Consider the following 72089-nt stretch of genomic DNA (forward strand, 5'->3'; position numbering starts at 1 on the left):
TGGGGCAGGTTGCCATTTCCTTCTCCAGTGCATGAAAGTGAAAATTGAAAGTGAAGTCACTCAGTCGTGTCCGACTCTTTGAGACCCCATGGACTGCAGCCCACCAGGCTCCTCCGTCCGTGGGCTTTTCCAGGCAAGAGTACTGGAGTGGGGTGCCATTGCCTTCTCAGAATAATATGCTAAAGTTCCTCAAACACTCAGATATTTTCCCCCTAGAGCCTGACAAAAGCTTTCAATCTTCACTGGTCTGTATTTTAAGTAGGATCTTAGCTCTGCTAAGTTAAAAAATATTTTTTCATGATGGCAAGTTAAACCTGTCTTCTCAGTAGGCCTCATGCCATTTTTATGGAAACTAAATGCCTAAGACTTCCTGGGTTTGATTGCTGGGTTGGGAAGATCCCTTGGAGAAGGAAATGGCTACCCACTCCAATATGCTTGCCTGGAAAATTCTATGGACCGAGGAACTTGGTGAGCTATAGTCCATCGTGTTGCAAAGAGTTGGACATGTCTCATTTAAGAGGAAACCATACCAGGTGGAGGCCCTTTGCCGTCCTGTATTGTCTTGTGTGTTTCTCTTTCAGAAACACTATTTCTCAAATACCTCTAAGAACAATGGATATTTAAGACGATAAAGAATTTGCCCAGTTGAAGAACTCGATACTATCCTTTGTTTTCAATCCCACAAAGTAAAAGAGGATTGTACCTTTAGATTTGTAACAAATAGGCACATATAAAGGTTTAGACATTGCTTAAGGCTGTTTGGGTGATAACAAATTTAGCAAGTCGAATTCTTAGCCTATGACTCAAAGGTGTAAGAATTTTCTTTGCTTCTCCGTCACTGAATTCTGTTTTTAACTTCAGTTGCCCTCAGTTTTCCTTCAGTTGGTGCTAGTGGTAAAGAACCCACCTGCCAATGCAGGAGACATATAAGGTGTGTGTTTGATCGCTGGCTCAGGAAGATCCCCTAGAGGAGCGCATGGCAACCCACTCCAGTGTTCTTGCCTGGAGAATCCCATGGACAGAGGAGCCTGGTGGGCTACAGTTCATAGGGTCTCAAAGAGTCGGACGCGACTGAAGCGACTTGGCATACATGCAGAGGTTGAGGGAGAGGTCCCGTGTGGTCTCTCTTGTTTAAGACAATATCCATGGTCACATCCTAATTCCTCTGGTCCTCCATCCACCCTGTGAGACTGAGGGCACTGTCCCTTACCTCTAACCTCAAGGCCTGGCGGGGTCTGGCCCTTGTCACTTTGGTGCCTCTCCTGGGTGCACGAACATCATTTTCTTGCCCCCAGATAACACTCACCCTGGAAATTCTGTGAGGTGAAAACCCTGCTGGCATGTAGGTCACCCCTGAGCATGACTGTGAATGCCCCGTTCCATCTGGTGTGGCAGACTGCAGGGGCTCAGTCTCTGCTCTCCGTGACTCTGCACAACTACCTAGGGTTCTGCACGTTTGCACTGGGTGATGGGCCCATGTCCCAAGAAGACAGCAGTTTCTCAAAACCTCAGCAGTTTAAACTCTCATGTCTTCTTCTAAGGAGCTTCCCACTGCATTCTGGAAAGAGTAAAATTTGTGTCTAGACAGGAGCCATGCTCTGAGTTCATGTGGGCTTTTAATCTGTTGTTTGGACCTCCACAGAGATTGAATCAGACCTGCCTTTGGTGTCTGAGTGTCTCCCGTGGAGGCACAGGTCAGCAGTGGCCTGCCACAGGGGCAGGGGCTCTGGGTACAGCAGACCTGGTTCACACAGTGTGGGGCATAAGCCCTCTTGGAAGAGGTTGCCATTAACCCCACCACAGAGCCACCGAGCAGACAACCCACAAACTGCAGAACAATTATACCAAATAAATTCTTGCACTGTTAAGAAAGTTCTAGGTCCTACAACAGATTCCCCAACCTGGGGATCTGGCAAAGGGACTGAGAACCCCTAGGAAATTTGACCTTGGAGGCCAGTAGGAGTTGATTACAGAACTTACACAGGACTGGGGAAACAGACTCTTGGAGGGCACAAACAAAACCTTGTGCTCACCAGGACCCAGGAGAAAGGAGCAGTGACCCCACAGGAGACAGACCCAGACTTGCCTGAGAGCGTCCAGGTGCCCCTGGCAGAGGCCTGGGTCAACAGTGATCTGCTGCAGGGTCAGGGGCACTGAATCATGCAGAAGACCTTTGGAAGGAGGTCACCATGATCTTCATTACCTCCACCATAGTTTGGTCTCAGGTCAAACAACAGGGAGGGAACACAGCCCCACCGATCAACAGAAAATTGGATTAAAGATTAACTGAGATGTCCTTTTCATTATAAAGGACTGGAAAGCAAAAGTAGGAAGTCAAGAAACACCTGGAGTAACAGGCAAATTTGGTCTTGGAATGTGGAATGAAGCAGGGCAAAGATTAATAGAGTTTTGCCAAGAAAATGCACTGGTCATAGCAAACACTCTCTTCCAACAACACAAGAGAAGACTCTACACATGGACATCACCAGATGGTCAACACTGAAATCAGATTGATTATATTCTATGCAGCCAAAGATGGAGAAGCTCTATACAGTCAGCAAAAGCAAGACTGGGAGCTGACTGTGGCTCAGACCATGAACTCCTAATTGTCAAATTCAGACATAAATTGAAGAAAGTAGGGAAAACCGCTAGACCATTCAGGTATGACCCAAATAAAATCCCTTATGATTATACAGTGGAAGTGAGAAATAGATTTAAGGGCCTAGATCTGATAGAGTGCCTGATGAACTATGGAATGAGGTTCGTGACATTGACAGGGATCAAGACCATCCCCATGGAAAAGAAATGCAAAAAAGCAAAATGGCTGTCTGGGGAGGCCTTACAAATAGCTGTGAAAAGAAGAGACGTGAAAAGAAGAGACGCGAAAAGCAAAGGGGAAAAGGAAAGATATAAGCATCTGAATGCAGAGTTCCAAAGAATAGCAAGGAGAGATAAGAAAGCATTCTTCAGTGATCAATGCAAAGAGAGGAAAAGAACAGAATGGGAAAGACCAGAGATCTCTTCAAGAAAATTAGAGATACCAAGGTAACATTTGATGCAAAGATGGGCTCGATAAAGGACAGAAATGGTATGGACCTAACAGAAGCGGAAGATATTAAGAAGAGGTGGCAAGAATACACAGAAGAACTATACAAAAAAGATCTTCATGACCCGGATAATCATGATGGTGTGACCACTCATCTAGAGCCAGACATCTTGGAATGTGAAGTCAAGTGGGCCTTAGAAAGCATCACTACAAACAAAGCTAGTGGAGGTGATGGAATTCCAGTGGAGCTATTTCAAATCCTGAAAGATGATGCTGTGAAAGTGCTGCACTCAATATGCCAGCAAATTTGGAAAACTCAGCAGTGGCCAGGACTGGAAAAGGTCAGTTTTCATTCCAATCCCAAAGAAAGGCAATGCCAAAGAATGCTCAAACTACCGCATATTGCACTCTTGTCACACGCTAGTAAAGTAATGCTCAAAATTCTCCAAGCCAGGCTTCAGCAATACGTGAACCGTGAACTCCCTGATGTTCAAGCTGGTTTTAGAAAAGGCAGAGGAACCAGAGATCAAATTGCCAACATCTGCTGGATCGTGGAAAAAGCAAGAGAGTTCCAGAAAAACATCTATTTCTGCTTTATTGACTATGCCAAAGCCTTTGACTGTGTGGATCACAACAAACTGTGGAAAATTCTGAGAGAGATGGGAATACCAGACCACCTGACCTGCCTCTTGAGAAATCTGCATGCAGGCCAGGAAGCAACAGTTAGAACTGGACATGGAACAACAGACTGGTTCCAAATAGGAAAAGGAGTATGTCAAGGCTGTATATTGTCACCCTGCTTATTTAACTTATATGCAGAGTACATCATGAGAAACCCTGGGCTGGAAGAAACACAAGCTGGAATCAAGATTGCCGGGAGAAATATCAATAACCTCAGCTATGCAGATGACACCACGCTTATGGCAGAAAGTGAAGAGGAGCTAAAAAGCCTCTGGATGAAAGTGAAAGAGGAGAGTGAAAAAGTTGGCTTAAAGCTCAATATTCAGAAAATGAAGATCATTGCATCTGGTCCCATCACTTCATGGGAAATAGATGGGGAAACAGTGGAAACAGTGTCAGACTTTATTTTTTTTGGGCTCCAAAATCACTGCAGATGGTGACTGCAGCCATGAAATTAAAAGATGCTTACTCCTTGGAAGAAAAGTTATGACCAACCTAGATAGCATATTCAAAAGCAGAGACATTACTTTGCCTACTAAGGTCCGTCTAGTCAAGGCTGTGGTTTTTCCTGTGGTCATGTATGGATGTGAGAGTTGGACTGTGAAGAAGGCTGAGCGCTGAAGAATTGATGCTTTTGAGCTGTGGTGTTGGAGAAGACTCTTGAGAGTCCCTTGGACTGCAAGGAGATCCAACCAGTCCATTCTGAAGGAGATCAACCCTGGGATTTCTTTGGAAGGAATGATGCTAAAGCTGAAACTCCAGTACTTTGGCCACCTCATGTGAAGAGTTGACTCATTTGAAAAGACTTTGATGCTGGGAGGGATTGGGGGCAGGAGGAGAAGGGGACGCCTGAGGATGAGATGGCTGGATGGCATCACGGACTCGATGGACGTGAGTCTGAGTGAACTCTGGGAGTTGGTGATGGACAGGGAGGCCTGGCGTGCTGCGATTCATGGGGTCACAAAGAGTCAGACACGACTGAGCGACTGAACTGAACTGAACTGAGCATGGCTCTGCCCATCAGAACAAGACTCAGTTTCCCCCACAGTCAGTCTCTCCAATCAGAAACCTTCCATAAGCCTCTTATCCTTCTCCATCAGAGGGCAGACAGAATGAAAACCACAATTACAGAAAACTAACCAATCTGATCACATAGACCACAGCCTTGTCTAACTCAATGAAACTATGAGCCATGCTGTGTAGGGCCACCCAAGATGGATGGGCCATGGTGGAGAGTTCTAACTAAACATGGTCCACTGGAAAAGGGAATGTCAAGCCACTTCAGTATTCTTGCCTTGAGAACCCCATGAACAGTATGAACAGGCAAAATGACATGACATTGAAAAATGAACCCCCTAGGTTCGTAGGTGCCCACTATGCTACTGGAGAAGAGTAGACAGATAACTCCAGAAAGAAAGAGGAGATGGAGCCAAAGCAAAAACAGTGCCCAGCTGTGGATGTGACTGGTGATGGAAGTAAAGTCTGATGCTGTAAAGAGTGATACTGCATAGGAACCTGGAATGCTAGGTCCATGAATCAAGGCAAACTGGAAGTGATCAAACAGATGTCAAGCATGAACATAGACATTTTAGGAATCAGTGTACTAAATTGGACTGGAAGGGTGAATTTAACTCAGATGACCATTATATCTACCTGTGGGCAAGAATCCCTTAAAAGAAATGAAATAGCCCTCATAGTCAACAAAAGAGTCCAAAAGGCAGTACTTGGGTGCAATCCCAAAAATTACAGAATGATCTCTGTTCATTTCCAAGGCAAACAATTCAATATCACAGTAATCCAAGTCTATGCCTCAAACACTAATACTGAAGAAGCTGAAGTTGAATGGTTCTATGAAGGACCTACAAGACCTTCATGAACTGACACCCCCAAAAGATGTTCTTTTCACTATAAGGGACAGGAATGCAAAAGTAGGAAGTTAAGAGATACCTGGAGTAACAGGCAAGTTTGGTCTTGAAGTACAAAATGCAACAGGGCAAAGGCTAATAGAGTTCTGCCAAGAGAACTCACTGGTCATAGCAAACACGCTCTTCCAATAACACAAGAGAATACTCTACACATGGACATCACCAGATGGTCAATACTAAAATCAGATTGATTATATTCTTTGCAGTTAAAGATGGAGAAGCTCTATACAGTCAGCAAAAACAAGACTGGGAGCTGACTGTGGATCAGATCATGAACCCCTTATTGCAAAATTTAGATTTAAATTGAAGAAAGTAGGGGAAACCACTAGACCACTCATGTATCAGTTCAGTTCAGTCTCTCACTCATGTCCAACTCTTTGTGACCCCATGAATCGCAGCACGCCAGGCCTCCCTGTCCATCACCAACTCCCGGAGTTCACTCAGACTCACATCCATCGAGTCCGTGATGCCATCCAGCCATCTCATCCTCGGTTGTCCCCTTCTCCTCCTGCCCCCAATCCCTCCCAGCATCAGAGTCTTTTCAAATGAGTCAACTCTTCGCATGGGGTGGCCAAAGTACTGGAGCTTCAGCTTTAGCATCATTCCTTCCAAAGAAATCCCAGGGCTGATCTCCTTCAGGAGGGACTGGTTGGATCTCCTTGCAGTCCAAGAGACTCTCAAGAGTCTTCTCCAACACCACAGTTCAAAAGCATCAATTCTTCAGCGCTCAGCCTTCTTCACAGTCCAACTCTCACATCCGTACATGACCACTGGAAAAACCATAGCATTGACTAGACGGACCTTAGTCAGCAAAGTAATGTCTCTGCTTTTAAATATACTATCTAGATTGGTCATAACTTTTCTTCCAAGGAGTAAGTGTCTTTTAATTTCATGGCTGCAGTCACCATCTGCAGTGATTTTGGAGCCCAAAAAAATAAAGTCGGACACTGTTTCTACTGTTTCCCCATCTATTTCCCATGAAGTGATGGGACCAGATGCCATGATCTTCGTTTTCTGAATGTTGAGCTTTAAGCCAACTTTTTCACTCTCCTCTTTCACTTTCATGTATAACCTAAATCAAATCCCTTATGATTATACAGTGGAAGTGAGAAATAGATTCAAGGGATTAGATCTGATAGACAGAGTGCCTGAAGAACTATGGATGGAGATTCATGACATTGTACAGGAGGCAGGGATCAAGACCATCCCCAAGAAAAAGAAGTGCAAGAAGACAAAATGGTTGTCTGAGGAGGCCTTACAAATAGCTGAGGAAAGAAGAGAAGTGAAAGGCAAAGGAGGAAAGGGAAGATATACCCATTTGAATGTGAGTTCCAAAGAATAGCAAGGAGAGATAAGAAAGCCTTCCTCAGTGATGAGTGCAAAGAAAAAGAGGAAAACAATAGAATGGGAAAGACTAGCGATCTCTTCAAGAAAATTAGAGATACCAAGGGAATATTTCATGCAAAGATGGGCACAATAAAGGACAAAAATGGTATGGACCTAACAGAAGCAGAAGATATTAAGAAGAGGTGGCAAGAATACACAGAAGAACTGTACAAAAATGATCTTCACGACCCAGATAATCATGATGGTGTGATCACTCACCTAGAGCCTCCCATCCTAAAGTGTGAAGTCAAGTGGGCCTTAGGAAGCATCACTACAAACAAAGCTAGTGGAGGTGATGGAATTCCAGCTGAGCTATTTCAAATACTAAAAGATGATGCTGTGAAAGTGCTGCACTCAATTTGCCAGCAAATTTGGAAAACTCAGCAGTGGCCATAGGACTGCAAAATGTCAATTTTCATTCCAATCCCAAAGAAGGGCAATGCCAAGGAATATTCAAAGTACTACATAACTGCTCTCATCTCACACACTAGCAAGGTAATGCTCAAAGTTTTCCAATCCAGGCTTCAACAGTACATGAACTGAGAACTTCCAGATGTTCAAGCTGGTTTTATAAAAGGCAGAGGAACCAGAGATCAAATTGCCAACAACTGTTGGATCATAGAAAAGCAAGAGAATTACAGAAAAACATCTACTTTTGCTTTATTGACTACGCCAAAGCCTTTGAGTGTGTGGATCACAACAAACTGTGGAAAATTCTTAAACAGATGGGAATACCAGACCATCTTACCTGCCTCCTGAAAAACTTGTATGCCGGTCAAGAAACAACAGTTAGAGCCTGACATGGAATGATGGACTACTTCCAAATTTGGAAAAGAGTACATCATGGCTGTATATTGTACCCTGCTTATATAACTTATATGCAGAGTACATCTTGTAAAATGCTGGGCTGAATGAAGCACAAGCTGGAATCAAGATTGCAGGGAGAAATATCAATAACCTCAGATACACAGATGACACCACCCTTTTGGCAGAAAGTGAAGAGTAACTAAAGAGACTCTCGATGAAAGTGAAAGAGGAGAGTGAAAAAGTTGGCTTAAAACTCATTCAGAAAACTAATACATGGCATCTGGTCCCATCACTTCATGGGAAATAGATGGGGAAACAATGGGAACAGAGGAAGAATTTATTTCCTTGAGCTCCAGATTCACTGCAGATGGTGGCTGCAACCATGAGATTAAAAGCCGCTTGTTCCTTGAAAGAAAAGCTATGACCAACTTAGACAGCATATTAAAAAGCAGAGACAGTACTTGGGCACCAAAGGTCTGTCTAGTCAAAGCTATGGTTTTTCCAGTAGTCATGTATAGAGTGAGAGTTGGACTATAAAGAAAGGTGAGCTTCGGAGCTTCTATGAAGAGCTGCTATGAAGACCTACAAGACCTTTTAGAACTAACACCCAAAAAAGATGTCCTTTTCATTATAGGGATTGGAATGCAGAATTAGGAAGTCAAGAAACTACCTGGAGTAACAGGTAAATTTGGCCTTGGAATGCAGAATGAAGCAGGGCAAAGTCTAATAGAGTTTTGCCAAGAAAATGCACTGGTCGTAGCAAACACCCTCTTCCAACAACACAAGAGAAGACTCTACACATGGACATCACCAGATGGTCAACACCAAAATCAGATTGATTATATTCTTTGCAGCCAAAGATGGAGAAGCTCTATATAGTCAACAAAAACAAGACTGGGAGCTGACTGTGGCTCAGATCATGAACTCCTTATTGCCAAATTCAGACATAAATTGAAGAAAGTAGGGAAAACCACTAGGCCATTCAGGTATGACCTAAATAAAATCCCTTATGATTATACAGTGGAAGTGAGAAAATGATTTAAGGGCCTAGATCTGATAGATAGATTGCCTGATGAACTATAGAATGAGGTTCGTGACATTGTACAGGAGACAGGGATCAAGACCATCGCCATGGAAAAGAAATGCAAAAAAGCAAAATGGCTGTCTGGGGAGGCCTTACAAATAGCTGTGAAAAGAAGAGAGGCAAAAAGCAAAGGAGAAATGAAAGATATAAGCATCTGAATGCAGAGTTCCAAAGAATAGCAAGAAGAGATAAGAAAGCCTTTTCCAGCGATCAATGCAAAGAAATAGAGGAAAAGAATAGAATGGGAAAGACTAGAGATCTCTTCAAGAAAATTAGAGATACCAAGGGGACATTTGATGCAAAGATGGGCTTGATAAAGGACAGAAATGGTATGGACCTAACAGAAGCAGATGATACTAAGAAGAGGTGGCAAGAATACACAGAAGAACTATACAAAAAAGATCTTCACAACCCAGATAATCACGATGGTGTGATCACTCATCTAGAGCCAGACTTCCTGGAATGTGAAGTCAAGTGGGCCTCAGAAAGCATCACTATGAACAAAGCTAGTGGAGGTGATGGAATTCCAGTGGAGCTATTTCAAATCCTGAAAGATGATGCTGTGAAAGTGCTGCACTCAATATGCCAGCAAATTTGGAAAACTCAGCAGTGGCCACAGGACTGGAAAAGGTCAGTTTTCATTCCAATCCCAAAGAAAGGCAATGCCAAAGAATGCTCAAATTACCACACAATTGCACTCATGTCACACGCTAGTAAAGTAATGCTCAAAATTCTCCAAGCCAGGTTTCAGCAATACGTGAACCGTGAACTCCCTGATGTTCAAGCTGGTTTTAGAAAAGGCAGAGGAACCAGAGATCAAATTGCCAACATCTGCTGGATCGTGGAAAAAGCAAGAGAGTTCCAGAAAAACATCTATTTCTGCTTTATTGACTATGCCAAAGCCTTTGACTGTGTGGATCACAACAAACTGGAAAATTCTGAGAGAGATGGGAATACCAGACCACCTGACCTGCCCCTTGAGAAATCTGTATGCAGGTCAGGAAGCCACAGTTAGAACTGGACATGGAACAACAGACTGGTTCCAAATAGGAAAAGGAGTATGTCAAGGCTGTATATTGTCACCCTGCTTATTTAACTTATATGCAGAGTACATCATGAGAAATGCTGGACTGGAAGAAACACAAGCTGGAATCAAGATTTCTGGGAGAAATATCAATAACTTCAGTTAGGCAGATGACACCACCCTTATGGCAGAAATTGAAGAGGAGCTAAAAAGCCTCTTGATGAAAGTGAAAGGGGTGAGTGATTCAGAAACAAAGATCATGGCATCCGGTCCCATCACTTCATGGGAAATAGATGGGGAAACCGTGGAAACAGTGTCAGACTTTATTTTTGGGGGCTCCAAAATCACTGCAGATGGTGACTGCAGCCATGAAATTAAAAGACGCTTACTCCTTGGAAGGAAAGTTATGACCAACCTAGATAGCATATTCAAAAGCAGAGACATTACTTTGCCGACTAAGGTCTGTCTAGTCAAGGCTATGGTTTTTCCAGTGGTCATGTATGGATGTGAGAGTTGGACTGTGAAGAAGGCTGAGTGCCGAAGAATTGATGCTTGAACTGTGGTGTTGGCGAAGACTCTTGAGAGTCCCTTGGACTGCAAGGAGATCCAACCAGTCCATTCTGAAGGAGATCAGCCCTGGGATTTCTTTGGAAGGAATGATGCTAAAGCTGAAACTCCAGTACTTTGGCCACCCCATGCGAAGAGTTGACTCATTTGAAAAGACTCTGATGCTGGGAGGGATTCAGGGCAGGAGGAGAAGGGGACGACCGAGGATGAGATGGCTGGATGGCATCACCGACTCAATGGACATGAGTTTGAGTAAGCTCCGGGAGTTGGTGATGGACAGGGAAGCCTGGTATGCTGCAGCCTATGGGGTTGCAAAGAGTTCGACATGACTGAGTGACTGAACTTGGGCTCCCTTCCCTTTGAGGCTTTTGTTTTTGTCAAGCAGAAGTCAGAATTGGCCCTTCCCTGAACTTTATATTATGTAAGACCTCTTTCCTAATACATCTCAGTATTAATGACCTGAGTACTCAAATTGGAGAAAGGTTAAGAAGTAAACACAGGTATAAAACCTTGGTACTTATTTTCATACTTCACTAAATATGACTGAGTTTTAACTACGTGTCATGCTAAGTCTTAAGAACATTTTAAAAGAGTTTTATATTTTATAGAATATCTTATTTTCAGCATATATATGATCCTGCAATTCCACTGCTGTGTCTATGCAAAAATAAATGTAAAAACATGAATTCCAAGAGATATATGCACCCCCGTGTTCATAGAAGCATTATTTATAATAGCCGAAATATGGAAACTACCCAAGTGTCCATCGACAGATGAAGAGATAAAGAAGATGCAATATATATACAGACACACACAGTGGAATACTAGCCATATAAGAGAGTGAAATTCTGTCATTTGCAGCAATGTTGCAAATGTTGATGGACCCAGAAAGTATGTTTCTTAATGAAATAATTCAGATAGGTAAAGATAAATATTGTTTCATCACTTATATATGGAAACTAAAAAACAAAACAAGCCAATGTGTGTAACAAACTAATATATATATAGGAAACAAACCAGTGGATATCAGTGAGAGGAAATACAGTCATTATTTTGTAATAACACTAAATGGAATATAATCTATAAAAATATTGAATCATTATGTTGTGTACCTGAAAATGACATAATGTAAATCAACTATACTTCAGTTAAAAAAAGAACAAAGCATAGAACTAGGTATCCTAAGGAAACACAGATGTATTAAACAAGTCAGTATTTAGCTAACTATAAGTAAAGGAAATCTTAAACATTTATGTCTCTTTAGGGCTTTTCTCCAAATAACCTTGAACTTTTCTGACTCTGAAAATCAATTTTTTCCAAGTCAGGTCTCTTAACAGCTAGACTCTGCAACTAACAGGTAGAAGGGTGAAGATAAGAACAATGGGGGGAGAATAATAAATGGGCCAAAGACCAAATCCTATTTTGCTGCTTTGGTTTCAGCACTGATTTTTCTTTATTTTTCTAACTATCCTAAGTGTGATGAGACCCTAGCAACCCTTATGAGCAGGCAGAATGTCTTTATATATTATTTTCTCTGTGTGCAATATGCATCTTCATCAACTCACTTTGTCTGCCAAATATTTGTTCCTCTTAGAATCCTTCCTTCCTCAGGCTGAGTTAGTGGACTCTTTCCATAGGCTTTCCAAACGTCTTGTCTCACTGTTAGAATGAATCATGAGTTGCATTTATTTCAATAGATGTCTGTTTTTGTCTTTCTGTCTACTATTGTCTGTTTATAGTTTGTTTTTTCTTACCATTTTTTTTCTTCTTTTTTTTTTCTTTTTCTTTTTTCTTTTTTTTCTTTTCTTTTTTCTTTTTCTTTTCTTTTTTTCCTTTTCCTTTTTTTTTTCTTACCTTTTTTTTACCTTTGTATTTCTAACGTCTAGCGCAGCACCTGGATGTTCATTAAAGGTTCAGTGTTGGGAGTGGGGGGAGGGCAGGTAAAGAGTTAACTGTTCTTGTAGAGCTGGGCCTTAGAGTTCATTCATTCAACGAGTCAATCAGTCATCCAAAACTACTCCTTGAGCACCTACTATATGCTAATTAAGCACTGTCTAGGCATTCGCTTTAGTACCATGAACAAAAGGAAAAAAAATCCCCATGAGATTACATTTATTTTTTTAATTTTATTTTTACTTTATTTTACTTTACAATACTGTATTGATTTTGCCATACATTGACATGAATCCACCACGAGTGTATACAAGCTCCCAGTCCTGAATCCCCCTCCCACCTCCCACCCCATGTCATCTCTCTGGATCATCCCCATGAACCAGCCCCAAGCATCCTGTATCCTGTATCGAACATAGACTGGTGATTAGTTTCTTACATGATAGTATACATGTTTCAGTGCCGTTTTCCCAAATCATCCCACCCTCTCCCTCTCCCTCAGAGTCCAAAAGTCCGTTCTATACATTTGTGTCTCTTTTGCTGTCTTGCATAAAGGGTCATCATTACCATCTTTCTAAATTCCGTATATATGTGTCAGTATACTGTATTGGTGTTTTTCTTTCTGGCTTACTTCACTCTGTATAATCGGCTCCAGTTTCATCCATCTCATTAGAACTGATTCAAATGTATTCTTTTTAATGGCTGAGTAATACTCCATTGTGTATATGTACCACAGCTTGCTTATCCATTCATCTGCTGATGGACATCTAGGTTGTTTCCATGTCCTGGCTATTATAAACAGTGCTGAGATGAACATTGGGGCACACGTGTCTCTTTCATTTCTGGTTTCCTTGGTGTGTATGCCCAGCAGTGGGATTGCTGGGTCATAAGGCAGCTCTATTTGCACTTTTTTAAGGAATCTCCACACTGTTCTCCATAGTGGCTGTACTAGTTTGCATTCCCACCAACAGTGTAAGAGGGTTCCCTTTTCTCCACATCCTCTCCAGCATTTATTGCTTGCAGACTTTTGGATCACAGCCATTCTGACTGGTGTGAAATGGTACCTCATTGTGGTCTTGATTTGCATTTCTCTGATAATGAGTGATGTTGAGCATCTTTTCATATGTTTGTTAGCCATCCATATGTCTTCTTTGGAGAAAAGCCTATTTAGTTCTTTGGCCCATTTTTTGATTGGGTTGTTTATTTTTCTGGAGTTGAGTTGCTTGTATATTTTTGAGATTAGTTATTTGTCAGTTGCTTCATTTGCTATTGTTTTCTCCCATTCAGAAGGCTGTCTTTTCACCTTACTTATAGTTTCCTTTGTTGTGCAGAAGCTTTTAATTTTAATTAGATCCCATTTGTTTACTTTTGCTTTTATTTCCAGTATTCTGGGAGGTGGATCATAGCGGATCCCGCTGTGATTTATGTTGGAGAGTGTTTTGCCTGTGTTTTCCTCTAGGAGTTTTATAGTTTCTGGTCTTACATTTAGATCTTTAATCCATTTTGAGCTTATTTTTGTGTGTGGTGTTAGAAAGTGATCTAGTTTCATTCTTTTACAAGTGGTTGACCAGTTTTCCCAGCACCACTTGTTGAAGAGATAAGGATGAAGATGGTAACAAACAGAGAAAACATCAGGCTGTGATCAGTGGTCTGAAGGAAATTAAGCAAAGTGGAGAAATGTTGGCTGGGGGGCAGATAGAAGGGCACTGTCTTTTACAGAGAGCAATTCCAAAAGGCCTGACCACCTCACAGAAGACTGTATGTGGGCAAAGACCTGAAGGACTCATGGAAACAGATGATGTGGGTATTGGAGGGGTTGGGGGGGGGCTTTCTATACCGAGGAAACAACAAATGCAAAGGTTCTGAGGCGAAATGGTACCCACCGTGCTTAAGGGACAGTGGTGAGGCAGTCTCAGCAAAGAAGGGGAGGGTAGCTAGTCAGGTCTGGAAAGTCTTTCATGCAGGTATTTAAGTCTTTGACAAAGGTTTTGGATTATTCTAAGTGTGATGGATATTTGTCAGAAGGTTCTGGAGAAGGAAATGGCAACCCATTCCAGTACTCTTGCCTGGAAAATTCCATGGATGGAGGAGCCTGGTAGGCTACAGTCCATGGGGTCGCAAAGAGTCAGACACGACTGAGCGACTTCAATGTCAATGTCTGGAACATCAGATTGACATGATATAAAGTCACAATTGACATGGCTTTAGTGTTTAATGCCCTAGAGTAGGGCTTTCCTGCGGAGAAGGCAATGGCACCCCACTCCAGTACTCTTGCCTGGAAAATTCCATGGACGGAGGAGCCTGGTAGGCTGCAGTCCATGGGGTTGCTAAGAGTTGAACACGACTGAGTGACTTCACTTTCCCTTTTCACTTTTATGCATTGGAGAAGGAAATGGCAACCCACTCCAGTGTTCTTGCCTGGAGAACCCCAGAGACAGGGGAGCCTGGTGGGCTGGCGTCTATGGGGTCACACAGAGTTGGACACGACTGAAGCGACTTAGCAGAAGCAGCAGCAGCAGGGCTTCCCTGATAGCTCAGTTGGTAAAGAATCTGCCTGCAATGCAGGAAACCTGGTTCGATTCTTAGGTCAGGAAGATCCGCTGGAGAAGGGACAGGCTACCCACCTCAGTATTCTTGGGCTTCCCTGATAGCTCAGTTGGTAAAGAATCCACCTGCAATGCGGGAGACCTGGGTTCTATCCCTGGGTTGGGAAGCTCCCCTGGAGAAGGGAAAGGCTACCCACTCCAGTATTCTGGCCTGGAGATTTCCATGGACTGTGTAGTCACAGAGTTGGACACGTCTGAGTAACTTTCACTTTTAGTGTTTAGAGTATCACTCTGAATGCTGTGGTGGAGAAGCCTGAATGAAGCTGTGGTGGATGCAGGAACCCTGGTTAACCACTGAGACAGTGCAGGAGAGCTTAGACCTGGGATTGCCTTGGAAGGAAAGTTATGACCAGCCTAGACAGCATATTAAAAAGCAGAAACATTACTTTGCCAACAAAGGTCCATCTAGTGAAGGCTATGGTTTTTCCAGTGGTCATGTATGGATGTGAGAGATGGACCATAAAGAAAGCTGAGCGCCGAAGAATTGATGTTTTTGAATTGTGGTGTTGGAGAAGACTCTTGAGAGTCCCTTGGACTGCAAGGAGATCCAACCAGTCCATTCTGAAGGAGATCAGTCCTGGGTGTTCCTTGGAAACTGAACTCCAATACTCTGGCCACCTGAAGTGAAGAGCTGATTCATTTGAAAAGACCCTGATGCTGGGAAAGACTGAAGGTGAGAGGAGAAGGGGACGACAGAGGATGAGATGGTTGGATGGCATTACCGACTCGATGGACATGGGTTTGGGTGGACTCCAGGAGTTGGTAATGGACAGGGAGGCCTGGTGTGCCGCAGTTCATGGGGTAGCAAAGAGTTGGACATGACTGAGTGACTGAACTGAACTGAACTGAGAAGTAGACTGATTCTGGAAGCATCTGGAAGGCAAAGGCCACATTTCCTAACAGAACAGAGTGGATGCTGAGATGCACACCCGGATTAGGGGTGCCTACGGAATCTGGGGCTTGACTAATTTGGTCAGTGGTCTTGCTCCATCCTGAGAGGAGGACACAGAGGGCAGAGCTAGTTTGTGGGTGTGGATGAAAGAGGACCCCTGCTCTGGACAGTACCCGGGAGGGAAAGCTCTTCTTGACCCTCTGAGGGGCCCCGACTAGGTCCAAAAGTTAAACTGACCGAGACAGTTTAACAGGAGAAAAGTAGATACATTTTGGTAAAATCTTGCCTATACGGGAGTTTTCACAAGAGAATGAAGACATGAAGTGGCCAGAGAGGGAAGCTTTTATACCTTCAGACAAGGAGATGAGCTGTTATGAAGTGACAAGACAAAGGCGTCTGCGTGAAGTAGCAGCTGAGGAGATGAAGGCTAGTTAGCAAGGTCTGCGTGTGCAAATTTCTTGGTCCGGAACTCCCCGTCCTTGGTGGTAAGAAGGTGTCCCTCCTCCTGGTACAGCGCTGGGAGCTTTCAGACGGGAGTTTGATGGCCAGAGGTGCCCGTCTGCTTCTAAGTCCAGAGAAGGGGGGAGGGCTGGTCAGAGCGCCCTTCCCGCTTCTGCCATGTGAGGGGATTCTCCCAGTTTAAGGTAGCTAATGCACCAAGGTGCCTCATTCGGGATGCATGAACCCGGTCACCATGTTTACTCTGAGGTGTCTCTGACATACAGGTAGGGGCGTGGACAGGTGACTATAGGAGTCAGCAGGGATGGGAGAATGTGACTGGAGACGCGGGTCTCGAAGTCATGGGTGGGGTCACACAGTGAATATACACACAGAGATCAAGGGATGCACCCTGGGCACGTCAGTGTTTTGTCAAAACAAGTTGAAGAGAATGAATGTGTCACTCAGTCGTGTCTGATTCGTGACCCATGGACTGCAGCCCATCAGGATCCTCTGTCCTTGGGATTCTCCAGGCAAGAATACTGGAGTGGGTTGCTGTTCCCTTCTCCAGGGGATCTTCCCGAGCCAAGGACTGAACCCACCTCTTCTGCACTGCAGGCGTATTCTTTACCCACTTTACCCACTGAGCCATCAGGGAAGCCCCAAGTTGAAGAGGATGGAGAAAAAGGAAAAAGCGTTGTTCCTCTACTGCTGAAGTCCAGGTAGCCAGAGTAGGTAGGGGTTTTCAGATGGTGGTCAGTTCCGTCAAAAAATGCTGAAGGGCAGGTTAGGATAAGGATGGAGAATTATGGATTGACTTTGGTGATGAAGTGGTCATTGACATAATCAATGTCAATAGAGTAGTGGGGACTAAAGTCACTGGAGTGTGTTCCAAAGAGTTGAAGGAATAGTGGAAATAGTAAGTGTATACAATTCTTTATAGGAGCTTTCCTATAAAGGGGGTAGATAGGTAAGGTGCAGCCAGACACAGATTTGGGTAGAGAAAGATTATTTTTGAACTTTTAATCTTGAAATGACAAAAATGCTGTAAAAGGTACAGAGATCCCATGTTCCCCTCACCCAGCCTTGTAGTACTACAAATGGTTTTTAGCAATAGCTTAATATGTCTCCGTGTCTCATTTAGTCTAAGGTGTCTGTTTCCAACTTCTTTTTTCCCACGAGTTTTAATTAGTGAAAACTGTGTTGTTTGTCTTATATACTTTCCCATATTCTGGATTTTGATTATTGCATCCTCATGAAAGATTTTAACTCATTCTTTTGTATGCCTTATTCTGATATGTATTTTCCTATAATTTTATGTAGAACCTTTAATATGGACTGTTTTATGTCTTAGGGTTGGTACTTTTAAACATGATAGATCTTAGTTTTATAGTCTAGCCTAATTATTATAGTAATACTACTTTGATTTTATTTTCATCATTTTATTTTTGGTTTTCTATTAGTTCCACTTTCTCTCTTTGATATTCCACACTCTCTTTTGAACTGATGGTACTTTAAAAAATTTCTTCAATTAAAAAAGTCCATCGACAGATGGATAAAGAAGTTGTGGTACATATACATAGTGGAATATTACTCATCCATAAAAGGAACAAATTTGAGTCAGTTGAACTGAGGTGGATGAACCTAGAGCCTCTCATGCAGAAGGAAGAAAATCAGAAAAAGAAACATTGTCTACTAAGCATGCGTGTGGAGGCCAGCAAATGGAACCGATGAACCCATTTGTACTAAGCATACGTGTGGAGTCCAGCAAATGGAACCGATGCTATTTGCAGGGCAGGACGCACAGACAAAGAGAACAGACTGCTGGACACAGGGGGGGAAGGAGAAAAGTAGCCAGTGGGAAGCTGCTGTAGAGCACAGGGAACTCAGCCTGGTGCTCTGTGATGGTCTAGAGGGGTTTCGGGGAGAGGGAAGCTCAAGGAGGGAACGTATGTTTACGTATAACTGATTCACGTTGTTCAGCAGAAACCAGCATATTTACACTGTAAAGCAATTCTCATCCATTAGGAATTTTTAAAAAACCTGTAGCTTTACGTGCTTCCACCCCCACAATCGTCTATCCTAGAAACCTGTGCCTTTCCAGTGTAGCGCTTACTGCAAGCATTGTTTTTAGCTTACTTTAAAATAGTAGCAAACATTTATTGAGTACAAAAATAAGATGTATCACATTTTTGTGTTCTTGGGGAAATTATCCCATGTATTGGGGAAAATAGATTACATAGGTCATTGCTCCTGTAAAGCCCTTAGCAGGTGAGGGGATAAAACCTGTTCCACAGTAGACAAGTGGAAAAGCTGGACTCACATCTGAGCGGGGCATTGCAACTTGTGGAAAAACGCCCTGTATGTGGTTTACATTTTTTTTGGCGGGAACTTGTATGAATTTTCATCTGATGGCTCCTGTCTTCTCCTGAAATAAGAAGTTGAACATGTGAAGGTGTGATGAGGAGCTGCTGGGCTGGGGATTACAGGAAAGAGTCACCTAGAAGAGGGCCAATCTCTGGACTAAGAAAATGCAGTAGGAGTGCAATTAACCCTAAGACTCTGTGAAGTTTGTGGTCATCATCTTAAAGCAGGGTCAAGCGGAGTTTGTTTCTCTTCCATTACATTCAGTTGTTTGGGTGAAAGGGGTGGATTAAGTGGAGAGTTGAATTTCAGCCAGGGTTGGGGTCTCAAACAGAAAGCAGGACAAAAAAAGAGACTGTGGTAGGATAACTGGAGATCCACATTAAGGAGTGATTTCTATGATGGGTCATGGAATCTAGACTCAGTAAGGAGGGAAGAGAGGGCATGAGGTAAAGAACAGTCGAGGGACTGGAAACCCCAGTGGAGTCGGAGATTTTTGGAGTTTAGATTCTAGAGTGAGCAAGCTTGAAAAGCAGGCAGCCGGAGTCAGAGCAGGGAATGTTTGAAAGGAGATTGTGGAACCACTGCAGTGATTCGTTGGTAATAAATACACCCGGATAAAAACTACAGGAGGGAAAAACTGAACTGAAGACTCACCGGCATGATGATGAGAGTTTCGGAGAGAGTAGCCATAAACCAGATAGGAAAGGACTTGAGGAATGATGGGCAGGGACCCAGACATCTGTGCCCGACAAGCCAAGACCACCAACCCATAGGACGCCTATATGCAGAGGAGAAAAACACACACCCCAGCAAGCCCTCTGCACAGATGCTGCTGTGCAGAAGGTCAGCTTGGAAGTGAATGGTGTTTTGAGCCCCTAAGAAAGAAAAACCTCACTCACATGTGGTTCCATCTCTGAGCAAGGGCTCCTGGCTTAGCAAGAAGAGGTCCAGTGTGCCCTCAGCTTGGAAGTTACCCTGCAGGCACTCTGTGCCCCTGCGTCATCTGGCAGGAGTAGGTGACAGAGACTCACGCTCTGGGCATTTTATGGAAAAGAAAGCAGCAGCTAGGAATAAGAGCACTGACTCCCTGTCCCCGCCTCACCTGGATGTGAGCGTGAAAGGAGAGAGGCATTTTCTGTGGAATCAGTATCCTTAGGGAGCATCCCCACTTTAGTAGCAGAATGTAAACATACTTTCACAGAAGAGGATGGGCATACTGGGATTTTACATCTGAAAAGTAACATGTCTCAAAGGCACAGAGGAGGGGTTTGGGGATGTGGGAGGTTTTGAGACTGCATCTTGGGAAACAGTGGCCGATTTTTATTTTCTTGGGCTCCAAAATCACTGTGGACAGTGACTGCAGCCACGAAATAAAAGGGCACTTCCTCCTTGGAAGGAAAGCTATGATAAACCTAGACAGCATATTAAGTAGAAGAGGTATCACTTTGCCAATAAAGGTGCATGTATAGTCAAAGCTATGGTGTTTCCAGTAGTCATGTGTGGATGTGAGAGTTGGGCCATAAAGATGACTGACTGCTGAGGAGTGGACACTTTCAAACTGTGGTTCTGGAGAAGACTCTTGAGACTCCCCTGGACTGCAAGGAGATAAAATCAGTCAATCCTAAAGGAAATCAACCCTGAATATTCTTTGCCAGGACTGATGCTGAAGCTGAAGCTCCAATAGTTTGGCCATTTGATGTGAAGGGCTGACTTACTGGAAAAGACTGATACTGGGAAAGATTGAGGGCAAGAGGAGAAGGGGGGCAGCAGAGGACAAGATGGTTAGATGGCATCACTGACTCAACGGGCATGAGTTTGAGCAAACTCCGGTAGAGAGTAAAGGACAGGAAAGTCTAGCATGCTGCAGTCCATGGGGTCACAAAGAGTCAGACATGACTTAGCAACTGAACACCAACTTGGGCTTCTTATGAAGATTAAAGTAACTTTGGATGAAGAGAATAACTGCATTTTGAGATGAGATCAACAATCAATTCTAATGGCTGCCTTGCCCATCTTTGCCCAACTTTGTTGAGGTTAGTGTCAAAGCCACAAGAGGAACATACAAAGAGAATTAAGTGTATCTCAGAGTATGAATCATGACTGTCTTTAATAAAACCTCATTTGTTCCGGACAAATTAATAGAGAAGTTGTCTTATTTTGATCTGAGTTGAACTAAAGCTTACTGTTTTATGTATATGAAGGTAAGGTTTGCTTAACAAATTATTAATACAAATGATATTGCAGATGTTTAACTTACTTAGAAGGGCTCTTTCTATGACATTTTCACATAAATGAGTTAAACTGATCCTGTTAATTACCAATGAGTCATTTAATGAGTTATATATATATATATATATATATATATATATGAGTGCATTTTCACACAGTAAAATCCTATTTATGGTAAATAAATGTGTGCCTCTATAAATATAAAAATGCATCCTTATTCTAGCTGGAAGTATATTCCAATTTTGTCTCAACAGAAAACTTAATTTTCTACCCAGTTTTACAGTCTTAGATTAATAGCATCATCTAGTCCTGCTTTCTTTCTTAATTCTAATGAACACCTAAATCTTTTACTTAGAAATGACCTGTTAACCTATGTTACCTCCAGACCTCTTCAAAGAAGGATGCAGCTTGGACTAGTTTCAGAAAACCCCTATAATGGAAATTAGTTCTGATTCTGTTATTAATTAACTATCAAACCTCCACAAAATCACTTTGTAAAACATCAGATACTTACAGAGACTGAAACAGACAAGCCTTTGAAGTTCCTGTCAACTCTAAGGTTCGTGGCCATTGTTAAGTCTTAAATTAACAATGACCCAACTTTTCAAATGTGGTGTGTAGAGAAAGCCTCCCTAAATTTAATAATTGGAATTCATAAGCCTGTATTTATTCAATGTCATGTTAATAAGGCTTATGAAAAAGTATATGGTATAGAAAGACCATACCATTTTCTATATCATACAACATTCTAAACAGAACTTTTACAATAACATTTTTCCAGAGATTATTATACTAAGTGAAGTCAGACAGAGAAAGACAAATATATGATACCACTTACATGCGGGCTTCCCTGGTGGCTCAGGCAGTAAAGAATTCACCTGCAATGCAGGATACCTGGGTTTAATCCCTGGATCGGGAAGATCTCCTGGAGCAGGGCATGACAACCCATTACAGTATTCTTACCTGAAGAATCCCCATGAACAGAGGTGCTGGGGGGGTTACAGTCCATTGGGTTGTAAAGAGTTGGACATGACTGAGTGGCTAAGCACAGCATAGCACATCACTTATATATGAAATCTCAAATAATACAGATGAACTTATTTACAAAACAGATATAGACTCACAGATATAGAAAATAATCTTAAGGTTACCACAGGTGAAAGGGATAAATTGGGAATTTGGGTTTAACAGATACAAACTGCAATATATAAAATAGATAAACAAGGACCTAGTATATAGCATGGGGAAATATATTCAATATCTTGTAATAACTTATAAAGGAAAAGAATCTGAAAAATTTATATAATTGAATCACTTCACTGTATACCTTGAAACATTGTAAATCAACTATGCTTTAGTAAAAAAAAAATAACAATCTTTCTAATTTAAAAATAAATGTATATTGGCTATTGAAAATTTATAAAATAAAGCTAAAGGAAAGAATTTCACTACCAATCCCCACAGCCATGTTTTAAATCTACACACTTGTCTCCTTTCTAGGAGTATATATTAATAAACTGCCATACAGATGAAAATAGTTTTATGAGCTGTTTTGTTTTCCTCCTAATAGCATCATTAAAAGTATGTATTTTTAAAAGAGCACCTTAACTTTCACCTCTAGTCATGATGGAGTAACTGTCACCAGATTTGCCTAACAGGAAATGATTAGAAAACAGGACTAAATACTCCAAAAAATTAATAAAAATCTCAACTAAATAGAATTGGGAGATCAGCAGGGGAAGCTCTCATGCCCTGGTATAAGAACAGAGCGAATGGGAAGAAGAACGAGTCCTAACTGGCAAGAACTCAGCCAATGAAAAGCCACGGGCTCTCTGTCTGCATAGCCCTCCCGATTCTGACTTCCTATTTTCTATTAAAAGCATTCTCCTTCCCTTGCCGTGTGGGGACTTGCAGGTGGCTTACCATGTTTTCAGATCCCAAATTGCAGTTCTTTGCTGATCCCAAATAAATCCATCTTTGCTGGAGGAATTTCTGACAGTCTATTTGTTTCAGTTGACAATATGGAACAATTGTTTATAGCCACGAACGACAAGCAGCACAAAGTGTATGATTGCTGAGATGGGAGGAAAAGCAAGCCCTAATATTACTCTGGCTTTCTGGCCGGAGGCACTTTCCAGACTAAGTGCAAGGAAGCATGATCTAAGCAAAGTGCGTCTCACACAGCAGAGAGATGAGTGTGTGGGGAAGCCAACGTGGCTGGAATTTATAAGGCAGAGCCACCAGAAAGGAAAGCAATACTTAAAAAAATCCAAAAATCACACAGAGGAGACTTGAAATTTTGGCAAGATACTAAATAGAGATTCTAAAAAGATAAGCCTAATAGAGCTAAACTATCTTTAAAGACTATCAGTTCAGTTCAGTTCAGTTCAGTCGTTCAGTTGTGTCTGACTCTTTCCGACCCCATGAACTGTAGCACGCCAGGCCTTCCTGTCCATCACCAACTCCCGGAGTTCACTCAGACTCATATCCATCGAGTCGGTGATGCCATCCAGCCATCTCATCCTCTGTCGTCCCCTTTTCCTCCTGCCCCATCCAGCCATCTCATCCTCTGTCGTCCCCTTTTCCTCCTGCCCCCTATCCCTCCCAGCATCAGAGTCTTTTCCAATGAGTCAACTCTTCATATGAGGTGGCCAAAGTACTGGAGTCTCAGCTTCAGCATCATTCCCTCCAAAGAACACCCAGGACTGATCTCCTTTAGGATGGACTGGTTGGATCTCCTTGCAGTCCAAGGGACTCTTGAGAGTCTTCTCCAACACCACAGTTCAAAAGCATCAATTCTTTAGCGTTCAGCTTTCCTCACCGTCCAACTCTCACATCCATACATGACCACTGGAGAAACCATAGCCTTGACTAGACGGACCTTAGTTGGCAAAGTAATTTCTCTGCTTTTCAATATGCTGTCTAGGTTGGTCATAACTTTCCTTCCAAGGAGTAAGCATCTTTTAATTTCATGGCTGCAGTCACCATCTGCAGTGATTTTGGAACCCCCAAAAAATAAAGTCTGACACTATTTCCACTGTTTCCCCATCTGTTTCCCATGACGTGATGGGACTGGATGCCATGATCTTTGTTTTCTGAATGTTGAGCTTTAAGCCAACTTTTTCACTCTCCTCTTTCCCTTTCATCAAGAGGCTTTTCAGTTCCTCTTCACTTTCTGCCATAGGGTGGTGTCATTTGCATATCTGAGGTTATTGATATTTCTCCCTTCCTAGTATGCACAAGCTAGAATCAAGATTGCCAGGAGAAACCTCAATAACCTCAGATATGCAGATGACACCACCCTTATGGCAGAAAGTGAAGAGGAGCTAAAAAGCCTCTTGATGGAAGGGAAAGAGGAGAGGGAAAAAGTTGGCTTAAAGCTCAACATTCAGAAAATGAAGATCATGGCATTTGGTCCCATCACTTCATGGCAAATAGATGGGGAAACAGTGGAAACAGTGTCAGACTTTATTTTTTTGGGTTCCAAAATCACTGCAGATGGTGACTGCAGCCATGAAATTAAAAGACGCTTATTCCTTGGAAGGAAAGTTATGACCAACCTAGATAGCATATTCAAAAGTAGAGACATTACTTTGCCAACAAAGGTCCGTCTAGTCAAGGCTATGGTTTTTCCAGTGGTCATGTATGGATGTGAGAGTTGGACTGTGAAGAAAGCTGAGTGCTGAAAAATTGATGCTTTTGAACTGTGGTGTTGGAGAAGACTCTCAAGAGTCCCTTGGACTGCAAGGAGATCCAACCAGTCCATCCTAAAGGAGATCAGTCCTGGGTGTTCATTGGAAGGACTGGTGCTGAAGCTGAAGCTCCAATATTTGTCTACCTGATGCAAAGAGCTGACTCATTGGAAAAGACCCTGATGCTGGGAGGGATTGAAGGCAAAAGAAGAAGGGGGCAGCAGAGGACGAGATGGTTGAATAGCATCACAGACTCAATGGATATGAATTTGAGCAAACTTTGGGAGATGGTAAAGGACAGGGAAGCCTAGCATGCTGCAGCCCACAGGGGTCACAAAGTGATGGACATGACTTAGTAACAGAACAGAACAGGATAGACCAATAAGGTATCATACATAGCTACCAACACACAAAAACCATCTAGATCTTTAAAGGGGACAGCAAACAGATCAAAACATTGAACTGCCAACCATCTAACCCAAAAACTGCTAGATCCATGACATACATGAGACTCATTTTAGCTCTAAGAAAAATCAGTCACTAGACACAGAAAGAATGAAAGGAGCAACTTTAATGAATTTCTATGATTTAAAAAGAAAAGATTAACAATTTGGAGGAAAATGACATATTTACAATAACCAAATGAAACTTCTAGAGTTGAAAAAATGCAGGCTCAAGTCAAATATATGCTGGATGGGATTAATAGGAGATTAGATCGTTCAAAATAAAAGATCAGTTAAAGATTTTATAATAGCCATTAACCAAGCTGGAGCACAAAGAAGGGAAAAAAGAAAACTGGAAAAAATAATGAATAGAGCATTGGTAAGTTCTAGGACAATATCAAGTCTTCTAACATGTTACTTCTCATATCAGGAATAAGAGATGGAACATCACTACAGACCCTATGGACATGTAAAGGATAAGAGATTTTATTAACAAGTTTATTCCAATAAATTTGCCAACTTAGATAAAATAAATAGATTTCTTAAAATATATAAATTACACAAACTGGAAGATAAAATATTGAAATTCTCACTAGCTACATACCTAAGAAAAAATGAATTCATAGCATGAACTTTCTTTCAAAATTACTTCTGGTCCAGGTGGATTCACTTGTAAACTTATCAAAAACTTAAATAATAAATTATAAAGATCTTTCATCAACTCTTTCAGAGAACAGAGGAGAAGGAAGCATTTCTCAGATCTGTATATCCCAATACTGCAAGGAGATCCAACCAGTCCATCCTAAAGGAAATCAGTCCTGAATGTTCATTGGAAGGACTGATGTTGAAGGTGAAACTCCAATACTTTGGCCACCTGTTTTGAAGAGCTGACTCACTTTAATACACCCTGATGCTGGGAAAGGTTGAAGGTGGGAGAAGGGGATGACAGAGGATGGTTGGATGACATCACTGATTCAATGGATGTGAGTCTGAGTAGACTCTGGGAGTTGGTGATGGACAGGGAGGCCTGACATGCTGCATTCCATGGGGTCACAAAGAATCGGACATGACCAAGCAACTGAACTGAACTGATAACCAGAGAAAGATATTAAAAGAAAAGAAAATGTTAACAATACAATTTATGGTTTCAAGACCAAAGGGATTTATCCCACTGATGCAATATTAACATTCAAAACAACCACACATCAATAATTAATGTATTTAACCACATTATCAGAATAAAGGGAAAATATAAATCAATAAATAAAAACAAAAAGAAAAAATGTAGTACTTTACATTAAATAGAATAAACAGGAAACATAATCATCTAGATGGCTATACGCTTAAGATGAAATCTCTTGGTAAACTAAATAAAGGAATTATATCAACCTGATAAGAAGTATCTATTAAACCAAAAGATAACATACATTTAAACACAAATCTCTAATATTAAGAAAAATAGGAATGTTGTCCTTCATAGCTGCTATATAACACATTGTACTGGATGCCCTCCAAAAGTAAGACAAGAAAATGAAAAGGCTTTCAGGCTGGAAAGAGAAAAGTACAGCTCTCATTATTTCTATACAATGTGATCATGTGTGTAGCAGATCTCAAGAAATCTGCATAAGAGCTATTATAACTGTGCTTAGTTGCTCAGTTGTGTCTGACTCTTTGTGACCCCATGGACCGTAGCCCACCAGGCTCCTCTTCCATGGGATTCTCAAGGCAAGAATACTGGAGTGGGTTGCCATTCCCTTCTCCAGGGTATCTTCCCAATCCAGGGGTCGAACCCAGGTCTCCCGCATTGCAGGTGGATTCTTTACCATCTGAGCCACCAGAAAAGCTCATTATAACTAATAAGTGAATTTAGCAAGGTCAAAGCACATGTGGTCAATAGACAAGAGCCATTTTTTTCTGTATCCTATCAACAAACAAATGAAAAAGTAAATGTATACAATAATTCCATGTACAAAAGCATCAAAAACAAACTTCTTAAGGATAAATTAGGAAAGGTGTATCAGAATTCCATAAAGAAAACTATAAATGCTGCTGAGAGGAGTTAAAGAAATCTTAAAGAAGTGGTGAAGTGCATCCTTTTCAGACGTTGGGAGATTATATTGGAGCTGGCCAAAAAGTCCACTTGGATTTTTGCATAAAATGCTATGAAACAAACTTTTTGTCCAGCTCAATGTTAAGATATAGTTTTTCCAAATTAATCCTCAGATTCTGTAATTTCAGGGGTTTTTTTTTAGGGGTAGAATTGACTGGAAGGAACTTGAATAGCTAAAACAATTTTTAAAAAGGAAAAGAACAAATTTGTATGATTCACACTTTGATTTTTATGATTTATAATAAAGTTACAATAATCAAAATGTTGAGTATTAGTATAAGACAAAGTATATAGATCAATAGATCAGAGCAGGGAGTCCTGAAATAAATTGACACATACTGATTTTCAATAAGTGACCAAGGTAATTTAATGGAGGGAAGAATAGGCCTTTTCAACAAATGAACTTTTACTAATTCACATGGGAAAAAACATCTTTGACCCTTACCTCACACCTTCCGAAAGCTAACTAGAAGAGACCAGAGACTCAATGTGAAAGCTGAAACCACGAAAATTTTAAAAAGAAACATAGGATATAATCTTTATAATTCTAGAGTAGGCACAGGTTTCTTGGGACACAAAATGATTACCATAAGATGAAAAATTGATAAATTGGTCATCATCACAATAAAAACCTCTTTTATAAAGAAAGACACTCTTAATGCAAACCATAAACCATGAAAACATTTGTAGTACATACAGCTCAAAAGGGACTTAAATCGAGGCTACACAGAGAGAGAGCTCTTACAACTGGATAATAAGGCAACCAAATTAATAAAAATTATCAAATGAGACAGTAATATATGTGTGAAAGTGAAACTGCTCAGTCGTATCTGACTCTTTGCAACGCCATGGACTGTAGCCTACCAGGTTCCACCCTCCATGGGATTTTCCAGGCAAGAATACTGGAGTGGGTTGCCATTTCCTTCTCCAGCAGATCTTCGCAACCCAAGGATTGAACCCAGGTCTCCTGCATTGTAGGCAGACATTTTACTCTCTGAGCCACCAGGGAAGTCCAATATACGTGTAATGTTATTTAAAGAACTATCCTTTGTATGTAGAACGACCAGACACAATTTCTCTGGGATCTTTCAAGTTACTATTTGTTGTTGCTTTTTAAAGTATCCTGATTTTGATAAAATGGGAATCCTATTTATAACTTTTAAATCATTTTTTAAGAACATAGTCTATTATTTCTCTTTAAAATAGTTCAGTATAAGCAGCATGTTCAGGTGTGTAGTTTTTCTTTAATCTGTATCTTAGGTGAGGATCTATGCGAGCTGTTAGCATATAAAGTACCCTCATCCAGAATCTGGGCCTTCCCAGGTGGCTCACTGGTGTAGAATCCGCCTGCCCATGCAGGAGTCACAGGTTTGCTCTCTGTGTCGAGAAGATCCCCCGAAGAAGGGAACGGAAACCCACTCCAGTATTTTTGCCTGGAGAGTTCCGTGGACAGAGGAGCCTGGCAGGATACAGTTTATGAGGTCGAAAGAGTAGGACACGACTTGGTGACTAAACAACAGCAATCCGGAATCTGGAAGGTGCTTAGTTTGCTCTTGACAATCAAGAATGTACAACACAGGCGAGTCTAGAGCAACTATTTTAAGTATGAATGACTGAATAAGAAGGCTTGTCAATTAGATAAAGGATATTATAAATAACTGGACAACTGAGTGGTATTCAAGACATGTTATTGGCTAGAAACACTATATAGTTATCTACATCTTTATAAGAAAAAAATATAATAGCAAGTTCAACAGTCTAGCACCTTTAGAGAAAAACTGGTTTTGACTCCTTCCACTTAGGAGAGGATGAACAAGAAGAGGTCTGCTGGTCCTGCCTAAAGAATCCTGTTGCTTCCACCTTGTGGTAACCTTTATTGCCAAGTGGTGATTGGAATGCCTGCAAAGCCAGAAAGCAAAGAACTTGCCCACCTCCAGGAGCTGGCCTTATGATTATTTGGGATCCATTTGATAATAAATGTTTGCATGCACAGCAAGTTCATCCTTAGTGTTTGGGTCCGTAACATCATTATAGGTGGTGAGGATAAGGGCAAAAGGGCATATGGTCCCCCCTTGCTTCCGACAGTCACAGGCTGCTGGCATTTATCAAAGAATCTACAACTGGGAACTGTCAAAGTGGCTTAGGGTTTGCAACAGATTTTTAAAAAATGAAACTAACAAAGGTAGATGATAGAGGTATTTATTTTTCCCTCGGGAAGATCCCCTGCAGAAGGCAATGAACTCCCTCCAGTGTTCTTGCCTGGAGAGTGCCATGGACAGAGGAGCCTGGCACGCTACAGTCTATGGGGCTGCAAAGAGTAGGGCACAACTCAGAGACTAAACAAGCGCCATCCAGGGTCTGTATGACTTTAAATATCAGCAGGATTTGGTGAGTGAAAGACTACTGATGAAGGTAAAGTTTCTGTGCCATGAATTAAATTGTTGTTTAGTCACTCCATTGTGTCTGACTCTTTCGCAACCCCATGGATGGAGGCCCACCAGGCTCCTCTGTCCATGGGATTTCCCAGCCAAGAATAGTGGAGTGGGTTGCCATTTCCTTGTCCAGGGGATCTTGCTTACTCTCCTCAAAAATAAGAAGGACTCTTATTAAGGAAGTGTTGTTTACAGGTTCTCTTAGGTTCATAAAGAATCATAAAAGTTGATTTTAACTAAACCCAGGAAGGCTTCAAATGGTCATGACAAATAATTAGCATAATAACATTTTCAAGGGCCCACAACAAAATCTGTGAAGTGCAGAAGTTGTTGCGTTTGACGTTTCCACAAAGAGAATAGCAAGTTGAGTTGTCCTAAAACATTCTTAAAAATGTCCTCTAAGAACCTGAATCATGTAACTCTCCAAATGTCTTCCAAGCAATTTGACATGAATACAAAGGAAGAGAAGAAATTAAGGAAGACTTGGCTTTGAGCCTTGAAACAGAAGATGACAGTCCATCCAGAGAAATGGGCACAGCAGAGTGGCAGGCGAGGAACTGCAAGTGAGCAGGTGCGGAAGGGTGGAGCGGAGGTGGACCGTTCATAAGGATTTCTGACAAGTAACGCTTTCCTTTGATTATTTTCTAAGGTCACACAATTTTTTGCCAATTTTTTTCCTGTAATATTTCTGAAGACAGACAACCTATTCCTGATTTGTCATTTTCTAAACCCATCTATTCCTTTTGTGAAGCCTGGGCAACACTGGCCCTTTTAAGTTCTCTGGCAACTTCCACGTTTCCTCAGATACAGTGTGGTTTTGCAATTCCATCTCTGTTTTTTCATTGTTCTGGTGTATCATCTGTGTAGGCCTAGAGTTTTGAGTTCATTTAAAACAATTGTCTCTTTTAATCTTCTTGCCTATTTTGAGCTTTCTCATTCTCCTTTTAATGATGTTCATCTCTTTAAAAAGATTGCAAGTTCAGACGAATTCAGTTTGGCCTTTGCCCCTTGTCATTTAGTTCAAGTTGGTAATATGGTTGTGTTTCATTTTAGATACTATTTTCATTTGGCCTGACAGACTATTAGACAGGATTTTGTATGGTCTTGTTAGGGGAGTGTTTGCTGTAAAAGACTTTCTTTGTAAATTGCAACTTCACGTCATTTAATCATTATTTTAACAGACAGCAGTGCGGTGTTTTCATAGCCACTGGTTAACCAACAAATAAGTCAACCTCTGGCCCTTTCTGGCTGGGAGGGAGCCACGGTAATAGCATCATCCTTTTTTTTCTGTAATTAAAAGAAGCCAGCTATCTTATTATAAGAAAACACAGGGAATCTTTGTAACACCTAACTTCTAATGTTTCTGGAAATTCAATCCATTGAGATGCTTTCCTCCAAATTGAAGAAAAATAAAACTGCTCCTAGGCTGAGGTTTTGGTGTGTCAAGTTTCAGCTTACAATAGATGTTTTATGGCACACTTAGGAATCACTAAAAATAAGAATGCACGCAGAACTGCTGACACAGCCTCTTTTATGGGGCTGCTCCCTCCTGGCACTGATATGATTTTATCCAAGAGCTGGACTGGTGGGTCCAAGTTTCTCAGTCCCAGAGGAGCAGGATGAAAATGTGAGAAAAAAAAGTGCTTTTTATTGGCAAGCACTCTCTCAAAATTTTAGAAAATTTGTTAGTGAATACAACATCCAGAAAATATAGTCTCAGTATGCAAGGGATTCCTAAGTCAGTTTTGAAGTTCAAAACAGGATTGTTTAGGTAGTTGTGATATTTTGAAACCATGAATTAAAAGAAATAACTAAAGGAAATCTACCTTTGCTTGCTTTATTTATTTATTTTTTAAATGAAATGATAGTTCAGAAATAAAGTGAATACCTTATTAAAACATTGCAAAGTTTCCCTTGCTTAATTATATATTTTTTATTCCTGGGAAGTAGGTGAGTTAGTTCAAGAAAGAGCAACTAGAAATTGTTATTATTAAGGGAGAAATATATATGGACAATGTTTTTTTTTTTTAATTATTATTTTACTACTAACAAAAGGATACAAGATTTGGAAGTTTCACTTTCTCTGAACCAAAAGAAGAGTATAAAACTACAGAGGGCACAGAACTTTTAACTTAAAAAAGCCAAAGGTCTACACATGATAGTTTAATTGTAACTCACACAAAATAGGATTTAATCATGAGGAAATACTTTATTATTTAAAATATATACACCTTTATTCATGAGGAAACACTCCATTATGAACTTCTACTTAAAGTTATAATCAATGTCATTTTCAAGATCATGCGTTGTGTTAGTTTTCTATGGCTGCTGTAGTTAGCAACTACAAAGATAGTGGCTTAAAAGAACATGTTTGGATCGCAGACATTCTGACTGGTGTGAAGTGGTACCTCACTGTGGTTTTGATTTGCATTTCTCTAATAATGAGTGATGTTGAGCATCTTTTCATGGGTTTGTTAGCCATCCATATGTCTTCTTTGGAGAAATGTCTATTTAGTTCTTTGGCCCATTTTTTGATTGGGTCGTTTATTTTTCTGGAATTGAGCTGCAGGAGTTGCTTGTATATTTTTGAGATTAGTTGTTTGTCAGTTGCTTCATTTGCTGTTATTTTCTCCCATTCGGAAGGCTGTCTTTTCACTTTGCTTATATTTTCCTTTGTTGTGCAGAAGCTTTTAATTTTAATTAGGTCCCATTTGTTTATTTTTGCTTTTATTTCCAGAATTCTGGGAGGTGGATCATAGAGGATCCTGCTGTTTATGAGGTTTATGTCGGAGAGTGTTTTGCCTATGTTCTCCTCTAGGAGTTTTATAGTTTCTGGTCTTACATTTAGATCTTTAATCCATTTTGAAATGCTGCAGAGGGTGTGGAGAGAAGGGAACCCTCCTACACTGTTGGTGGGAATGCAAACTAGTACAGCCACTATGGAGAACAGTGTGGAGATTCCTTAAAAACTTGCAAATAGAACTGCCTTATGACCCAGCAATCCCACTGCTGGGCATACACACCGAGGAAAGCAGAATTGAAAGAGACACACGTACCCCAATGTTCATCGCAGCACTGTTTATAATAGCCAGGACATGGAAACAACCTAGATGTCCATCAGCAGATGAATGGATAAGCAAGCTGTGGTACATATACACAATGGAGTATTACTCAGCCATTAAAAAGAATACATTTGAATCAGTTCTGATGAAATGGATGAAACTGGAGCCGATTATACAGAGTGAAGTAAGCCAGGAAGAAAAACACCAATACAGTATACTAACACATATATATGGAATTTAGAAAGATGGCAATGATGACCCTGTATGCAGGACAGCAAAAAAGACACAGATGTGTATAGCGGACTTTTGGACTCAGAGGGAGAGGGAGAGGGTGAGATGATTTGGGAGAAGAGCATTGAAACATGTATAATATCATGTAAGAATCGAATTGCCAGTCTATGTCCGATGCAGGATATGGCACGCTTGGGGCTGGTACATGGGGATGACCCAGAGAGATGCTGTGGGGAGAGGGGTGGGAGGGGGGTTCATGTTTGGGAACATGTGTACACCCGTGGTGGATTCATGTCAATGTATGGCAAAAACAATACAGAATTGTAAAGTAAAAAAAAAAAAAAAAAAGATAATTCACCATAACCAACTTAACTAAGTTTAGGAAGACAATAATGAAAGTATTAGGAATGTTTTCAATTATCATTGTAAAAAAACTCAAATTATATAATAATATCTGTAAGTCATTTGATAAAATTAATTCTCAACCTCCATTTTAAATAATTATTTCTTAGCCATTTAGTTCAGCTAATCCTGTTACTTATAACTCAGTCTATACAGTATATTTATTTTATTTTTACAAGGAAAAGCTATAGATTTTCTACTAAAAGAAGGAGCAAACAAGGTGTCTGCTAAAATAAACTGGGACTGTTATCAGAAAAAAAAAAAAAAGAAGAAGATGTTTATAGGCAACCAGTTTGCCTGCAGGAACCAGGCCTCACAGACAGTCACACTGGCCAGCCCCACCCACCAATGCACCTACGGCAACCACGGGTCACCACTAAAGGAGGGGGCTTGTAATCCACACAGGGACACTCTGGAGTGCCTGGCTCTGGTGACCGTGGAGGATTGCTCTCCTGAGGCCCACAGAGAACCTTCTACATAAACCCACCCCTTCAAAAATGGGAGACGTAGCTGAACTATTGAATACACAGAAATAAGCACACAGAATGGGCAGGGTGAGGGGACAAAGAAATAGGTTTCAAATGAAAGGGCAAGACAACCCCAGAGAAAAAGAACTAAACAAAATTGAGATACATAATCTCTGAAAAGATCTTCTGGAGAAGGAAATGGCAACCCACTCCAGTATTCTTGCCTGAGAAATCCCATGGACAGAGGAGCTTAGTGGGCTATAGTCTGTGGGGTCGCCAAGTCAGACACAATTTAGCAACTGAGCGTGCATGCAATCTCCTAATACAGGAGTCAAAATAATGGTCATAAGTATGCTCACTGAGCTTGGGTGAAGAATGGATAAACATGGTAAGATCTTGAACCAAGAGTAAAAAAAAAAGAACCAGTAAGAGTTGAAGAATACCATAACTGAAATGAAAAATATACTACATGGAATCAACAGCAACTAGATAAAGCAGAAGAATGGATCAGTGATCTCGAAGAAAGGGTAGAAGAAATCACCAAATTGCAAAGCAAAAAAGAAGAAAAGGGGATCATTTAAAGCAATGATCCCCAACCGTTTAGACATCAGGCATGGCTTTCATGGAAGACAGCTTTTCCCATGGATTGGGGAGGGGATGGTTTCAGAATGATTCAAGCACATTACATTTATTGTGCACTTTATTTCTATTATTATTATATCAGCTCCACGTCAGATCATCAGGAGTTAGATCCTGGAGGTTGGGGACCCTGGCTTAAAGGATCTCTGGAATAACATCAAGCATACTAACATTCTTATTATAGGGTTCCTTGAAGGAGAAGAGAAAGGAAAAAGGGCAGAAGACTTATTTCAAGAAATAATGGCTGAAAACTTCCCTATTGGTAAAGGAAGCAGGCATCCAAGTCCAGGAAACAGAGATATTATACTTAAAACTTCAACGTTAAACATAAAGAGAGATTCTTAAAACCAACAAGAGAAAAATAACTAGTTAAGTACAAGGAAACCTCCATAAAACCATCAGCTGATTTTTAAGCAGGAACTTTAACAGAGCAGAAGGGAGCAGCACAATATATTCTAAGTACTGAGAAGAGAGAATGTACAAGCAAGAGTAGTCTACCCAGAAAGGCTATCATACAGAGCTTAAAAAAAATATGAAGAGTTTTAAATGTTCTATGGAGACACAAAAGACCCCAGATAGCCAAAGCAAGACAGAGAAAGAAACATGGAATTGGAGGAATCGGACTTCCTGATTTCAGACTATACTACAAAGCTATTGTCATCAAAACAATATGGTACTGGCACAAAAAACCAGAAATATACATCAATGGAACAGGATAGACAGCCCAGATGTAAACTTACACACCTATGGTCAATTAATCTATAACAAAGAAAGCAAGACAATACAATGGAGAAAAGTCAGTATCTTCAATAAATGGTGCTGGGAGAACTGGACTTATACACGTTAAGAAGTTAAAGTAGAACATTCTTTAATACCATACACAAAAGTGAACTCAAAATGAATTAAAGGGCTAAATCTAAGACCTGACACTATATAACTCTTAGAGGAAAATATAGGCAGAACACACTTTGATGTAAATCACAGCAATATCTTTTTCAATCCATCTGTTAGAGTAATGGAAATGAAGACAAAGTAAACAAATGGGACCTAGTTAAATTTAAAAGCTTTTGCATAGCAAAAGAAACCATAAAAAAATTAAAAGACAACCCACAGAATGGGAGAAAATATTTGCAAACAGTGCAAAAGAAAATGGATTAAGCTGCAGATTTTACATACAGCTCATGCAGGTCAAAAAAAAACAAAAACAAAAACAAAAAAAAACAAAAAACAAAAAAACACCACCACCAACAAAGAACCAATCCAAAGTTAGGCAGAAGACCTGAGTAAATATTTAACAACAACAACAACAACAAAAAAAAAAACACCACACAGATGGCCAACAGGCACACAAAAAGATGCTCAGCATCTCCAATTATTGGAGAAATGCAAATCAAAACTACAATGAACTATCACCTCACACCACTCAGACTGTCCATCATAAAATGTCTACAAATAAATGCTGGAGAGGACATGGAGGGAAGGGAACTCTCCTATACTGTTGGTGGGAATGTAAATCAGTACATCTACTATGGAGAACAGTATGGAATTTCTTTATAAAACTAAAAATAAAGCTATCATATGATCCAGCAATCCCACTCCTGGGCATATATCTGGAGAAAAATCATAATTTGAAAAGATACATGTACTCAGCTGTTCACCACAGCACTATTATAATAACTAAGACACGGAAGCAACCTAGATGTCCATTAACAGAGGAATGGATAAAGATGTGGAATATTACTGGAATATTACTCAGCCATTAAAAAGAAAGAAATAATGCCATTTGCAACAACATGGACAGACCTAGAAATTATCATATTTCCTGAAGTGAGATGGGGGAAGACAAATATCATATGATTTTGTTTACATGTGGAATCTAAGAAAAATTATACAAATGAACTTATTATAAACAGGAATACAGATTTGAACGCTGAGCAAATTCCACAAAACAACTTCTGAATGCTGGCAGAGGACATCAGGCACTCAGAAAGGCAGCCCATTGTCTTCAAAAGGAGGTAGGACAAAATATAAAAGCTAAAAAGAGAGACAAAAGAGGTAGGGACGGAGATCCGTCCAGGGAAGGGAATCTTAAGAGAGAAGTTTCCAAACACCAGGAAACATTGTCACCGGTGGGTCTGTGGAGAGCCTTGGAATCTCAGAGGGCAACATAATGGGGAGGAAAAATAAATAAATAAATAATGAAACCCCAGAGATTACGTGCCTAACAGCAACTCCCAGATGAGAAGCAGCCCAGACACTCGCATCCACCACTAGCAAGCGGGGGCTGGACAGGGGGGCGCGGGCTGCATTGCTCAGGGTCAGGACTGGGCCTGAATGCCCCGAGGGCAATCTGAGGGAACTAACCTGAGATAGCAACCTAGACTGTGGGATAGCTATCCATTGAAAAGCCCCAACCTAAGACACCACCAGGCCCGCTCACAGAACAAAGGACTGAGCAGAGGTAGCCGGCTGCCGACCGGCCAATCCCCCGCCGGAGACAGGCCCGCAAGGGCAGACAGAACCAGAAGGGGGCATTCGGGGCCCCAGAGAGGCATCTTCTACCAAACTGCAAGCAGGCTTCCTTTCTAACCAAGACTTCTTGGGATTCTGGATGGTCGACACCCGCTGGGAGGGTTGCAGCCAGAGATCAGCTCCCCAGAAGAGACACAGGGCACGCCTGAGAAGGCGCGTCTGTTGTACACCCAGAAAACCGAGCGTCTGGGACGGGGGAGGCGATAAGAGACACGCCCCACCTGGCGGTGACTGCGCTCGCCAAGCACCTGGTCGCCTGAGCTGCTCGGACCGGGGAAGGGCACAAAATGCAGGCCCAACCGAGTCTGCGCCTCTGAGAAGTACCCGAGATCTGAACCTGAGTGGCTTAGACCTGGGAAGTGCACACAACCCAGGGCCCGCCTCAGACAGTTCCCGGCAGAGCAACCTAGAGCCTGAGCAGCGTAGACCATGAAAGCTCACATGCCGGGAGCAGGGGCACACTGTGTGCACGCCCCACACAGCCAGTGATACTTGCAGTGTTCTTCCCTCCCCACAGCGCAACTGAACAAGTGAGCCTAAAAAAGTGACCACCACCTCCCCCTTGTGTCAGGGCGGAAATCAGACACTGAAGAGACCAGCAAATAGAAGCTAAAACAAACGGAGGGCACCGCTTTGGGAGTGACAGGTGCAACAGATTAAAACCCTGCAGTTAGCACCAACCACATAGGAAGGGGCCTATAGATCTTGAGAAGTATAAGCCAGAGCAAGGAACTATCTGAAAATGAACTGACCCCAAACTGTTCACAACAGCTCCAGAGAACGTAGGCAAAACACTCTCGGAGATAAATCACAGCAGGATCCTCTATGACCCACCTCCCAGAATACTGGAAATAAAAGCAAAAATAAACAAATGGGACCTAATTAAACTTAAAAGCTTCTGCACAACAAAGGAAACTATAAGCAAGGTGAAAAGACAGCCTTCTGAATGGGAGAAAATAATAGCAAATGAAGCAACTGACAAAGAATTAATCTCAAAAATACACAAGCAACTCCTACAGCTCAATTCCAAAAAAATAAACGACCCAATCAAAAAATGGGCCAAAGAACTAAACAGACATTTCTCCAAAGAAGACATACAGATGGCTAACACATGAAAAGATGCTCAACATCACTCATTATCAGAGAAATGCAAATCAAAACCACAATGAGGTACCATTTCACACCAGTCAGAATGGCTGCGATCCAAAAGTCTACAAGCAACAAATGCTGGAGAGGGTGTGGAGAAAAGGGAACCCTCTTACCCTGTTGGTGGGAATGCAAACTAGTACAGCCACTATGGAGAACAGTGTGGAGATTCCTTAAAAAATTGCAAATAGAACTGCTTTATGACCCAGCAATCCCACTGCTGGGCATACACACCGAGGAAAGCAGAATTGAAAGAGACACACGTACCCCAATGTTCATCGCAGCACTGTTTATAATAGCCAGGACATGGAAACAACCTAGATGTCCATCAGCAGATGAATGGATAAGCAAGCTGTGGTACATATACACAAAGGAGTATTACTCAGCCATTAAAAAGAACACACTTGAATCAGTTCTAATGAGGTGGATGAAACTGGAGCCTATTATACAGAGTGAAGTAAGCCAGAAAGAAAAACACCAATACAGTATACTAATGCATATATATGGAATTTAGAAAGATGGTAACGATAACCCTGTATGTGAGACAGCAAAAGAGACACAGATGTTTAGAACAGTCTTTTGGACTCTGTGGCTCAGGGCAAGGGTGGGATGATTTGGGAGAATGGCATTGAAACATATAATATCATATAAAAAACTAATCACCAGTCCAGGTTCAATGCAGGATACAGGATGCTGGGGCTGGTACACTGGGATGACCCAAGGGATGGCATGGGGAGGGAGGTGGGAGGGGGGCTCAGGATGGGGAACACATGTACACCCATGCCAGATTCATGTCAATGTATGGCAAAACCACTACAATATTGTAATTAGCCTCCAATTAAAATAAATAAATTTATATTTAAAAAACACAATATAAAAAAGAAACAATAAGAATGAAAAAAATATTTATAAAACACTTTCTAACACTAAATTTACAAGGAATGATCACTTCCAATACTTTGACCACTTGATGTGAAGAACTGACTCATCAAAAAAGACCCCTATGCTGGGAAAAATTGAAGGCGGGAGGAGAAGGGGATGACAAAGGATGAGATGGTTGGATGGCATTACCGACTCGATGGATATGAATTTGGGTAAACTCTGGGAGTTGGTGATGGACAGGGAGGCCTGGAGTGCTGCAGTACATGGGGTCACAAACAGTCAGACACGACTGAGTGACTGAACTGAACTGAAACATTTTCAATGACTGCAGTATTTTGAAAGCCATTAATGTGCTTTTTATTCTGACTTTTTGAGTATGAGACCATCATATTCGTTGACATCTGGCTGGTGGAGGGGATAGAGAGAAGGATTTTTTCACTCAAAGATGCAAATAAGGGCTTCCCTGGAGGCTCAGTGGTAAGGAATCCACCTGCCAATGCAGGAGACATAGGTTTGATCCCTGATCCAGCAAGATCCCACATGCTGCAGAGCAACAAAGCCATGTGCCACAACTATTGAGCCTGTGTGCCAGAGCTACTGAACCCTGTGCATCCGAGAGCCCAGGCTCAACAAGAGAATCCACTGCAATGAGAAGCCCATCCACTGTATGAGACAGGAGCCCCTGCTTGCCACAACTGGAGGAAACACCTGTGCAGCAACAAAGACCCGGCATAGCCCAAAACAAACAAATACATTACTTTTTTAAGGATGCAAAGAGAAAGAATGAAGTGCTTTCCAGCTTCTAGTATGCAAACTAAGATTATGCAGCAAGAAATAACTGTGAATGTCAGGCATTCCTTTTGAGTGACATAATCTCCAGGAGAATGCTATTTTCTGTTTTGTTTATGGCTGCGTCTGCTATGAACAGAGCCCAGTAACAGACTCTCAACAAAGAGCAGGCATTCAACAAATATTTAGTGGATGAATGAACAAATGAACGAGGGAGTTTAATATCTTTATCTCCTTCTTTAATATATCAGAAACCAAGCCTGGAGCTGCCAATTCAACCTGGAGTTGCCAAATTCATGGACTCCTCCCCTAGCGTAGAAAATAAAACTTTCTGTAATAATGAAGGCCTGTTCTGTCAAAGAAAGAATGTGCTGCTGGGAGAGGAGGCGGCAAGAAGGAGGTTTCACCCTTATCTCCCCAAGGAGATTATAGAGGAAGAGAAAAGGAGAAAGACTACCAGAATGTGTGCCCTGATTTCTGTGCATTGAACACGTAAAGATAACACTGAAGGCAGAAGAAAATCTGGCCCCATTTTGTTTCAGACTTCTGAAAATGATGGCCCTCGTGTGGCTCTCACACCAACTCAAGGAGGTGCGATAAAGGTACTAATATTTAGCATTTCTGAGCAACTTTACCTGGTTCTTCTGTGGCACAGATGAGATCAAGAAGTAGGTGCAGGATGACCAAGGAGCCTGGCAGAAGGGGCACCGTGGTGGGAAGCAAAGTGGAGCTGAAGCAAGGCCTGCAGAGCAAAGGTCAGGTCCCCACTGAACGAGAGTCAGAACTGACTTCCGAGCAGGGAACTGCTGCTGGGAGGGGCCGTCTTCCCAGGTGTATTAGTTTTCTATTGCTGTGTAACTAATGACCACAAACTGAGCAGCTTAACACAATACACATGTTTTATCTCATGGTTTCTGTGGTCAAAAGTCTAGGTGTGACTTAACTGGGTCCTCTGCTCAAGGGCTCACAGGCTACAATCAAGGTGTTTGTAGGCTGCATCCTCATGCAAAGGCTCAGAGACAGCTTTCAACCTCACTCAAGTTGTTGGCAGAATTCATTTCATTTTGGCTATAAAATAAAGAGCCCTGAGTGAGTTCTTCCTGAAACAAACAAGCAAACAGGAATACACAGATTCAGAAAACAAGCTTATGGCTACCAAAGGGGAAAACTGGGGGTGAGGAGGGATAAATTAGGAGTTTGGGATTGACGTATACAGACTACTATATTTAAAATAACCAACAAGGATCTACTGTACAATATAGGGACTCTGCTCAATATTCTGCAATAAATTAAATGGGAAAGGAATCTGAAAAAATATAGATATGTGTATTATTGAATTATTTTGCTATACACCTGAAACCAATACGACATTGTTAATCAACTATACTCCAATATAAAATAAAAATTAAAAAAACTTAAAAACCAAGAGTGGTCTATCCAGAAAGGCTATTATACAGAGTTAAAGGAAATATCTGGAGTTTCCCAGCAGAGCCTCAGTTACATGATTTTATCACCACTAAATCAGTCATATAAGAAATGTTAAAGGGTTTTCTTTAAGCAGAAATAAAGAGGACATAGTTAGAAATAATAAAATATATGAAAGGAAAAATCTCACCAGTAAAAGCAAACAGACAGTAAAGGTAGTGGATCAACTGCCTACAAGGCTAATATAAAGGGTTAAAGACAAAAGCAGTAAAATCAGCGGTAACTACAATCATTAAAGGATACACAAAACTATAGAGACGTAAACTATAACATAAAAAATGTAAACGCAAGGAGGGAGACATAAAAATGCAGAGTTTTTAGAATGTGTTCATACTTCAGGTTGGAATAGACTAATACATACATTGATTATTATACATGAACCTCATGCAAACAATAAACACAAAATCTATAACAGATACATAAAAATAAAGAGAAATCCAAACACATTAAAGAAAAAAAGGAACATCAAAAAAGGAGAGAGCAAGAAAATAAAAAAGGAACAGACAAAATTACAAAAACAACCAGAAAATAGTTAACAAAATGGCAATAAGTATACATTTATCAATAATTACTTTAAATGTAAATGGACTGTGTGCATGTATGCTCACTCAGTCATCTGACTCCGTGATCCCATGGACTGTAGCCCATAAGTCTCTGCCGTCCATGGGATTTTCCAGGCAAGAATACTGGAGTGGGCTGCCATTTCCTTCTCCAGGGGTCTTCCCAACCCAGGGATCAAATCCACGTCTCCTGCACTGGCAGGCAGACTCTTTACCACCAAGCCACCTGGGAAGCCCAGATAAATGGAATAAAGGGTCCAATTAATAATCACAGGGTGGCTGACTGGATTAAGAAAGAAAAGCATGACCCATATATATGTTGCCTAAAAGATTTGCTACAAATCCAAAGACACATACAGACTGAAAATAAAGGCATGGGAAAAATACCCCATGCACATAGAAGCAAAAAGAAAGTTGGAGTAGTAATACATGGACAAAATAGACTCTAAGCAAAGACTATGCTGCTGCTGCTGCTGCTGCTGCTAAGTCGCTTCAGTCGTGTCCAACTCTGTGCAACCCCAGAGACGGCAGCCCACCAGGCTCCCCCGTCCCTGGGATTCTCCAGGCACTGGAGTGGGTTGCCATTTCCTTCTCCAAAGCAAAGACTATAACTAGGGACAAAAAAGGACATTACATAATGGTAAGTGGATTAATTCAACAATAAGACATAACAATTATAAATACTCAATCACCCAATATCAGAAAATCTATACATATAAAGGAAATATTGACAGACATAAAAAGAGAAATTGAAAACAATAATAGTAGGGAACTTTAATACCCCATTTACAGCAATGGATAAGATTCTCCAGGTAGAAAATTAATAAGGAAACACTGGCTGGCTACCCAGATGGTTCAGTGGTAAAGAATCCGTGTGCAATGCAGGAGCCATGGGAGATGTGGGTTTGATCCCCAGGTCCGGAAGATCCCCTGAAGGAGGGCCTGGCAACCCTCTCCAGTATTCTTGCCTGGAGAATCCTATGGACACAGGAGCCTGGTTGGCTGCAGTCCGTAAGGTCACAAAGATTTGGACGGCACTGAAGCAACTTAACACGGCCTTAAATGACATATTACACCAAATGAACTTTATATACACACACATATCTATATCTATATGTGTGTGTGTATACATACAGAACATTCCACCCCCAGACCCCAGAATACACATTGTTTTCAAGTACACATGAGACATTCACAAGTACAGATCAAATATTAGGTTGCAATACAAGTCCCAAGAAATTTAAAAAGACTGAAATTATATCAAGCATCTTTTATGACAATAACAGTATAAAACTAGAAAATGACTATAAGTAGAAAACTAAGCAATATACTACTGAATCAACAAATAAAGAGAAAATTTAAAAATGCCTTAAAAAAATAAAAACACAACCTTCCAAAATATGTAGGACACAGCAAAAGCAGTTCAAACAGGGAAGTTTATAGTGACATAAATCTACTTTAAAAAAGAAGAAAAATCTCTAACAAACTGTCTTACCTGATGTTTAAAGGAACTAGAAAAAGAATAAAAAGACAAAGCCCAAAGGAAGGAAATAAAAAAATATCAGAATGGAAATAAATGAAACAGAGACTAAAAAAATGAAAAGATCAATGAAACTTAAGAGATGATTCTTTGAAAAGATAAAATTGGCAAACCTTTAAACAGATTCACCAAGAACAAAAAAAGAAAAGGACTAAAAACTAAAATCAGACATGAAACAGAAGTTACAACTAATACCACAGAAATACAAATATCACAAGACTGCTGCAAATAGTTATATGCCCCAAACTTGGAACCTAGGGGGAAAAATGTCCTAGAAACACACACTCTTTGAAGACCGAGAGAGAAATAGGAAATCTGAATAGTGCCTTTACTAGTTATGAAATTAAATAGGTAATCAAAAAATTCTCAACAAACAAAAGTCCAGGTCAAGATGGCTTCACAGGTGAATTTTACAAAACGATTATTAATGCAGAAGAGTTAATACCTATCCTCAAACTCTTCCAAAAAGTTGAAGAAAAAGAAAAGCTTCTAAACTAATGTTATGAGATCAGCATTACCATGATACCAAAAATAGGCAAAAATACTACAAAAATACCAAGAAAATTACAAGCCAATATCCTTGATGAACACAGATGGAAAAATCCTCCAACAAATATTAGCAAACTGAATTCAATAATATAAAAAGTATCATTCAAGAATGCAGAGAGTTGAACACTTGAATATCAATCAACAGAATATACCACATTAGCAAAATAAATGATAAAAATCATAAGCATATCAATAGATGCAGAAAAAGCATTTCACAAAATTCAATACCATTTATGATAAAAGCTCTGAAAGTTAGTAGAGAGGAAACATATCTTATCATAATAAAGGCCATTTATGACAAACCCACAGCTATCATCATACTCAACAATGAAAAATTGAAAGCTTTTCTTTCAAAACCAGAAATAAGACAAGGATGCCTGCTCTTACCACTTCTAACTTCTTATTGGAAGTCCAAGCCACAAGAGTGATAAAAGAAAAAGAAATAAAAGCATGCACACTGGAAGGAAGAAGTGAGACTGACCCTGTTGGCAGATGACATATTATAGACAGAAACCCCTAAAGACTCCACCAAAAATCTATTAGAATAAGTGAATTCAGGAAAGTCAGAGTACAAAAGTAACACACAGAAATGTGTTGCATTTTTATATACTAACAGCAAACTACCAGGAAGAGCAATCAGGAAAATCATTCTATTTACAATTGCATTCAAAAGAATAAATATCTCAGAATAAATTTAACGAAGGAGGCAAAAGACCTATATTTGGAAAACCATAAGATTCTGAATGGATTGGAAGAATTTATATTGTGAAAACATGTATACTACACAAAGCAAATACAATGACGATTTGATGCAATCTCTATCAACAGCGTTTTCACAGAAGTGGAACAAATAATCCTAATATGTGTATAGAATCACAAAAGATCCCGAACAGCCAGACAATCCTGAGAAAGAAATAGGAAACTGGAGACATTGCGTGCTCTGAATTCAAGCTCTATTACATACAAAGCTGCAATAGTCAAACCAATATGGTACTGGCATGGAAACAGACCAATGGAACAGAATACAGAGCCCAGAAAAGAATCCTCCTTTATATGGACAATTAATTTACGACAAAGGAGGCAAGAACATACAATACGGAAGACACACCCTCTTCCATAAATGCATTGTGACAACTGGCAGCTACATGCAAAAGAATGAATCTGGACCATTATTTTATACCGTATACAAAAATGAACTCAAAATGGATTAAAGACTTGAATGTAGGACCTGAATCCATAAAACTAGAAGAAAGCATAGGTATAGTTTTCTCTTTGACATTAGTCTTAGGGATACTTTGTTGAATCTGACTCCACAATCAAGGGCAACAAAAGCAAAAATAAAAACAAATGGGATTACATCAAGGTAAAAAGTTTTTGCATGGTGTTGCTTTTGCAACAAAACAAAGGCCACTTACTGAATGGGAGAAGATATTTGCAATCAATGTGTCTGATAAGAGGGTAATACCCAAAATATACAAAGAACTCATATAACTTAATACCCAAGGTAAACAATATTAAAAATGAGCAGAGAACCAGAACATTTTCCCAAAGACAGAGAGATGGCCAACAGGCACAGGAAAAGATGTTCAACATTGCTAATCCGGGAAAAGCAAGTCAAACTGTAGTGAGATACCATCTCATACCTGCCGCTATGGAAGACACTATGGAGGTTCCCGTTGCAAATAAAAGGAGAACTGCCATACGAGCTAGCCACTCCACTCCTGGGTGTTCATCCAGGAAAACAGAAACATGAACTTGAAAAGGATGTACGTGCCCCGTGCTCACCGCAGCACTGTGTACAGCGGCCAAGACACGGAAGCAACCTCAGGGCTCACTGATGCACGAATCATAACGAGGCGATGCCCACACACACAGGCACACACTGAAGGACACACACACCCAGAGGGGTATTACTCAGACATGAAGAAGAATGGATCTTCCCTTTTTTCAACATCATGCGTGGACCTAGAGGGTATTATGCTAAGTGAAATAAGACAAATAGAGACAAATACCATATGATACCACTTATATGTGCAATTAAAAAAATAAAAAAGCAATAGATTAATAGATAAAGAGAACAAACAGGTGGTTGTCAGAGAGGGGGCAGATTTGGGCAAAACAGGTGAAGGGAATTAAGAGGCACAAACTTCTAGTTATAAGTAAGTCATGGGAATGTGAAAGACAGAACATGGAATGTAGTCGATAATATGGTGGCAGATGGTGCTAGACATCATGGCGATCGCCTTGTTATGTCTAAATCTGGAACTACCATGCTGCAGTTGTGATACTAACATGACACGTCAATTGTAGTTCAATTAAAACACATATGCATTTATTATCTCATTACAATTTTGGAGGGCAGAAAGCTGAAGCCGTCTCATTAGGCATACTGAGGTGACTAAGAGGGCTTCCGTGGCGGCTCGGTGGTAAAGAGTCTGCCTGCAATGCAGGAGACCCAGGTTCGACCCCTGGGTTTGGAAGATCCCCTGGAGAAGGGAAAGGGTACCCACTCCAGTATTCTTGCCTGCAGAATCCCATGGATAGAGCAGCCTGGCAAGCGATGGTCCACGGAGTTGCAAAGAGTCAGACATGGCTGAGTGACTGAACACACACAAGGTGACTGCAGCTGCTTTTCATCCTGGGACCTAAGGGACTGTTCCTTTATTCTCCTTTTCTGCTTCAACAGCCTGCTCACATTCCTCTGCTCATAACCCTCTTTCTCCATCTTTAAAGTCAGCAACAGTAGGTTGAGTCCTTCCTACATCTCATCACTTGGACCTCTTCACCAGCCTCTCTTCCACAGTTAAAGACCCCTGTGATTACACTGGGCCCAGGCACATAATCCAGTATAATCTACGTGTAGTTAACGATCAATCCAATAATCCTGCCTGGAAAGTCCCATGGACAGGGGAGCCTGGTGGCTACAGTCCATGGGGTCTCAAAGAGTGCAACATGCCTGAGCACACATGCACACACAGCAGCCTTAATTCACCTGCTACCGAACCCCCCCTTTGCCCTGTAACACACCACAGTCAAAACTTCTGAGCAGTAGGACGTGGACATCTCTAAAGGGTCATCAGTTTACCACATTTATACAGTTTTTAATTCACATAAACCAGAGAAAAACACATCCAAAACAATTTAGTGACCAAAAACTGCCTTCCATCCTACAAAGTTTTGCTTTCATTAGAGATTCCTCATAAAAGAGAAATTTTCAAAATCTTCCCCCAGAGGATCTTTTGGCAGAATTTCACAGGCTGACCTAAACCTTCTAAGTAAATATTTTGAAGGTATTTGTAATATTATTGACATCAGTGATTCAATCATAAATCTAAAGAAGACATGTATCCATATTGGTAGATTTTCTCTGCAGTATATGTTTCCTGCTCTCCTAGACTGTCAAGTCGGCCTGGATTCCATGTTTCCTTAAGGCATTAAATGTGTCTCTAATTCAGTAAATTGGATGTGTGAAGAAAGCTAAAATATTAAAGTGCAAAATGGCAACAAAATCTAATACTGAAAGAAATCAATAAAGGAAAATCACTGTGCTGCTATGAACAAATATTAGAAGCTTGGTTCCACCACTTTAAGAAACAATATGAAGCCAAATGAATCCTGAAGTTTGTCTTTACACCTGGACTTCTGTCCTGTAGCACTCAGGGTTGGTTAAGGATCCCAAGAGCTTAGAAGGGCGAACAGTGCCCCAGACGCTCACAGTGCTGCCTGAAGCCTGCCGCGTCCCCTCTGAACCGTCCACTCTTTCCTAGAGATGCTCTTCTCATTCTCCCAAGGGCTGTCCCCCTAGAGCATTCTGTTTTCTCTGCCTCTGGGACAGTTCCCGTTAAATCTGGTATTTCCTGGCTCCATTATCTTGAACTGAATAGATTTTAAAGCAGAGAAGGGAATGACCTATTTAAAGACCCACCTTAAGCTTTACTTTTCAAATTGCAAATCGTTCTTTAATATTCTGGCTCTCCATTTGGTTGGCATTGGGAACCCAGGTGTTGCTTTAATAGCAGGATGCAGGGTGAGCTACTCGCATTTTGCACCGTGTATCGCAGCCCTCCCTGTCGGTAGGTCAGGGGTGCATTGTGAGTTTCTGTTTGACCTAAAGCAAGTCCTTTAAGTCCTCTGTTATTCAACTTCTTTGGCTACAAATAGAAATGTTATTTATGCATGGCTCCACATATACATTGTAAAGAATGTTGTAAAGAATTTGCACATGATTTTGACCATATTGTCCTTACTTTATATACTGACAAATACATCTTTTTGTAACATCTTTTCGCAGCATTATTTTGACAATAAGAAAATGGGAAATACTAAACTAAGCATGGCTTAAGTGCTGCAAAGAGCAGGAAAATTACATAAAAAGCAAATAAATTTCTCCAGTTTAAAGGAGATGGAGCTTCATCCTTGAAAAATAGAGCACTTCCTCTTTTAGACTAAATTAAAAACAGGAAAGAGGGGCATTAAGGAGATGGATGGAGAATGCCACCAGGGTATCCAGTGTTGCACTGTCTCCCAGTTTAGACTTCACCTCTGTCTTTCTCACTAATGCATTTACTCCAGAGAACCATGAAGACAGAGTGAAAATAGCTGCCATCAGTCTGGGTTGGAAGACTGGAAAAGTGAGTGAGCCAATTCTCAGCTGATTTCTCATACGTGGAGTTCCTGCTGATACTCACTGTCTCGTGCACTCAAAAGCCAGCTGCCTCCCACAGGGACTGAAAAAGTCAGGTAGGGACTTTACAGCCATTCTCTGCTCAGCGGGGTGTGCCGATGCTTTGACTGGAGCTGCATTTAGGGATGACGTCATGTGTTACCGGGAAGTATAAAACCCAGAACAGCATTCCTCAAAGCATATATATGTCTTATAAATGAATCTTAATAACAGCTTCATGTCAGAAGACTTCTGTGGCCAATATGTTTAGAAATGATTGCAAAGGATATCCCTCTCATGGCAAGTTATGTCTAACCTGCTTGTGCAGCAAACTTATCTTAGATAAAATATTATATAGTTATTGCCTATACTCCCACATGTACACTTTCTTTTTTTGGTGTTCAGTAGCCAAGATGTGTCTGACTCTTTGTGACCCCATAGGCTGCAGCACACCAGGCTTCTTTCTCCTTTACTATATCCTAGAGCTTGCTCAAATTCGTGTCCACTGACTTGATGATGCTATCTAACCATCTCATCCTCTGTCACCTCCTTCCCTCAATCTCATCCAGCATCAGGGTCTTTTCCAACTAGTTAGCTATTTTCATCAGGTGCCTAAAGTATTGGCACTTCAACTTCAGCATCAGTCTTTCCAATGGATGTTCAGGGTTGATTTCCCTTAGGATTGACTAGCTTGATCTCCTTGCAGTCCAAGGGACTCTCAAAAGTCTTCTCCAACACCACAGTTCAAAAGCATCAATTCTTCAGCACTTGGCCAACTCGCACATCTGTACTTGATAGCAGTGAACTATTTTATAACTGGAAGTTTGTACCTCTTAATATTCCTCATCTATTTCTCTCATTTCCCGATCCCCTCGGGAACCACTTGTTTGTTCTGTGTATCTGAGATTGTTTCCCATTAGTTTATCCAAGATTCCACATACAAGTGAATCCAAGTCTATGCCCCAACCACTAATGACAATGAAGGTGAATGGTTCTATGAAGATGTACAAGCCCTTCTAGAGCTAACACCAAAAAACAGATGTCCTTTTCATCACAGGGGGATTCCCTGGTGGCTCAGATGGAAAAGCGTCTGCTCACAATGTGGGAGACCCAGGTTCAATCCCTAGGTTGGGAAGATCCCCTGGAAAAGGAAATGGCAACCCACTCCAGTACTCTTGCCTAGAAAATTCCATGGGTGGAGGAGCCTGGTGGGCTAAAGTCCATGGGGTTGCAAAGAGTTGGACACGACTGAGCGACTTCACTTTCTTTCAGACTGGAATACAAAAGTAGGAAGTTTAAACCTGGAGTAACAGGCAAGTTTGGCTTTAGAGTACAAAATGAAGCAGGGCAAAGGTGAACAGAGTTTTGTCAAGAGACCACACTGGTCATAGCAAACACCCTCTTCCAACAACACAAGAGATGACCCTATACATGGCCATCACCAGATGGTTAACACTGAAATCAGATTGATTATATTCTTTGCAGCTGAAGATGGAGAAGCTCTAGACAGTCAGCAAAAACAAGACTGGGAGCTGACTGTGGCTCATTCCTTCTTGCCAAATTCAGACTTAAATAGAAGAAAGTAGGGAAAACCACTAGGCCATTCATGTATGACCTAAATCAAATTTCTTATGATTATACAGTAGAAGTGACAATAGATTCAATGGATTAGATCTGATAGACAGAGTGCCCAAAGAAATATGGACAGAAGTTCATAAAATTGTACAGGAGGCCGTGATCAAAACCATCCTCAAGAAATGCAAAAAGGCAAAATGGTTGTCTGAGGAGGCCTTACAAATAGCTATGAAAAGAAGAGAAATGAAAGGCAAAAGAGAAAAGGAAAGATATACCCATCTGAACACAGAGATCCAAAGAATAGCAAGGAGAGATAAGAAAGCCTTCCTCAGTGATCAATGCAAAGAAATAGGGGAAAATAATAGAATGGGAAGGACTAGAGATCTCTTTAAAAAATTAGAGATACCAAGAGAACACTTCATGCAAAGATGGGCACAATAAGGACAGAAATGGTATGGACCTAACAGAAGCAGAAGATATTAAGAAGAGGTGGCAAGAATACACAGAAGAACTGTACAAAAAAGATCTTCATGACTCAGATAATCATGATGGTGTGATCACTCACCTAGAACCAGACATCCTGGAATGCAAAATCAAGGAGGCCTTAGGAAGCATCACTACCAACAAAGCTAATGGAGGTGATGGAATTCCAGCTGAGCTATTTCAAATCCTTAAAGATGATGCTGTTAAAGTGTTACAGACTATGTGCCAGCAAATTTGGAAAACTCACCAGTGGCCACAGGACTGGAAAAGGTCAGTTTTCATTCCAATCCCAAAGGTCAATGCCAAAGAATGTTCAAACTACTACACAATTGCACTCATTTCACATGCTAGCAAGGTCACATTCAAAATCCTCCAAGCTAGGCTTCAACAGTATGTGAACCGAGAACTTCCAGATGTACAAGCTGGCTTTAGAAAAGACAGAGGAACCAGAGATCAAATTGCCAACATTGGTTGGGATCACAGTAAAACCAAGAGAATTCTAGAAATACTCTACTTCTGCTTCATTTACTATGCTAAAGCCTTTGACTATGTGAATCACAACAAACTGTGGAAAATTCTTGAAGAGATGGGAATATCTGACCAGCTTTCCTGCCTCCCGTGAAAAATGTTTGCAGGTCAAGAAGCAATAGTTAGAAACCAGACATGGAACAATAGACTGGTTCAAAACTAGAAAAGGAGTATGTCAAGGCTGTATATTGTCACCCTGCTTAGTTAACTTATATGCAGAGTACATCATGTGAAATGCTGAGCTGGATGAACCACAAGCCAGGATCAAGATTGCTGGGAGAAATATCAAGAATCTCTGATATGCAGATGACGCCACCCTAATGACAGAAGTGAAAAGGAAACTAAAGAGCCTCTTGATGAAGGTGAAAACAGAGAGTGAAAAAGCTGGCTTAAAACTCAGCATTCAGAAAACTAAGATCATGGCATCTGATCCCATCACTTCATGGCAAATAGATGGGGAAATAATGGAAACAGTGACAGTTTTTATTGTCTTGGGCTTCAAAATCACTGCAGATGGTAACTGCAGTCATGGAATTAAAAGACGCTTACTCCTTGGAAGAAAAGCTATGACAAACCTAGGCAGTGTATTAAAAAGCAGAGACAGTACTTTGGCACCAAAGGTCCGTCTAGTCAAAGCTATGGTTTTTCCAGTAGTCATGTATGGAGGTAAGAGTTGAACTATAAAGAAGGCAGAATGCTGAAGAATCAATGCTTTTGAACTGTGGTGTTGGAGAAGAGTCTTTAGAGTTCCTTGGACTGCAAGGAGATCCAACCAGTCCATCCTAAATGAGATCAGTCCTGAATGTTCATTGGAAGGACTGATGCTGAATCTGAAGCTCTAATACTTTGGCCACCTGTTTTGAAGAGCTGACTCACTTTAATACACCCTGATGCTGAGAAAGATTGAAGGCAGGAGGAGAAGGGGACAACAGAGGATGCAATGGCTGGATGGCTTCACCAACTCAATGATCATGAGTTTGGGCAAGCTTCAATGGATTGTGAAGGACAGGGAAGCCTGGTGTGTTGGAGTCCATAGGGTCACACACATATAGTTGTTCAACACCATTATTGAAGAGGCTGTCTTTTCCCCATTGTATATTCTTGCCTTCTTTGTCATAGATTCATTGCCTATATAAGCTTGAGTTCCTTTCTGGGCTCTCAACTTTGTTCCCCTGATCTACGTATCTGTTTTTCTGCACTACCATTTGATTACTTTAGCTGTAGTGTAGTTTGAAATCAAGAGTGTGATATCTCTAGCTTTGTTCTTCATTCTCCAGATTGTTTTGGCTATTCTGCAACACAAAGACCAAGTTTACCACTAAAAGCAACCATTACATAAAAAGATAGGGGACAGGTTATAAAAAGGACATTTTTGTTCATATATATGAAATAGTATGAAGAAAAAAGTGCTTAGCTGCTTCAGTCATAAACTGTAAATCTGGTCTCAAGAATACAGATGATGCTCATATCTTCCTTGTTCTTCCTGGTCATGTTCTTACCTATTTGTTGTTGGTGTCAGTCACTCAGTCATATCTGAGTCTTTGCAACCCTGTGAACGGTAGCCCAACCCCCGGCTCCTCTGTCCATGGAATTTTCCAGGCAAGAATACCAGAGTGGGTTGCCATTCGCTTCTCCAGGGGCTCTTCCTGACCTAGGGATTGAACCTGTTAGAGTGACATACAACTTTCTTTCAAGAATATGAATTATCAGAAGCACTGTGTTTATTCTGTTGCTCTAGCTTTCTTTTAAATTTTACTACCGAAAAAAGGAAAATGGAAAGACTAAGTTCCCTGACACAAGATATCCTGAGCCATTCAATAGTGGGGTCTCCATTTCCCAAGGCCCTCTGGCTCTCAGAAAGCAAGCCCTGCTGGACCCAAAGCCAAGTGTCCTGGGGACTGTCTTCCTGGTGCAAGACGCTTCGACTAGGGAGCTTGATGTGGGGCTCAGGCCTCTGACTCCTTGCAGAGAACCTCTGCAGTGGTGCTTAGCCTCTTATTTGTGGGGTACCTATCCAAGGGTCTGGGTTTCCTAATGGCTCAAGCGGTAAAGAATCTGCCTGCAATGCAGGAAACATGGGTTTGGTCCCTGGGTCAGGAAGATCCCCTGAAAGGGGGAATGGCTACCCATTCCAGTATTTTTGCCTGGAAATCCCTTGTACATAGCAGCCTTGCACGCTATAGACCATGGAATCAGAAAAGAGACACAACTGAGTAACACTCTTGTCTCATTTGTGGGCCACCTATCCAGAGGTCTGGGTCATGGCTGTGCTGCGTCTCCAGCCTGCCTACTCATCTCCTCGTGGCTTCTTCTTTACAACTTCGGCTATAGAAGATCTCTTTTGCTGGTCTTTATGTCACTCTTGTTAATAACTGCTCTGTAAATAGTCGTAATTTTGTGTGTCCATGGGAGGAGGCGAGCTCAGGGTCTTCCTACTCTGCCATCTTGGCCTCTTTCCCTCTCCTTGATCTATTTTAACCCCTAGCATAACCTTAGGGTCAAAAAGAATAGGCACTTGATATATAAAAATGAGTTAAAAAAAAAGTCAGGGTAATTCCAGAATGGGAAGAATTAGAACAATAACTCCTGTGTTATCCAGCATAACCTTCCAAAATCACTTACTTTTCAATGGGAAGAGGCAATGGCTATTTGCTTGATAATTTAAGAAAATAGATGGACGAACTTCTTGAGTATGGCAGAATAACCCAGAAGTTATTGGGGACCTCTCAAGCCTTTGGTTTTTAACTCCTGTTCTATCATTTGTTCATTCCATGGATTTGGTCCAGGCACTGCCTGAACAGCCAAGAGGCCCATCTTCCTCTTAGTACTAGTCTTGCTCCCTCAGTTGTGTCCAACTCTTCGACACGCCATGGACTGTAGCCCACCAGGCTCCTCTATCCATGGGGTTTTTCCCAGCAAGAATACTGGAGTGGGTTGCCATTTCCTTCTCCAGGACATCTTCCGACCCAGGGAAGGAACTCACACCTCCTGCATTGGCAGGGGGGTTCCTTACCACTGCTCCACCCGGGAGGCCGATCATCCCACCACTCAGAGGGAGGCCCCTTCGGGACAGACAGTACTGCATATATGTTACATCACTGCAGACACTTAGGAGAAGCAGTTTCAAATATTACCCATGAAATGGAAAATAGATTTGGGCCTACTGTTTTTTTTCCCCCTGAAATCAGTGCTCATTAATTCTAGTAACATCACAGAAAATGTTACAGAATAGAGGTGTATGCTTATATTTGTTTGTTGCCAAGGTAAATACACAAAATATAATTGTATGTAGTTCAGTGTTTAAATTTAGGAGGGTATGTCTGAACCAGAGAATATTTATAAGTGTACAAGATGTCTCCTGGGCCTAAAACTACCCCTAGTTCAAATGCATATTAAGCTCCTGGTGTTGAGTTCAGCATCGAGCAGACTTCCAAAGCTCTGTGCTTCCTGTTACTAATTTTAATGAACACTAACTGCTTGTGTGCATTCAGTGTTTAAATGCCACACTGTTTTGGTGGGGTGGGGGGTCAGAAAAGTCTGACTTCTCAAGATACTGGTGCCAAAGAATGCTCCCATAACCTCCACATTTTAGCTGAAGTATTTGCTTGGCGTCACTCCTTTGTTTTTGCACACATAAAGTCAGAAGGGCTACACCGTTTCGTTCTCACATGTGAAACTAAACCCAGAGAACCACGGAGCCAAAGGCAGAAGAAAGGTCAAGAGCCAGGAATAGTCCTAACCTCAATATTTCAGAAATGGGTATTCCACCAGTACAGAGTAGGTTATTTGCTTTTTAGTAAAGAAAACATTCTTTTAAAAACTCAGCTGTTCTTGGAATTCTGGGCAAATGACTAGATTTTAAAATACATTTTGTACCAGGAAACAGGAATAATCGTTTGGAAAGTGACATTAAAATTTTTTACAAATCAAAGTTCAAAGCCTTTAGGAATTCCGAAGTTCCAGATTCTATCTTGGTGGCCTCTGAGTTTTCTCTCTCTCTCTCACACACACATGTGCACATGTGCGCACGTGTGCGTGTACACACACACACACACACACACACACACAAGGACAGAGTTTAAAGAGTCCAAACACAGAGCTCTAGTTACAATCTTGACCTTTTTTTTTTTTAAGATAAACAAGGCTCTGTACCTTCAGAGCCTCAATTTTCCCATCTGAAACATAATTACTATTCTTTTTACTTCACACAAACTGGTGAAATTTAAAGAACAGTAATCTGAGGCATTTTGCAAATGGTCAAGGACTATATGAATATATAAATGATTACCATTCTCCTGTGCTGTAAGAGCGTCTGTCATTATCAAGAGAAAGAACATACTGGAGTTGAACTAGGAGTTATTTCATAGACAAGGATCATGGAATCTCAGTTCTAGAAGGTTATCCAAACATGATGCTGTTTAATCTTCAGCACCTTTAAGGAATTGTCCTCTGAAGCATCCCTGACAAGGTGGCATTTAACTTCTGCTTCAATAATTCTAGCAATGGGCAGTTTGGTGTTTGTAGGCAGCTTATTCAGCTAATGGAAATAGAAATTTTATCCTTATGTTTGACTGAAATCTTAATTTCTAGTATGAAAAATGAAAGTGCTAGTCACTCAGTAATGTTCAAATCTTTGAAACTCTATGGACGTACCAAGCCAGGCTTCCACAGTCTGTGAACCGTGAACTTCCAGACGTTCAAGCTGGATTTAGAAAAGGCAGAGGAACTAGAGATCAAATTGCCAACATCCGTTGGATCATCAAAAAAGCAAGGGCGTTCCAGAAAAATGTCTACTGCATTATTGACTATGCCAAAGCCTGTGACTGTGTAGATCACAATAAACTGTGGAAAATTATTCAAGAGATGGGAATACCAGACCACCTTATCTGCCTCCTGCAAAACCTGTATGCAGGTCAAAAAGCAACAGTTAGAACTGGACATGGAACAACAGACTGATTCTAGATTAGGAAAGGAATATGTCAAGGCTGTATGTTGTCACCCTGCTTATTTAACTTATATGCAGAGTACATCATGAGAAACGCTGGGCTGGATGAAGCGCAAGGTGGAATCAAGGTTGCCAGGAGAAATATCAAGAACCTCAGATATGCAGATGACACTACCCTTATGGCAGAAAGTGAAGAGGAGCTAAAGAGCCTCTTGATGAGAGTGAGTTGAAAGTACTGTTCTTACTTGATGAAATAGTTCAGTTCAGCCTCTCAGTCATGTCCAACTCTTTGTGACCCATGGGCTGCAGCACGCCAGGCTGTCCACTGTTTTTACTCTTTCACTCTTGATGAAAGTGAAAGAGGAGAGTGAAGAAGTTGGCTTAAAACTCAACATTCAGAAAACTAAGATTACGGCATCTGATCTCATCACTTCATGGCAAGTAGATGGGGAAACAGTGGAAATAGTGACAGACTTTATTTTCTTGGGCTCCAAAATCTGTGCAGATGGTGATTGCAGCCATGAAATTAAAAGACGCTTACTCCTTGGAAGAAAAGTTATGACCAGCCTATACAGCATATTAAAAAGCAGAGACATTACTTTGCCAACAAAGGTCCATCTAGTCAAAGCTATAGTTTTCCCAGTAGTCATGTATGGATATGAGAGTTGGACTATAAAGAAAGCTGAGCACCGAAGAATTGAAGCTTTTGAACTGTGGTGCTGGAGAAGACTCTTGAGATTCCCTTGGACTGCAAGGAGATCCAACCAGTCCATCCTAAAGGAAATTAGTCCTGAATATTCATTGGAAAGATTGATGCTGAAGCTGAAACTCCAATACTTTGGCCACCTGATGTGAAGAACTGACTCATTGGAAAAGACCCTGATGCTGGGAAATATTGAAGGCTGGAGGAGAAGGGGATGACAGAGGATGAAATGGTTGGATGGTATCACCGACTCAATGGACATGAGTTTGAGTAAACCTCGGGAGTTGGTGATGGACAGGGAAGCCTGGCATGCTGCAGTCCATGGGGTCACAAAGAGTTGGACATGACTCAGAGATCGAATTGAACTTACTATAGCCTGCCAGGCTCCTCTGTCCAGGGGATTCACCAGGCAAGAATACTGGAGTGAGTTGCCATGACCTCCTCCAAGGGATCTTCCCAACTGAAGGATTGAACCTGGGTCTCCCACGTTGCAGCAGATTCTTTACCATCTGAACCACCAATTCTAGTATAACCAGACACAACTTGAAAACCATCTTCCATCGTCAACTTGGCAGTGCTTCCAATGATGTTTAAAACTTGTTGCACCTCACCTTTTGTCTTTATTCAGCAAAGCAGTGTGTCAAGTGTTGGGCTAAGAGCTGAGAATCAAAGATCAAACAGAGCTAATGCCTGTCCTCATGTAGTGTACCAGCCAGGCACTAGCCCTGCAAGGAAAAAACTGAAACTAAGTATAGTAGGAATCTCAAGCAAGTAGGGTTTAACACAGAGAATTGACTGCTAAGAGTTGAAAGGCTAAAAGGGTGAGGATGCTGAGTCACCAGTTATTAGTAGCTGCAGGAAGCATTACTGCCCCTGCTGCTGCTGCTGCTGCTAAGTCGCTTCAGTCGTGTCCGACTCTGTGTGACCGCATAGATGGCAGCCCTTCAGTTCAGTTCAGTTCAGTTCAGTCTCTCAGTCATGTCCAACTCTTTGCAATTGAAGAATCGCACCATGCCAGGCCTCCCTGTCCATCACCAACTCCCAGAGTTCACTCAAACTCGCGTCCATCGAGTCGGTGATGACATCCAACCATCTCATCCTCTGTCGTCCCCTCTCCTCTTGCCCTCAATCCCTCCCAGCATCAGAGTCTTTTCCAATGAGTCAACTCTTCACATGAGGTGGCCAAAGTACTGGAGTTTCAGCTTTAGCATCATTCCTTCCAAAGAAATCCCAGGGCTGATCTCCTTCAGAATGGACTGGTTGGATCTCCTTGCAGTCCAAGGGATTCTCAAGAGTCTTCTCCAACACCACAGTTCAAAAGCATCAATTCTTTGGTGCTCAGATTTCTTCACAGTCCAACTCTAACATCCATACATGACTACGGGAAAAACCATAGCCTTGACTAGACAGACCTTTCTTGGCAAAGTAACGGCTCTGCTTTTGAATATTCTATCTAGGTTGGTCATAACTTTCCTTCCAAGGAGTAAGAGTCTTTTAATTTCATGGCGGCAGTCACCATCTGCAGTGATTTTCAGTTCAGTTCAGTCGGTCAGTTGTGTCCAACTCTTTGCGACCCCATGAATTGCAGCATGCCAGGCCTCCCTGTCTATCATCAACTCCTGGAGTTCACTCAGACTCACGTCCATTGAGTCAGTGATGCCATCCAACCATCTCACCCTCTGTCATCCCCTTTTCCTCCTGCCCCCAATCCCTCCCAGCATCAGAGTCTTTTCCAATGAGTCAACTCTTCACATGAGGTGGCCAAAGTACTGGAGTTTCAGCTTTAGCATCATTCCTTCCAAAGAAATCCCAGGGCTGATCTCCTTCAGAATGGACAGGTTGGATCTCCTTGCAGTCCAAGGGACTCTCAAGAGTCTTCTCCAACACCACACTTCAAAAGCATCAATTCTTCGGTGCTCAGCCTTCTTCACAGTCCAACTCTCACATCCATACATGACCACAGGAAAAACCATAACCTTAACTAGACGGACTTTAGTCGGCAAAGTAATGTCTCTGCTTTTGAATATGCTATCTAGGTTGGTCATAACTTTCCTTCCAAGGAGGAAGCTTCTTTTAATTTCATGGCTGCAATCACCATCTGCAGTGATTTTGGAGCCCCCCAAAATAGTCTGACACTGTTTCCACTGTTTCCCCATCTATTTCCCATGAAGTGATGGGACCGGATGCCATGATCTTTGTTTTCTGAATGTTGAGCTTTAAGCCAACTTTTTCACTCTCCTCTTTCACTTTCATCAAGAGGCTTTTTAGCTCCTCTTCACTTTCTGCCAGAAGGATGGTGTCATCTGCATATCTGAGGTTATTGATATTTCTCCCAGCAATCTTGATTCCAGATTGTGTTTCCTCCAATCCAGTGTTTCTCATGATGTACTCTGCATCTAAGTTAAATAAGCAGGGTGGCAATATATAGCCTTGACGCACTCCTTTTCCTATTTGGAACCAGTCTGTTGTTCCATGTCCAGTTCTAAATGTTGCTTCCTGACCTGCATATAGGTTTCTCAAGAGGCAGGTCAGGTGGTCTGGTATGCCCATCTCTTTCAGAATTTTCCACAGTCTACATAGTCAAAGGCTTTGGCATAGTCAATAAAGCAGAAATAGATGTTTTTCTGGAACTCTCTTGCTTTTTCCATGATCCAGCGGATGTTGGCAATTTGACCTCTGGTTCGTCTGCCTTTTCTAAAACCAGCTTGAACATCAGTGTCATGAACCTCCATCCATAGTTCATCAGGCACTCTATCTATAAAACTATTTCTCATTCCACTGTATAATCATAAGGGATTTGATTTAGGTCATACCTGAAAGGTCTAGTGGTTTTCCCTACTTTCTTCAATTTAAGTCTGAATTTGGCAATAAGAAGTTCATGATCTGAGCCAGAGTCAGCTCCAAGTCTTGTTTTTGCTGCCTGTATAGAGCTTCTCCATCTTTGGTTGCAAAAACATAATCAATCTGATTTTGGTGTTGACCGTCTGGTGATGTCCATGTGTTGCTATGGTCAACTGTAAATCTCAATATACAAAAACAGAGGATGTTCGTATCTTCCTTGTTCTTCTGCCTATCACTTGTCCTTTGGTCCTCAGCCAGTCTATACCTGTCCTAACAGATCTATACCCGTTAGAGTGCACACAACTTTATTTGCCAGAATATGAATAATTAAAAGCACTGTGTTTACTCTTTTGCTCCAGTGTTCTTTTAAATTTTACTACAGAAAAAGGAACAAGGAAAGACTAAGAAGTTCCTGACCTAACATCTCCTGGAATCTGGATATAGTGTCCTACTCCCATTTTGCTTCAACCACTCACTTTCTCCTTAATAATCAGAGTCAGTAACTCCAGCAGAGGCATCCCCTTCTTTGCCTGTGATTTCAACGTCATGAGGAGCTCAGTATTGTTAGTCGGAAATTCGACTCTCCCCTCAATGGAACCAAACTGTTGAGTCTCCTGGTAGAACCCTTTCTTTCCTGAGAATTAAGATATCAAAATCACTAGAGCCTAGCGTTCCAGATTTGGAAAGTCTAAGTTATTCAAATGTTCCATTTTATATAATAACAAGAGGTGATTCTCCAACTTCAATTATCTGCTTTTAGACCCTGTAATTTTAACTAGCCAGCCTGAAAGACCATGGGCTTCCCTATAGCTCAGGTGGTAAAGAATCTGAGTGCAATGCAGGAGACTCAGTTTCTATCCCTGGGTCGGGAAGATTCCCTGGAGAAGGGAGTCACAGCCCACTCCAGTGTGCTTGCCTGGAGAACCCCATGGACAGGGGGCCTGGCGGGCTGCTGCAGGTCACCACCTCCCTGTATGGTCGCCACGCCATCACGTTCTGGCAGTGCCGTGCTGCCCCGTCGGTCTTGGCCTCTCCAGGGCCCCACGATACCCCTGAGGTGAAAGAGCCCACCCCCAGAGCAGATCCTCTGTCCAGAGAGCACAGCCCTGCAGTCTCTCAAGAATGGCAGTGACCCTCCCTGGTGCCTTTCTCAATGTCTTATGAAGTACCCTCTGGACCCTCTGAGGGAACTTACTCAGGGCAGGAGAGGGGTGGTAAGGGAGTGCGTAGATACGAGATTGTAGGTGATAAGTATTCCGCAACATTCTTCAACCTTGGGTTCCTTCCAGTGCACCATGTATTTTGCATTTAGGAACATAAGGTTCAATATCTCATCATCCTTCCTCCAGAGTGTAACAGTCTAGATAAGAGGTCAGCAAACTACAGCCCGTGAGCCAAATGTGGCCCATTACCTACTTCAAGCTTTACTGGAACGTAGCCATGCTCTTTCATTAAATATTACCTGAGCAGTTTCACATCACTACTGCAGAACCGGGTGGTTGCGACAGACACCGTATTGCAGGCTGTTAAGACCAGAATATTGACTAGCTCTTTACAGAAACGTTTCACTGCCCCTGGCCAAGGCCGTCTCTAGTCTTGACTCCACGTATCTGAGCTTGTCTGTTGTCTTCTTGCTTACTCAAATTCTCCAGTTTTTCTTTGGCAAAATGTGCTGATTAGTCAGTCATGAAGCTTCTGACACATGTCAGGGTATCACCAACCATTAACAGTGGTGAACAAAAAAGATGTGGATCTCATGCAGCTTAGAGTCTACATCATGCTTTACTTCACATAACAAAACAAGGATAATTTGAAAACATACACGCCCCGTGCTCACTGCAGCACTGTTTACAACAGCCAGGACATGGAGGCAACCTAACTGTCCATTGACAGAGTAATGGGTGGAGATGTGGTACATATACACATGGAATACTACTCAGCTGTGAGAAGCAACGGAATGATGCCATTGGCCGCAACATAGATGGACCCATAGATTGTGATACTGAAGGCAGTAAGTTGGACGGAGCAAGGCAGATATCATAGGATATCACTTACATGTGGAATCTAAAAAGAGTACAAATAAACTTACAAAATAGAAATAGAGCAACAGATGTAGAAAACAAACTGAGCGTTTCTGGGGGGAAAGCTGGGGTGGAGGGCGGATAAACCGGGATTGACACACACACTGCTATATGTAAAATAGGCAACTAATCAGAAGCCACTGTATAGCACAGGGAACTCTTCTCAACCCCCTGTAATGACCGTATGGGAAAGAACCTAAACAGGAGTGGATATGTAGATCATGTACAATTGATTCACTTCACGGTACATCTGAACCTAACACAGCATAGTAAATCAGCTACGATAAACATTTAATAAACAATAAGTTCAAAATACAATATACATATATATATGTGTGTATACATATACACACACATCAATGTGATCTAAAGGAAACCAGCAGCGCAGTCTGGCCTACTGCTTGGAAGACTAACTCCTGTCATATCAAGGGATGAGCAGACCCTGCCAGCCTGATTCATGAGCACAGAAGCACCCACAAGATGGGCTCAGGCGCTGGAGTGCTGGCTCACTATTTACAGTGAGGGACCCCTGTCACCCAGACCAGATGCCGGTGCTGGTTGTCTGTGCAGCAACGCACTCCTGCAGTCAAGCTGCTCGGAGAGCCAAAACCGCATCAGGAAACGGTGCACTGACTTCTCAGGAAAAATTACTGTGAAGTGGGATGAAAGTACCTTCACAATTAATGCTTTTTCCTCGTGTGGGGATGAGAACGCGGTGTTAGTATGCAAACAGAATAAAGCCAAGTACAAAGAATTGGGTATTTAACAGCGTCACACCCCTGGAAGAATCCGGATGCACTCCCCATGCCAAAATCACTGATTCTGCCATGGGAGCAGAGACAGTGGGGAGCTGGTGCTGCCAGCTTCCCACCGTCTCTCTCTCAATGAGAGCCTGGGCCGCCGGGACCAGAAAATGCAAGACTTCCTCATTTCCACGGGATTGCTTTTCCTATGCCTCTACAAACGATCAAGCTTTCTTCGGATTGAAATTTTATCTAAGTGTATTAATTACGAGGCCCATATAGCCCCCTATCTCTATCAGATGGCCACTTGATGTGAGGAGGTGACTCATTTGGAAAGACCCTGATGCTGGGAAAGATTGAGGGCAGGAGGAGAAGGGGATGACAGAGGATGAGATGGCTGGATGGCATCACCGACTCAATGGACACGAGTTTGAGTAAACTCTGGGAGTTGGTGATAGACAGGGAGATCTGGCGTGCTGCAGTCCATGGGGTTGCAGGGAGTCGGACACAACTGAGCGACTGAACTGAACTGCCCTTCTCAGTTCTAGTGTACTATGTTTATGTTATATTTATATACTCAGAGAGCATCCATTCCATGACTGATTATTGATGATACTTTCCATGTAAGTTTGCTATAGGAACTGAATGCAGTAATTTTTGTGATCTACCCCTGACTATGTCAGGCATATAGCAGGTGCTCTCTAACGAAAAGCAGGACTGTAATATACTGGAAGTGGTGTAATTATCTCCACCAGAGTGTGAGGTACACAAGTGGCAGAGGCAAAGTGCTGTGGGGACACAGACACCAAATACTCCCGGGACCTTGAACTAAGCGGCAGGCACAGCTGTAAGTCCTTTCTCACTGCGTTCACCTTTCTTTGGCTATGTTTCAGAGCGTAAATGCCAGACTTCACTTGGGGCTGGCAATTTAACACTGCACCTTAGAATGTGGTCCAGCTCAGGCTGCGTACAGGGGAAGCATCACGAGTCTATTAACTCAGACTAACCCAAGCCTCAGCGATGCCCATATAAACTTGTGGGTCACCCAGCTCCTCTGGGTTTGTATATGAATTATTTTCACACCAAGTCTCTTCAATCCTGGTCTTGTAGGACTGATTAAAAAAACAGAGAAAACCAAATCTAAACAGTATTTTCCACTGAACTTATTTTTTCCCCTCTAAACCATGGATTCCCTGCTTTCCTTCTCATGCCCCCATGTCACAGTCTACACCTGAAGCTGGCCAATTCAGGGTCATGGCCGCATCTGCAGACCTCCTGAGATTGCCGCATATCTGACTTGTTCAATATCTACTGCCTTACGTGTTTAGTTCCATTCACTTTTTGTTCACAAATGCATGACTCCGAGTGTCAGCCACTGTTCACAACTGTAGTGACACTATAAAGACACTAACTCACTTTATCCCAACAACCTCATGAGGAGCAACCCTATTATCCTCTAGGCACTGAGAGGCTCGTGAGACTCCTGATGTCCCAGTCTAGCGTATGGATATAAACCAGGCAGTGTGCACTGAGGACATCCTAACCCTCATGCCCATGGCCTCTTCATTCAGTTTCTGCTGATCCTCACCCTCAGCTAATGGGGCAGCCTGAGTATGAGCCTCCCTGCCTCCAGGCTGGTCTCTTCCCATCTGACCTCGTCATCCAGACCATCGGCATAGCTACAGCTCTGGGTTACAGATACATTTACATGATTCTTGGGCTTAAACCCTTCAGATGTCTCCTTAGGGATGCAGAGTCTTTATTCTAAGGTCTGTAATTGTTGGCTGGCCTTCCATGTCCCCCCGCCCTGCCTCCACCCGCCTCCTGTCCACCCTCACCCGCCGCATTCCCCGCAGCCCCTCCGTGGACGCCGCCCTGCAGCCACGCTGGGCCCTGCGCGCTGCCCCATCTGCGCTCAGTCATGTCCTGCTCTTTGACCCAGCTGCTCCTTGAGTGTCTGCTCCATATTTCTGCCTCTGCATCACTCACTCCAGCTGGAATGTCTTCATCCCTCTTCTGAGCAACTGCTCACCACACAGGTGGGCACAGACACACACACACACACACACACATACACACAATAAAACAGTCACACCCATACTAGTGGAATCCTAACGTGACATCAAGTCTAGTCAAATGTCCTTGAGATAGACAAGGACAAACACTGTCGTATACTTTGTTGTACCCATATCTATCTCCCAAAGTGAAATGAAGTGAAAGTCACTCAGTCACGTCCAACTCTTTGCGACCCCATGGATCATACAATCCATGGAGCTCTCCAGGCCAGAATACTGGAATGGGTAGCTTTTCCCTTCTCCAGGGGACCTTCCCAACCCAGGGATCAAACCCAGGTCTCCCGCATTGCAGGCAGATTCTTTACCAGCTGAACAAGGGAAGCCCAAGAATACTGGAGTGGGCAGCCTATCTCTCCTCCAGTGGATCTTCCCAACCCAGGAATCGAACTGGGGTCTCCTGCATTGCAGGTGGATTCTTTACCTGCTAAGCTATCAGGGAAGCCTATATTAGATAAACCTGCTAAAATATTAAAGAAATTAAGAAGCCGAATGCTGAAGAATTCATGCTTTTGAACTGTGGTGTTGGAGAAGACTCTTGAGAGTCCCTTGGACTACAAGGAGATCCAACCAGTCAAACTTTTAGGAAATTAGTCCTGAATATTCATTGGAAGGACTGATGCTGAAGCTGAAGCTCCAATACTTTGGCCACTTGAAACGAAGAGCTGACTCATTGGAAAAGACCCTGATGCTGGGAAAGATTGAAGGCAGGAGGAGAGGGGGACAATGGAGGATGAGACGGCTGGGTGGCATCACCAACATGATGGACAAGAGTTGGAGCAAGCTTTGGGAGTTGGTGATGGACAGGGAAGCCTGGTGTGCTGCAGTCTATGAGGTCACAAAGAGTTGGACACGACTGAGTGACTGAACTGAACTACAATATTAAGAATGATTTATTAGCAGGATGAGATTATGGATTATACAAGGTTTACCCTAATTTTTCTGTATTCCGTAAACTTTCTATCAATACTATTAATCCAAAAAAGTGTCTTCATGTAGAAAATGTTATTTTTGGTGATATTGGCAATATTTGGAGTTCACTCTGATCTCTTAAAATCTTCATACTGTTCACCACACTTCTGCTTCCAGCTAAGGTATAGAATGTGAAATACCTGTAACTCCATGGTAATCACAAGAAACACAGATTTCTGGAGAAACACAGAAACAATACTTTGCTATGACTATAGTAAAGAAGAGGATGAGCACAAGCCTTGCTAGACTGAACTGGAGGCAGAAACGGGCCCTTCACAGTGAGGAGAGGGCCTCAGCTCCTGCTAAGACTGAGCGTTCTCAAGTCTGAGAACATGTGGATGGTGGTGGGCTGAATCTCCATAAACAGAGAGACTGTGTGGGAATGAGGGCCGGTGGGGTTTGGAGGGATCTGAAAGAGTGGCAAGAGTCTAGACAAATTGTGTGGCCCAACCAGTCCCTTGTCCTAAGCAAGCCCTGAATTTGCCAGGTAAGGAGCAGTAGACAGTGGGCTTAGAAGCGGAGGGAAGGGGCAGTAGTCCCTACATCTGCACGGTTCTTAGACTGTGAGGAGTTGAACCCAGAGATGAGCAAAAGAAAACGAAACTCTGATGCCCAGTTGCCTCTCTGCTCCGACTCGTAGAAACAGTGGAGGCAGCGCTGTAGGGGTTCAGCATGGCCAGTCACTGCGCTCCGCCCAAGCGGAGCTCAGACCCAGTCCCCGGGGCGCTTGCTCTCCTAGACCCTTACCCAGCTCTAGCCTGAGAGGAAGACTGGCATCCTTTTATGAGATAAGTAGAACGAAACTGTACGGGAATATCCACTAGCTGTTATACACAATATAATTTAAAAATCGAGACACACAAAGAGCAGGAAAGCGTGAGCCATCACCAAGACGAATCACAGACGCTAGAAGAAAATCCCCCGAACAACAGAAAAGTTCATGCTGAAGCAAAGAGAAAAAGCCGAGCCTGAAGACAAAGAAACGAGGTTCAGAGACAGGTAAGCTGATGTCGCACCGCCTGGCACGGGAACTGCAGTCCCAGGAGAGGAGCGGCCGATCGAGGGCGGAAAGGAGGACCCGAGCTGTCCGCCAAGAGTGCCCTCAACTTAAAATATCAGCGCAGAGGCTCAAGGAACGGAGTAGCCGCAATGTTGGCTGATGCAAAGGCACGTCATAATCAAGTTTCTGGAAATAAGATATAAAGAGCAAATCTTAGAAGAAATCAGAGGAGGACAAAAAAAAACCCCACCTCACCTCTAGGTGAACAATGATAAAAATGATAGCTAACTTCTCACCAGAAAAATGAAAGCTAGAAGCCAAAGAAACATCTTTTTTAAGTGTCAAAGAAAGGATATCCACCTAGAATTCTATATCTAGCAAATATATCCTTTGAAAATAGACATTTTAAAATTGATGAAACCTTAAAGAATTCATTACCCACCAAAAGAAAATGCACATTACAAATATCTAATAAAGAACTTATATCTAAAATAAATAACTCATGAGAAAATAAAGCAATTAAATAGACACATCAAAAAAAGTCATAAAATGTATACTAAGTACTCAATACAGTATACTATAATGCTAGTTATCAGATAAATACAATTTAAAACTAAAATGAGATACCTCATGCTCACAAGAATGGCTAAATTAAAAGAACTGACCACATGGAATGTTGGTGAGAATATGAAACGATTGGAGTTTTCAAATATTGCTAGTGGGAGTATAAACACTTTGGGAAACTGTTGGGCAGATTCTTATAAACATACACATGCCCCAGCAATATTACTCCTCGAAAAGTGAAAACATATTTCCACAAAAGATGTGTACAAAAAGTATTATTAAAAGCTTCCCCCTCCCAAAATGGAAACAGCTTCTGCATCCAACAATTAGAAAATAGAGAAACAAAATTTATCAGAATATGCATGCATGCTCTGTAGCTTCAGTCGTGTCCGACTCTTTGCGACCCCATGGACCGCAGCCCGCCAGGCTCCTCTGTTCTTGAGGATTCTCCAGGCAAGAATACTGGAGTGGGTTGCCTTGCCCTCCTCCCAGGGATCTTCCAGACCCAGGGATCAAACCCATGTCTCCCGTGTCTCCTGCACTGCAGGCTGACTCTTCACCACTGAACCACTGGGGAATAAAAATGAGTCAACAACTGACCCAGAATAATATGCATATATCTCAAAAGAATTATGTAGAGAGAAAGAATCCAACACAAGATAGTGCTTACATATAGCTGCACTGGTACAGAGGTTCAGAAACAGGCCAAACGAGTCGATGGGGATGGAAACTGCAGGAGTCGTTGCTCTCACCACTGGAGCTGAAAGGACTGACACAGGAGGCACTCCTTCTGGGTCATGGAAACCTTGTGTATTTTGATTGAAATTTGAGTTATGTTTCTCAAGACTTATTAACCCGTATATTTAAGATGTGCCCATTATTGCTGTATTTATACTTCAGTGAATAAATATCAATCTCTGCTGATGAATGTTAAAATAAACACCATATCCACAAGCATACTAGTTATGCCCCCTCAAGGTTTGTGGCTTCTGAAAAGTATCCAAATGTCATGATTAATTCCATTGTAGTTAGCAAAGTTCTGGAATCAGATTTGGTGAGCACTGTATCACTTTGGTCACCACTAGAATTTAACTTTCCATGTATAATTAGTATGTTAATCTCAAACTCATCATGTTTAGTTGCTGGCTGAAAACTCAGTCATGCCTAGTTCTATTAGGAAACTGTCTCTGTCCAAAATTTATTCCTCTCTGTCTATAGTTGTGGTGCTAAATCGATCTGCAATACCTTTCCTCCATAGCCACAGATTTGGACCACTGATCCAGGTCTAACCAAAGCATTTGCTTTCTTCGTTCAGTGATTGTTCAGCATGGGCAGGTGACTCAATCCAGGCCAAGAGAGTGTTTCTCCAGCATTGTTTTATTTAGAGTTGGAGAAAAAGGAACTTCCTCTGAGTATTTTCTCAGAAAGATGTAAATTGGGAATTGCTAACAGTCTTTTATTATATCAAGAAAATTTATTCTGAGTACAGAAAGCCAAGGAAAGGCAAATGTATAAAAGAGGGAGAGTCCTCTTTGCATTTTGTCTCTAGTTTCCTTCTCTACGATCCCTACAGGGACCTAGTTCACTATAAGGAAAATCAACATGGTTTCCTGAGCCCAGAAATCTTTCTATAATGCCAGCTTGAGTTAAATTTCTGTCCCTTGAAATTTAAATAGTCTGGACTGCTACGTCATGCCATCATTGAGACAATGAAATATTTTCTTTTCATATAGTACTGAAAATGTCAAGAACACTTTGATGAAAGTATTTTAATAGTTTTGATAACCATCTTAAAATAAGTTTAGTGTAAAAACTCCTAGAACCTATTAATCTCTACTTCTTTTGATCTGTACTTAGAAATGATATTTAATATTCAATGTTAGAGTATCAACAGATATAAACATCAAGTCTAGTAAAAACGAATTTACAGTGTTGGTTTTTTAAAAAAAAGAATTCTGGGAAAACAGGAGTGGTGGTATCATTTTTTGTTTCCAAGTTAACTGTCAAAACAAATATATTAACTAGACTGGGGGTAGGGGATAGGGCGGGACCTATGTAATATGCATAAAAAAGAGGGAAGCAACTGAGTATCAGAAAAATATGAAAATTGGAGAGCCCCAAAAGGCCAAAGCTACCCACTGAAAAGTGTGATGGGCCCATTTTAGTAGCAACAAAAAATGTGCAGGGTTTTGTGCATAAGATGTGCAGAAACCAAAGCAGCACAGGCCCTATGATGACCCCAAACTAACTCCAAATCTCTCCTCCAGGACAAAATCATACACAGGGAGAAAGTCTCAGGGACAGAACATAAATTGAATAGGGCATGGACAAGGGGGCGTATGAGTCAGCTGGGGTTGCATAACAAAATGCCAGTGCCGGAGTGGCTTAACAGCGGGGTTGTTTTCTGGAGGCTAGAAATCCAAGATGAAGATGCTGGGACATCTCGATTCTGATGCGAGTCCTCTCCCTGGCTTGCTGGGTCCTCCAGGGCCTTTCCTCTAGGAGCACACAGAGGGGGACGGAGCCTTGGTGTCTCTGTCACCTGGTCCCCGTTGGCGCGAGGACCGGCCACCACCTCACTTGGTCCCCATTACCTTCATAGGGCCTGCATTTGGGTGCGGTCATTTTGGGTGTTAGGGCTTCAAGAGGTGAATTTGGATGGGCCACACGATCCAGTTTACAGGTCAAAGGAAAGAGAAGTCCTAGAAAACACTTGCGAAGAACAAAGACCAAAAGATCACAAGAAGTCCAGGACCATACATTTATATACTATATAAAGTTTAATACTTCATAAAAAAAATAGAACACAATTTCAGGGTCATAAAGTTAAAAGCGCTATCCCAACACATTCTCTCCCTTTTAAACATTTAGAAAGCAGAAATGAACAATAAAAAATAATTGTGCTTGAATCCTAAGTAATTTCACTATAGGTAAAAGAATAAGAAACAAGATAATACCCTTAATAAGAAGAGAAAGATGATAGAAAGGCATGCTCACAAAATAGGTGAAAAAGGTTAAAAACTAACCTCATATTTCAAAATTAAAGGAAAATTAAGAAAATTATACAAGATATGAAAATAAAAACATGAGTCAGAATTAAAAATAAAGGGGAAATTCTGGTTTTAGCTCGGTACACAAAGATCTTATCACTCCCTCACAAAAACGAAAGTCAGTGATTCCTGTTTAGATTCATCAGAGAGCTGAGATCACAGGGCCGCCTATCCAAAATGTGAAGGCCTGTGTGCACCGAAAGCAAGTGGAGCTCAGCATACCCGACGCAGAAGGCTTTGGAGTCAGCAGCTGGGAGAAACAATTACATGGTCATTTTGAAGCATTTCTGGAGGGCGAGAGTAGGCCAGCCTGGGACATAAACAATCCCAGGGGTCGGGGTGAGGCTTTCCCACACTCACGTGAGTCTAAAGTCCAAAAGCTCAACGAGGTTCTCATGGTTACAGAGAAAAATCTTCCCCTGCTTCTGGCAGAGAACGGGAAAATAACCGTTTTAAAACACACCCAGATCTTTCTCCAGTACGAAGTCCTGCCCCGCAAGGAAAACTGTTATGGCCAGAGCCTTTCCCGCACGCAGGTGGGGCAACTGCCCAGCTCTTTCTCCTCCGTCCTTCCTGTTTCAGATACGGGGAGACATGCACCAAAGGCTAAGAAGCCCTTCTGAAGACCAGGCTCACTAAATAACAGCTTTAATCCGAAGATCAAATCATAGGATTAACTGTCACGACTTCTCCTTCCCAATACCTTCCCAACATTTTGATGGGGATGCAGACTAGTGTCAGTGAGTTACAATGGAAAGAGCTTCAGGACACAGACTCTTCAAGAAGACATTCTCAGGCAAATCCAAACACCAGGGGAAAAAACAAAATGAAGAAGCTAGAGAATACTGACTCCTCTGGCATCTACAGTCACAGCAAACAGTAAAGACGGCTCAGTTCCAGCCAGAATAATATAAATCCTCACACTGAAAGCCTAACTGCCTCGGTTTCTATTGCACAATATACTGTTTCCAGCTTTCAACAAACAAAGACAAGTCATGCTAAAAGGCAGAAAACAGTCTCAACAAAGCAAGCATCAGGACCAGACTTAGATTTGATATAGATTTCAGAATTATCAGACAGGGAACTTAATAATGATTAATATAATAAAGCTCTGACAGAAAAAAAACAAATAATATGCAAGAACAGATAATATGAGCAGAGAGGTGAAAACTTAAAAAAAAACCAAAAAAACAGAAGGAAACGCTACAAAAACTAACAAATAAAGAACGCCTTTTCTGGGCTCACTGGAGACTGAACATAGCTGTGGTCAGAAGCCCTGAACGTGAAGATATGTCTGTAGAATCTGTCTAACATAAAATGCAAAGGGGAAAGAGAATTCCAAAAATTAGAATATAATAAAAAAATGGATAATACAATCAAGAACTCTTGACAATTACAAAAGATATACACGCAATTGTAATCCCACAAGGAGGAGAGAAAGGGAGAATAAAAAGAGAAGGAAAGGAATAAAGGAGGAGGCAAAGAAGGAGGAAGCAAAGAAAAAAGAGAAATATTTAAGGTGAGAATGGCCAAGATTCCAAAATTAGTGACAGATTAAAACATCACACGTTTGTGAAACTCTGACAACACTAAAGAGAATAAATACCAAACTACCTAAATCTAGGCTTATGATATTCAAACAGCAGAAATACAAAGAGAAAAATCCTGAAAGAAGCCAGGATTACTTGTGTTTACTGACTGAATTGTGGCCCCTCCAAAATTCATGTGCTGAAGTCCTAACACTCAGTGTGACTGACTTTAGTAGATAATTAAAGTTAAATGAGGTTTTAAGTGTAGAAAGATCTCCTGGAGAGGGAAGTGGCAACCCACTCCAGTATTCTTGCCTAGAGAATTCCACGGACAGAGGAACCTGCTGTGCAATAGTCTGTGGGGTTGCAGAGTCAGACACGACAGAGTGACTCATGCTTTCACTTAATTTAGTATGACTGAGTGAGTGAGTGAAGTC

At 41.6% G+C, this 72089-nt stretch overlaps 1 long non-coding RNA gene across 1 annotated transcript; it reads right to left on the reverse strand.

The window, feature by feature from the left end:
• Nucleotides 1-25631: 25631 nt before the first annotated feature.
• LOC120880439 lies at nucleotides 25632-44000 on the reverse strand. The gene is made up of 3 exons (XR_005725032.1): nucleotides 43911-44000; nucleotides 37857-37867; nucleotides 25632-25642 (listed from the first exon to the last, which is right to left on the reverse strand). It is a non-coding gene; the product is annotated as an uncharacterized LOC120880439 (long non-coding RNA).
• Between the last annotated feature and the right edge of the window lie 28089 nt (nucleotides 44001-72089).

The sequence above is a fragment of the Oryx dammah genome, unplaced genomic scaffold (assembly GCF_014754425.2).
Source record: "Oryx dammah isolate SB20612 unplaced genomic scaffold, SCBI_Odam_1.1 HiC_scaffold_21, whole genome shotgun sequence".
NCBI classification, from domain to species: domain Eukaryota; kingdom Metazoa; phylum Chordata; class Mammalia; order Artiodactyla; family Bovidae; genus Oryx; species Oryx dammah.